This window comes from Oncorhynchus tshawytscha, unplaced genomic scaffold (assembly GCF_018296145.1).
Source record: "Oncorhynchus tshawytscha isolate Ot180627B unplaced genomic scaffold, Otsh_v2.0 Un_scaffold_4_pilon_pilon, whole genome shotgun sequence".
Lineage (NCBI taxonomy): Eukaryota > Metazoa > Chordata > Actinopteri > Salmoniformes > Salmonidae > Oncorhynchus > Oncorhynchus tshawytscha.
In genome coordinates, this window is record NW_024609834.1 from 872,024 (window position 1) to 926,423 (window position 54,400).

The 54,400-nt window shown below is 41.4% G+C and overlaps 1 protein-coding gene, 1 long non-coding RNA gene and 2 other non-coding genes across 7 annotated transcripts; 1 reads left to right on the forward strand and 3 right to left on the reverse strand.

Moving 5' to 3' along the window:
* Positions 1-1,375: 1,375 nt before the first annotated feature.
* LOC112249240 lies at positions 1,376-17,219 on the reverse strand. Of its 2 annotated transcripts, XR_002953328.2 has the most exons (5): positions 16,737-17,213; positions 14,700-14,925; positions 12,716-12,777; positions 11,033-11,374; positions 1,376-2,104 (listed from the first exon to the last, which is right to left on the reverse strand). It is a non-coding gene; the product is annotated as an uncharacterized LOC112249240 (long non-coding RNA). The 2 variants fall into 2 exon arrangements; XR_002953327.2 differs by having other exon boundaries at positions 12,716-14,925; positions 16,737-17,219.
* An 11,446-nt stretch (positions 17,220-28,665) lies between these two features.
* On the reverse strand, positions 28,666-28,738 carry trnar-acg. The gene has a single exon. It is a non-coding gene; the product is annotated as a tRNA-Arg (tRNA).
* A 1,052-nt stretch (positions 28,739-29,790) lies between these two features.
* On the forward strand, positions 29,791-29,863 carry trnar-acg. Its single transcript has one exon. It is a non-coding gene; the product is annotated as a tRNA-Arg (tRNA).
* Positions 29,864-33,725: 3,862 nt separating this feature from the next.
* On the reverse strand, positions 33,726-47,211 carry LOC112263748 (kinesin-like protein kif7). Of its 3 annotated transcripts, none has more exons than XM_042319619.1 (20): positions 46,920-47,211; positions 44,621-44,999; positions 43,900-44,100; positions 43,326-43,728; positions 42,867-43,214; positions 42,461-42,653; positions 41,616-41,759; positions 41,226-41,384; positions 40,935-41,092; positions 40,698-40,819; positions 40,453-40,587; positions 40,117-40,325; positions 38,229-38,426; positions 37,693-37,818; positions 36,589-36,765; positions 36,202-36,417; positions 35,779-35,985; positions 35,415-35,613; positions 34,926-35,087; positions 33,726-34,551 (listed from the first exon to the last, which is right to left on the reverse strand). In XM_042319619.1, the coding sequence occupies exons 2-20, from the start codon at positions 44,946-44,948 to the stop codon at positions 34,160-34,162; spliced, it is 4,077 nt and encodes a 1,358-aa protein (XP_042175553.1). In that variant the 5' UTR covers positions 44,949-44,999; positions 46,920-47,211; the 3' UTR covers positions 33,726-34,159. The 3 variants fall into 3 exon arrangements, with proteins under 3 accessions (XP_042175553.1, XP_024296074.1, XP_042175554.1); XM_024440306.2 differs by having other exon boundaries at positions 44,621-45,020; XM_042319620.1 differs by having other exon boundaries at positions 44,621-45,035.
* Positions 47,212-54,400: the final 7,189 nt, after the last annotated feature.

A 54,400-nucleotide genomic window follows, 5' to 3' on the forward strand; every position in this document is an offset into this window, starting at 1 on the left:
TTAGCTCAAGGAGGGAGACTTCTGCAGGAGCATGTCTGTATTCTGCACCACTGTGTCTCAACCGGCTCGCTCAACTTCTACACTTTCAGTGTTTCTCTCCTTTTTGATTCACGTCTATTTTCTTTGCATGTTATTATGCCTTTGCACTTTAGATTTCGTCCAATCCATTAGCATGATTTTATTTATCTCAGTTTTTGCAGAATAATTTTAGGTTATGTTCAATGTTTCTCAGCAATTACGTGTCACCTGTCACTCAAAATGCATAGGCAAAAAATGTATTTGAAAACAGTTACCGATCAAAGACCAACAAACCTGAGAGCTTAGAATCCTTGGTAGGCTACTTTTTAAAATGTATTTTAGGCTACTTCAGTAGACTTCATGAGGATGGTCTGTTTATGTCCAAACGGTTGTAGGCCTATATTCACATTTCAAAATAAGGCATAATATTCACACTCATCTGGTAAATAGAAGATCCAGACCAATCTACCAACAGCTTTCTATTGTCGTGTGCTTTCCAAGGTGCTGATACACATACTGTCTTTAAGAACAACATACTGTTGTTCTCAGAGTCTGTGTCTCTAGGCTGCGTTTAGACAGGCAGCCCAATTCTGATCTGTTTTTCACTTATTAGTCTTTTGGCCAATCAGATCATCTCTGAAAAAGATCTGATGTGAAAAGATCCGATGTCTAAAAAAAATCAGAATTGGTCTGTCTGTCTAAATGCAGACATATAAACTTCAATATCAATCATTTCTGTATTTCCAATCAAAAAAACACTAGAATATTTTAGACATCTGTTGTATTATTTATTCTGTATACACATTCAATTCAAACAGCACAGAAGTCATGACAAGTCAGAACTCAATTACAACAACATGTTTTGTAAGACATTTGTGTACAAGTATGTGTCCCTTTCTTTATTGCAGGTATATTCAAAACTGTCTATCTCTCTGAATAAGGATAATAATAACAATCAGGCAATGAGACGGCTATTAATCTGACTGCTTCAATACTGTATCTAACACATTTCATGTAGAACATTCCCTGATCACTATGAACACATGCAGATAATATTTGTAATAGGAAAAATGCAGCATTCGATGGATATACAGTAAATGGATGGAATCTTCACCAAACAATGTCTTTCTTTTCACTGTGACAGTCAAACATTAAACAACATTTGCAATACAGCCAGAGGGTGAGTCATTCACATTTATTTGCATAGAGTAGACAGTTCTATTCATAAAGTAACTAATTGCACATGACAGAGGATAGACATCCAGAGAGCTTCTCTTGTAAACAGCCCACACATTAGGGCCTCTGAAGCCCAGTACACTCCAGAGTACTCTAAAGAGTACAGTAGGGACCAGCCCCCCACACACACACACGCACACTCACGCACACGCACCACACACACACACACACACACCTGTCCTTAGATTAAGGTATGAACACATGTTGATCTCATCCCTTTTGATTTCACATCATACACACATTGTCTTACATTCTGCTGTAATGTTAAAAGTTATGTTGAAACTATACACTCTCAGCCGTGCAATATATCATCAGATAATCTGTTGTCCTCTGTTGTCCATTGTGCTTACAGTACATTTCTCCAAACATTGTCCTTGCAGTAAATATCTCCAAACATTGTCCTTACAGTAAATATCTCCAAACATTGTCCTTACAGTAAATATCTCCAAATATTGTCCTTACAGTAAATATCTCCAAACATTGTCCTTACAGTAAATATCTCCAAACATTGTCCTTACAGTAAATATCTCCAAATATTGTTCTTACAGTAAATATCTCCAAACATTGTCCTTACAGTAAATATCTCCAAACATTGTCCTTACAGTAAATATCTCCAAATATTGTCCTTACAGTAAATATCTCCAAACATTGTCCTTACAGTAAATTTCTACAAGCATTGTCTGTTAACTTTAGGGGGGATTCTTCAGTGCCCTCATTTCTCAGTGTTTGACTGGAGAGGATGCCAATGAGGAAGGGCCCAGGGCTCAGGGCTCAGGGTTCAGGGCCCAGGGCTCAGGGCTCAGGGCTGATGGAAGAGTCTTCCCCTAGAGGTTGTCAACACCTGCAGGACCTGGAGACACAGAGATCAGAAACAACATGTAAGTCACCCATGTCACATTGCTTAACACAGGAACCCAGAACACAGCGGATTGGCTAACTGTAAACAGTGACCAGTATTGTTTTAGGTCACAGTAAGATGGAGTGATGACAATGATCTTGGGCTTGACGCTTGATGAAATCTAGTTTGGAAGCAGAGAATGTGTCAGTCAGTGAATGATTGGTTAAAAAATAAATACAGTCTTCCATCTATTTCTACTGGGTTATTCAAAACACATTAACACCAGTTTCGGTACTTGGAGTACGCCAATAGAAATGTTATGAATAATAAGGACAATTGTGTTATAGTATGTGCAAAGCAATTCCAGAGTGGATAGAAGCAGAAAAGTGACAGATTTTACCAATACAAAGAATCATTGTGAATTCATGTGGGATATTACAGTTTTCTGATAACTGTGTTTATTGCTTCATCCTTAACTGTCATCAACTTAACAACTAAGACAAATCTAGCAGCCTCTCATCAAGTTTTGAATATACACGGGGCAGTCTACCCGCACCATTACCAATTTCACCAAATTATATATAGAGAGGTTTCTGGACAATTTAATCCCACCGGGGGACTTGGCCAGACCCTTTCTCTGTCAATTTTCACCCTCTCCCTTATTCAAGCCCCCTCTTTTTTTCCTCTGCCTCCACAATGCGGGATCTCTCCCTCTTTCTTTTTTATGTTCTCTCATATATTTTTTTCTCTGCGGCTCCCCCCCCCGCCAAACCCTCAGACAGCATGCAGCTTATGCAAATCATCAGCCTTTTATACTCAATACTCGTCTTCAGTCCTGAATGAGACCTCAACAAAACACACACACACACTCAGGTTCATTTAAAATGTACAAATACACATAGCCCCCAGTGTTCTCACTCAGAGTCTTTAGCGCCATTCCAGTCCATTTCGATTTGAAAGCCTCAACCTGACTGGATGAGCTCCCGGCTAGTAGGGTAGGAAGAGGCAGACAGATGAGAGGGTCCTGCTTCTACTGTCCCAGAGAGGGAGGGAGGGAGGGATGCATAGGAGAGACAGGATGGGAGAAAGATGGAGGGAGAGTGAAGGAGACAGGGAGGTAAGGAGTGAGTGATGGAGGGAGGGGGAGAGGGGAGTCTGATGAATATAAAATGTTCTCTGTGTTGCTGTGTTCCCAGGCTCTGAGCTGTGTGCTAGGGGACAGGAGGGGGACGGGAGGGGGACAAGAGGGGACCAGAGTGGGGGGACAGGGTGCCTTTGCCCAGCTGTAAGGGGGACCTAAGGGACTTCTCACACACTTTCTGACAGACTGTCCCTTTCACCAGCACATAGCTGGGCCCGCCAGGCCTGCTACCATAACAACGCCGCAGCCCCTCTGTCATAGCAACGCCACGGAAACACCACAGAACACTGGGCTCCCCCAGCCTGCCTTGGACATGACCATGAGGGGAGAGGATGGGAGGGGGAGTTGACAAAAGTAGATGAAGAAGTACTGAATGTGAATCAGAGTCTAGACATTCCCACCGCTGTGAACTTGAACTTGACAGACAGCCTGAAATGTTCACAGGTCGTGTGAGTGATGGAAAGATAGAGAGATACAAGCAGTACAATGGAGGTGCAGACTATCTAGTGATACATTTCCTTAACCTTTTCTAAATGATCCCACAATAAATGGATACAACATGCCTGTTGAAGTGGTCATTAAAACTTGCTTGGTTGACCAATTGGTTGCCCTTATTTGGTGAATACACCACAGCCTTTAGCTAGGACTGTTATGGACGTTGTCTCCAGACTAATGCCTGTAAGCTGAGGCAGGCCCATGTCTGGGGGTCCAGGTTGCTTATGGCTACTGGGCCGTGGGAAGAAAAGAGAAGTGAAAGGTCCCCTGTCGCCGTTACAAAGCTGAGAACAACTCTTGGTGGGATAATCGCATTTATCCCCAGATTAAGACGAGATCGCAGCTGAGGTATCCTCACAGGGGGAGAGGAGAGGGAGCGTAAAACATACAATCTTTAGACAAAGCTCAGAGCAGGGTGTGTGATTTAGTCCCTTTTATGGACAGGTTATAACATTGAATGTGATGGAAGATTACTATGCAATTTAATTGTGTTTGTCTGAACCCACCAGTCAATTGTTAATTCTGCCTGGATCATGGTGAAAAAATGTCTTGATACATTGGTTGTGTTTAGCAGGGGGATCTTGATCAAATCCACAAGGCTTCAGCAACAGTCTGTCACAGTATAATGCGGGATGTGGGAACCACAGTTCAGTGAAGGTGTAACAGAAGCATTCACAGCCATTCTATTCTTATTGTTAACCCATTCTCTAACAGCCCACTTGACCTCATGAGAAATGGCAGAATAGAGCTACGGTAACACTCTGAAAAGAAAGAACTCATTTTACAGTCATAACCCAAGTATGATCGGTATCTTGCATTTGATTCAGATTGAGCTCCTTAGTGGGATAATACAAGGTGGTTCCAGACAGCTCCCAGACCCCTGTTCACCCTGTCTATTAATATGCCAGCTGCAGCCTCTGCCACATGGAAACACAGACAGACACACAGAGGCAGACAGTACAGTCCCTCCCCCAACACACACACTGACTGTCCACACACACATATAAACACACAGAAGTGTTAATAAGTGCATAAAAACACACATATACTATGCATAAATACACACATGCACACGCACACACACACTTTCCCAACACGCACACACTCCCCACCACCTTACATTCTGAATGGATAAACCTGTTAACACTCAAACATAATTTCTCTCTCATTACAACTGTTTTAAACATGATATTTAAGTGAGCTCTTCTGTGCTATCCCTCTCACATTCTCTGTCATTACTTTTGTTTACCTCTCATTCCTTAGTTCCTGCATACATTATCACCTACTTTCTTCATTGTCTGTATGCTTTGCTGTGAAATATTGTTGTCTGCCCCTTAAAAACAACAACTTCTCTCCCTCCTTTCTCTCTCATTTTCCCTCTGGCTGCCTCCTTTTACAGGGTAATATATTGTGATTGCCGTTTAATTAATAGCCTGTCTGTGGTAGAAGGGGAATCAAGAATACAGTCTGCCACCCAGCTTAAATGTAACACGACATACTCAATGCCAATTTCTTAATCCATACTTATTGGAAAATCTAACAAATGATGCTTTTTTTTAAATCCTAAGATTCTGTAAAGATATTACGTCTGGGAATTATTGAAAATTGTTCTCCCATAAACAACCATTAATATGCTGACTGTTATAGACACCAGGTAGTTGAAGCTTTTATGAGGGGCAGTAACCCCCAACGTACTCAGTGAGTTAAGATATGTTTAGGTTTTCCAACATGGTAACTATGCATTACGTTTTTAACACATGCATCTGATTATCCTTTAAGTTATTATTTTAAGAGCGCAGCATCATTTCAAAAACAGCTAATTTAGGGCTTTAAACTAATTTGATCATTTGTGCAAAAACACACACACACACACACACACACACACACACACACACACACACACACACACACACACACACACACACACACACACACACACACACACACACACACACACACTGAGACACATTCACTAACACACACAGACATAAATACATAGAAAAACGGGGAGAGGGGCTGCTTTTTCAGGGGGCACTCTCATGGTTTTGGTGCTAATGCAGGCATCTGGCAGTGTCTGGTCTGGAGCGTCTTTCCCACCCCATTACCCCCTGTGTCTCCTGCAGCACCCACCCACACAATGGTGGGAAAGAGGGGTGGTGGACCTCCGTCAAGAGCTCTCCTCACAAAGCAGTCATTGTGGAGGGGAGCCAGGAGCAGAATGATAATGTGGACTCCATCTACTGTTTACCAACAGGCAGACTAGCTACAGACAGACAGCTGCAGTACACAGTGCATTACACCGACCTGCAGCCCTGCAGCCTGGGCTCAGAGATCACAGCGCACTGTTGCTCTCTGCTCTCCCTTGTGCCAGGGGCTAAAAGTAACATTTAACAGGAATCTGTATGGTTATTTTGTATGTGGGTGAGTGTGTGTGTGTGTCTTTCTGTTCACGTGTGCATTTCAGACTTCTGTGTCTATGGGCACCCTACAATGTGGCATTAGTCACATTGCGGAAAGATAGCATTGTCCCATGCTCTTATAGAACACATTTAAATCCAGCCAGTTCACCTGTGACACAAGTCAATATTAGATGTCCATCCATGTCTGAGGACATTGGGAGATGATGTGGAAACTGGCCACCAGGGGCAACACTGAGTGCTTTTACCATCAAGTAGGTTTGGGTTTGCTAGGGCGTTGTGGACGGGGATGGCGGATGGCCTTAACGTTGCATGTTCTAATCCAGCGATAGGAAGTTGTTTTTTGAGATTTTTATTTTAAACCGATCCCAAACCTTAAACCTTACCTTAACCATTCGGAGTTAATGCCTAACCTTAAGATTTTGGAGTTAATGCCTAAACTTAACCTTAAACACTTTGAAATTTGACGTTTGGAATAACTTTGAAATGTGACATTTGAGAAACATGGATGAACGTCTAATTCTGACGTGAGACTGTGAGAGCTAGTTGTTCAAATCAACGTGTTTTGGTTCACACAGCCAATGTCTAATTAAAACGTGCATCAACTCGACAGATGTGCATGCAGAATGCAACATCACCAGTCATTACAGTAAAAACATCTGCCTTAAACTGATGCTGTCCTGGGTGCTGAATTAGATTGCAATGCTACTGCATTCACTGACAAACCACTGATTACATACTGTACCAGTGGCTCCCACCACATCACCACCAAATAATTCACTGTGTCCAACGTTAACAATCAGGGTTGAAGACAATGGGGAGATATGCATGTAGACTTCTGTAACAGCAATAGTCTTCTTCATTAACTGGAAACTAGGCCATATGAAATCAATCCACCCAATGAAAACAAAGAGATCAGTCATGTTTACAGATTTCATAACCTTTAAACCTGTCAACCAGGAGGATTATAGACAGAGCATTCTCTATATCGCCCCCCAATTAGTAGTAAGAATCATCCAAATACAAGCCCACGGTCTCTGAGTAAATGGGACATGAAGCATCAGTATCAATATACGTCTATTTTAGTCCCACAGTCAGTATGAAACGGAACAGACTTTTTATCTGTGTTCATGTGTTGAAAGTAGAATATACAGTAAATGAGAATGTTATGACAGATATATGGTGGAAAAGGATCACTGTAAGAACTTTCTCTCACATGAATGCAAAATGACTCACATCTGTGCTCTGCGTAGAATAGTTGCTATGGCACCTAATCCACATAGTGGAAATGATTAATTAATTAATACAAGGCAGATGTGATAGCATTTGAACACAGGAATAGACTTAACAAAGCATATTCAATGTCATAGGCATTTACCTTGGACACGCACACACACACACACACACACACACACACACACACACACACACACACACACACACACACACACACACACACACACACACACACACACACACACACACACACATCATCATATTTACATCAAATGCTATTAATTATAAGATTCCCTACAATTGATCGTAGGTTTAATTTATACATTGTGTGTAGAGCTAGTCCTTTGCTTCATCCATTAAGCTTTTTTATGTCAGCCCATCCCTGTATTTCTACGCAGTGACACATCTGAGATGGAGGCCTTGAAAATATGCAAATCAGGTATGAGGAGGCCCCTCCCCCCTATGGAGAGACTGCTAGTCTAATTAAAGGTTGCTTGGGTATTAAAGGCACAGTTACCCTTTGTTGTATTAAAGGCATAGTGGATTTCCTTCATCATAATAAAGGCACATTTTTTTCTTTGTTATGTTAAAGCTACAGTAATCTTTGATTGTACTAAAATACATAGTGGTTATTCATTTATCATCCCATGTACTGTACATGATGATGAATATATGCAAGTATGGGTAGGGTAGGCTAGGCTAGCATAGATCTTTCATCCAATTCATGTAAGATTTATAATCACTCAACAAGTATTGTGATTTTATTTTTGTTTGTGCAAAAAATTAAGCATACATTTTTTGGAATACAAATAAATGTTTCTCCAAATGAATGCTATTTCCCTACATGATTTAGTGGGGTATTATCCCTTAATCAAAATCTCATAGAAACATAATATACCATATGATGTCAGGTGGAATGTGTCTATAGGCCTGTTTTTTGTAATTAAATGAAATCATAATTTAACAATTGACATTATATTTACCATATAGGAGGCATTAGGCTGTATGTATTATAAGTCACTCTCTCTTTGTATCTGGTGTGGTTTTGTTTGGCTGCCATAAAGGTTTCATAAAAAGATACCCTACTGTAAGGGATGATCTACACTGGCTTTTACATTTCATTAGTTACAGTAAAGGGACTTCAGGATTTAGGGGATATTCGGTTAAACTGGATATTTTTACATTTGGCAAAAACTAATCCCACATTTTCCACTTTGCTGTCGCATGTCTCGTGCAGCTAAACCCCACGTGCATACAAGGCTGCAGCGCGCGACTCTAATGTGCTGCTGTGCCTTTAAAGACGGCTCTGCTTTCTCTCCTCGTTTCTATGCAATTATGTTAATATGCAGAGCTTGTCTGGTGCTCTTCATTAACTAACGGCTGCAGTTGCATCATTGTTTCCTTTATTTGTCATCTCTGTAAAGCCAATGATTCAGTAACAGGCTATATTTTGGTGTTTTCTTCCTCACAAATATGTGGTCTTTAATAGTGATGGATGAAGTAGGCCGTATGTAAAGCCGTTTTATACATATTTGCGTTTATTTGTGGGGTTTCTATTGCAACAAATGATCCTATCTCAAGGTCGTGATTTGCATCCGGTTTGTGTTGGACATCGGTTTCTAAATAGGCAGACAAGGTCCTACCTTCAGTGAGTATGCGAATCATTTCTTGTTCAGAAGAATATGATTATTTATTTTCGATATAAAATATTTTCAGTACATTGTGAGATTAAATACATTTGATATTGCCATGCAGTCTCTGTAATATTAGACTGTGAAATTCCGTTTTATACTAACGTTATATCAACCACATAACCTACATTAGGTAGCCTACCTTTTTTCCATTTATCATGCCATATTCATATTCCTAGCTTGTTAACATAATTGTCCAGCTAATTGTCTCAACGTGTAATTTCTAGATTGCATAGCAACAGCAGTATGTGCAGTGAAAGCAATGACCTGCTCTGATCATTATAATCATTTCATCCTGTACTGTGACCAAGAGACATATTTTTAGTTCAAGTCGAGGTGCCTATAAGGTCAACTTCAATACCTATGTCCTCTCAAACTATTATAGAAACATCTATAATGTATCTAAATATTTTCTGTAGAAATACATTTGCCTTGTTACATTGACTGATAATTTAAAGCTATGAAAAATCATACTCCAATTATACTCTTCACCATAACCCAGATGATAATATAAACAGAACATGTTGTACAGTACACCATCCAACATGACTGACACATAGGCCTAGCCTACAGTACTGTAAATCGTGTTTCCCTCTCTATGATAAACACACAGATACAACCATAGTTGCTGTTGTCTTATTTTGTGAATACACACGTTTTTCATGACAGATGAAAATAAAATAAAAAGTGCTGATAATAAGGATATATAAATTGTAGTTCATCTCTGTTATACATAAAGACAACATTTGAAATGACTGAAACTAATTTGGGCTAAATGAGTCACCCCCTGTGCACATTTGTCCTTTTTGAATAGTTTAAAGCTTAATATCAAATAGCCAAAGTGACCAAGAGTGGAAGTAAACAATGAGGTACAATAATGGAAAATGAAAAAGGCCTTGTATTTTGTAATTCCATGTGCAACGTAAGCAATATCCACATCTTTGAAATTACAGTATATACAGGAATAAATGTGGCTCTAAGACATGTGGCAGGGTGCATATGAATGTGCATATTATGGACAATAGGTGTGAAACATAGAAGATGTATGTAGGTAGGAGACACATTATAGTATGAGGCATGAATGCATACACGATAGACGTATCATGAGTGAGAGAAGTTGTAGGCTAAGTATTAGAAAACAGTGGGTTTTCGGCCTGGTTCCTCTCTAGGTTTCTTCCTAGGTTTTGGCCTTTCTAGGGAGTTTTTCCTAGCCACCGTGCTTCTACACCTGCATTGCTTGCTGTTTGGGGTTTTAGGCTGGGTTTCTGTACAGCACTTTGAGATATCAGCTGATGTACGAAGGGCTATATAAAAAATAAATAAAATAAATTTGATTTGATTTAGATGTGAGACACATATGTAAGTTGTATGTATGAGACAAACAGCGGTTTGAGACGTAAGGGTTGATTGTAGGTTTGAGACTGATTGAAGGTGTCATGACTAGTGTGCTAGCTCTGCTCTGTGGCTGAAGGCCACAAGGGCATCATCATAATCTCACATGACCAGATTTATGTAACCTGAGAGTGCAAGGATTGTGTGTGTGTGTGCCGTGTGAATGTGCGTGTGTGTGTGAGAGAAAGATACATGTTCAAAATTAGGATTAGTTAAGAGATAAATATTTATTCATATAGAAATACGTGTATTTAATGTGGTGTATTGTTTAAAAAAACTGATTGTCTCTTGCAATGTGTGATGAATGCATATTACAATCAAAAAATCATACAAGGCTATTGTCAGTTTGTTAATGCAATGCCTCGTTAACATCTAAACAGTAATGGATGGGGCTGCTTTTTCTCTAGCCTACAAGCGTTAATTTATCTAATATCTCCTAAGCCCTGCCACACTTGTTAGCCAGTTCAGACTGGAGAGGGTAAGATAAGAGAGCTGACAGAGGCTAGCCTACTGATGAGGGGAGTGATGGATAAAAGCCTGATAGAACTAATGGTGCTGCCAGCCCTACCTCATGCCAACACAGCCATTTTAGGAGCAGCAGCAAGACTCTCCATCAAGATGGCTTCCGTAGCTCAGCCCCAGTCAGTCACACAGAGTCCTCTGGCTGCCTGCGAGGGGGGCCGCTCTAACTGGCAGCTCCTTTGTCCCCGTTGGCACAGGGTGGAGGCATCTCGTCCGTCCTTTTCTCCAGGGGCACAGATGGCACCAAAGGCTTCCGGTGATGGAGATTTAAGGGAAGAGGGACAAGGGGGTTGGCCTTTTTCTTCCCCTCCTGCTTTCTGTTTTTTTGTGACGACTGTGCCACTTTCCCCTTGCTCAATCCAGACCTGGTGTGAATGGCTGGCAGTCACTGTGGAGGAAATAAAGCACAAAACAGACCCCCTTTTATCACTGCCATGGCAACTACCACATAATCTGTCTTTAGGGAAATAAAAGGACAGAATAACTGTAATTCCTTTGTATCCGACAGTCACACCACTACAAGGTACTAGACTCTGGGTGAAGCGTTTTATAGTAATCTTAATAGAGCGAAGAATTAAAACAGTCTGGTTATTTGACACAAGCAATGGTGTACAGTAGGCTGTATGGCATATATTGTACTGGCTTTGTGCTACCCATAGTGGCTGCAATGTTGCTTTAGTGTGTATGTGAGCCTGCTGTCGTTTCAGACCGTGGGAGGGGGTCAGTGTATTAGAGACAATAGAGAACGAGCCGCTCTCAACATCGTTAATTAATTAAAGGGGTTGCCAGCTCGTCAGAGAGTGGTTAGATGCCGGGGAGAAAAAAGATTACCCGCCAGCCACCCTACATCTTGCCAGCACAAAATGCTTTGTTGTGGTGCGTTGTCCCGTTTAGCAGATGGTCTAATGTAAAGAGTGTACTTGTTCATCAATAGTTATTTGTTTCACAAAAAGATTCATGATTAAATTAATGTAAAAGAGACTCATAATACTAATTTCTATTTTAGCGTTCTAATCTATGCCTTCATGAATAAAAGGAGGAAATATAGTTTCAGGCTGTAAAATGTTCTCAGAATAGCAATCTGCTTGCTACTGTGTCAGGTCAAATGAATTTAGAGTCCATAAAGGAGGTTATTCTATTATTAGCCTATAAAAGCAGAGAATGAGAGTGGGAGATGGAGACTATACTTCCTCCATCTTCAGGGAGAATGCATTTTTGAAGATCAGTGAGGAACGTGGGTGGGTGGCGGGTCGGAAAACAAAACCCAGATGAGATGAAACAGGCAGACAGCCTCTTTGTAACAGAATGGATTCAGAGGAAAGAAGTGGCTGAAGCAGATGCTGAAGTTTCAGCGTTTTTCCTCCTTTACTCCTCCTCTGCTCTTTCCTCCTTTCTGTAGTATAAAGCTGAAGGCAGCAGAACCTGTCAGAACCTGACGACTACAGGGAGCCAGCTCAGATCTGGGTCATGCTGCCACCAGCACAAACCAGAAACATACTGGAGCTTTTACACATCTTCATCTCCACCAAGGCTCCCATGGAGGCATAGAGAAACCTGAAGCCAAGAGGCACGGTGCTGCATCCTAGCACCTGTCATTCACACCCCATTTGGTTCATGTTCTGTTTTCAACCTCTCTCTCATATTCTCTCCTCTCATCATGCCTCTCTATATCTGCCATTAGCTGTTACTCTACCATATAATATGCACATGTACTGTATACCTTACTTACCATTTAGTAGACAGTTTGTGCTGTTCATACTGCAGAGTTTGTGGGTGTATCTCAGGCAGCCACTGCAGTGACAAGGGCACTAGATCAACCTTTGACAATAACAAAGACATTTCCAAATACAATACAATGCAATAGTGCAAAAAACTAAAATACTAAACATATCCATTAAAACAATATGCTTGAATTCTCATCACTAACATTCAGCAACAATTAATTTGATCATTGTCGGGTAATAGAATAGTCATGCCAAGGGTTCTTCTACAACAGGCAAAGGACACGTTTATATAGATTAGGCCTAGAGAAGAATAGAGTGGTGAGATAGGTGTGGTTGAATTAGATAATGTCTCCATTCTTCTTTGTTGGGACTTGTATGGATCAGAGCCTGCATTACAGTTATTGATGAGGAGATTCAGATAGGCAGGTTGGAGGAGGTCGACACAAGGCTTTTGTTTTGAGGATAGTAGAGGTACAATCAGAATGCAGTTAGTGAATAAAGGTGAAGGAACAATACATAATAATTGATGGATATTTTAAGCATAAATTGAGATTGATCAGAATACGAAATGTTCAAATCAAGTGAGTTAATAGTAGTTGTTAATTTCCATCATCAACAACTAGCCTACTCTCAGTATTAAAAGACCCGAGGAAGATATCGGCCTACACTTGGATAATGTAAAACTCACAATAGACATCAAGAGGACGCGGTTTTGGTTAAGGACGATATTATCAGAGTAGCGACTGGTAGGCCCTATGTCACTGGGTTGACCAGTGGAAATTCTAAATTGTCTGGTGACACACTAGAATGGAGAGATCCGGCCAGTCGTGGGAAAAGCTCGCTCGGACGTTTCACAAATCCAGCGTATAGCCTCCTTTACTGAATCAAACCAATTAGCCAGGAGCGCGCCTCAGCCATTGAGCGCCACTGTAGGCTCTGAGAGGAGTTGTTGGTTGAATGAAAATGCATCCCCGGATTTGGTTCTCCAAGAGAAGCTATAGAAGTTGCCTTTTGAGGAATAGCTATAGCACCGTGAAGGGCCAGGCAGAAAGTCCAAATTGAGACACTTGAATAATTTATGCCGATTAGGTGTGCGCACAATGCGTAAAGGTATTGTGAGACTCACATGGGAGGTATAATGCATTTAAATCTAGAAAAACCATGAATATCTTAAGTGTTCTTCCTTTCTAGACAACACAACTCCATGTGAGAATACAACTGAAAGTATGCGTTTATGTAATGACATGGATCGCTTGACTTAATATCGACTGAAATATCGACTGACATAGCTCATCTTAATCAGGACCGTCTTTTTCATAGGCGTTGGCCTATAGTATGCCTAAATACGTCATAAAGGCTAATATCAGCCATATTCTGGAAAATCAAAACGTTTCCACCTGAGACAAGAATGATATCAATATGAGCCACAAATCTTAATCCATCTGATTAAACCTTAATTCAATATGTGTTTGCGTGTGCGTAAACCTGATTTATGCAGTGAGAACTATAAGGAATACTGGTCAACTACGGATACTTTGATGCGACAAAGCTTTATTCATATTCATGCCCGAATATCAATTGTTACAGTTCACTCATAGAACTGGATAAAGTTATCTATTCCTCTGACCGGAATAAAGGCTTTTTCTGAAGTATTTTTCGTTTTAGAATATGTTTTCGGCAAAATCACTCTAGATGCCTTGCGTGATGGAATAAATAAATGTATAAAGAGTATTCTTGCTCTAAGTATACTAAACAAAAGTGGCAAATATACACTTCAATTCACAACATGATTTTGAATCCATTGTGGAACATGTTGACTTATCATTTAAAGGCATGCTATAAAGATGACCCTAGTTATATTTTGAGAATATATTCTCTCAATGAAATAAGAAAAAGCATTAATTTCGGGTTGTATCAGGTTTTGAGGAATTCAGAAGTGTTTCAACAGATGTTTATAATAAATGATTAGGGAAAATTGTTATAACTTACCGGAAAGGCAATGAGGTATTGGCCTGTAATTGCATATCAATTATGTTATTTTGTGTCTTTACTCCTAGACACCATTTATTCCTGTCCGAGTCGCAGGTTTGGAGGACATTCCTACATTCGGTTAGCTAGCTTTATGACGGCCGAGTAACACTCATACAGCTAGATAACCAAAGATAGCAACCGACTCCTCCTCGTACATACTGCCAGAGTATCGTATGGATTCCACCTAACATGAAAAATAAACATTTTGTTAATGCAATAACTAGCCTAATAATGATATTGCTACTACCAATTGGTATCCATAAATCTGCCCCCTTCCCAAAATAAGATAATAATAATAAATAGGCCTACATCAATAGACATCAATAGAAATATATCTTATTATTAGTTGATGTGCAGGCCATGGGGTCGATGAATAAGACTCCGTGAAAGGTTTTAATCTGTCTCCATCTCTAACTACTCTCGCTGATATAGACCCATGCATGATGACATCGCTAGCATATAGGCCTACAGGGCTACAAACCTGGCCTGGACGTGCAACCAGCTTCCCGCCTTTTGTGAAAGATACTTATATTCTGCATAATTTAAATCATCGTCATATTAAATCCTAAGTCACTTTAGAGTAAATCGATCAATAGACTCTCAACCAGTGGAGGACTTGGCTAACATTGAAATGTTCTATTTATAGACCTATAGCTCTGCTCCCATACAACATCACCATCTTCACCACTTAGCATTCCACTCCCACTACATATCTTATGACAATAATGAGGATCAATTCATGTAAAAACACATCACAGGCGATTTAATTGCATCGATTTGACATCGTATTTGCAGGCAGTATATTATAGGCTTAGTGACTTTTCCAGAAAAGTAGCCTGTGTCTATTATGGTAAGGACTGCATGGCACTATGTGATCACTATAATGAAATTATTTGTATTATTAATGTCATATTATTATTGGAATCCTTAGTCTATAGGCTATTTATATCTGGATATAATTTAGTTTCTTTCCCCTCCTGGAAAAATGTATCTATTTCAAAGGATCATAGAGGACACCCACAATAACACACACGTAGGCTCTTCATTCACTAATTCATTCATTTCTCACAAGAGAGTGCAAAAAAAATAGCTAAATCATGTCATCAAGATGAAAGCGTGTAGGCCTGTAGACCATTATTTTACCGGCTTTAGTATTGTAGCTAGTCTATCTATAATGAGCCTTCTGCACATGTTTAAAGACAGACTAACCTCGTGATGAACCCACGTTTCCCTTTATCAGTGCGTCTGACGTCATAGCTTTTAATTGAAAAAGTCACGAATAATAGTGTGCTTGTAAGCCATTTCCAAATCATTTTGATTTAACACATCAATAATTTACCACAACGCAATGTTGTTTGTTATTAATATAATGTAACAATGAAAAGATTTACAGAAATGTATATTATTGTATTGCTATTTTAGAGAATAGCCAAAATAATTGCATATTCTATGTACATTTCTTTGTATGTGAAAAGGTGTGGGTGACATTACACATCCTAATGTATGGATGAGGATATTCCTACAAAGCAGTTAGGTTACCGGGCTATAGGCTACATTTGAAACTGCTCAATTTCATCACACCGACTATCTTACTAAATGAATGTAGAAAATAATCTAACCAACATACCATATAAATTAAACCCCTAGCAGTATCTGCACGACCAAAAGGACTGCGTTTATTTCACAAATAGGCCTATACATGTCATAGAGGCTATACAGGGCGATGTAGACCTATCCGCTCTTTCGACTATATAGGCCTAGGCTACAGTTGATCAGATCAAACACAGGTTAATTTGTCCCATAATTAGACAACTTTATGTAGACTAGATCAATTCAAACTCATTAACACTGTATATATATATATATATATATATAATAGATGGTCAGAATTGATGGCTGCGATATGATCAACAAAGATGAGTGTCTGCAGCTAGCGGTATGTTATTAATCCTGAAATAAACTCACATCGACGTCTATTGAATAAGGAATCCTTACTTTTCAATGCGAGGAAATTTGTCCTGGTTCTTTTGCCATCCAATGGAGGGCTGCGTATCCGCGTGGAAGTCAACAGTAAGGGTTCCGGTAAAGGATGAGAAGCATATGGCTAGCATATAGAATAGGTTTTACCGAGGAAATGAAATCAGATTATTTACCTATGAAGAGAGGACATGTGTCTGTACAGAAAACGATAAATGCTTCTCATCCCAAATTCGCCGTTCGAAGCAGGCGGAGGCATACGGTTTCTAAAAGGCGCTGTCGATGCTCAAACCTCTGTTTTGGAAGGATCCATGTCGAATTGGTGGTTTATTTCCGAGGTTGTGAGATCCCTTAACCATTATTTCACTTGTCTCTCGTGAATGGCATAAGAGATGGTATCTCTCTACGGATTATAAATCAAAGCGCGGTCCTCCCGTGGCCCGTTAGTTTATCCATTGTAGCTCTCCTCCGTGCCGCCGTTGCTCTCACTACCCTGAGAGCATAGAGTTTTTTCTCTAAATGCTTCTTCCTCTGACAGTTCTCTTCTGCAGTGACGTCACTCCAGCAGCAAACGGCCGAGTGACCAATCACAGACAGGCTAGAGGGGACGTGTGTGTGTGTGTGTGTGTGTGTGTGTGTGTGTGTGTGTGTGTGTGTGTGTGTGTGTGTGCGCGCGCGAGCGGGTGTGTGTCTGGTACAAGAGTGAGTATACACGTGTGAGTTAAGCATGCTTTGCGCGTATGCCATTATGTGAGAAAGCGCTTTTTCTATTTATTTTTAGGCTATAGGCTACTTGAGATAATATTACCGCCTGGTTATTACACTATATAAGAAAAATATCGAAAGATTACCCCAAACTTAGGGCAACGGGTAGGCTACAATTTGTTTGCATGGGCGGGCTTTAAGTACGTTTGGTGACTTTTACGCAGGTTTATACCTCTGTGTGTGTGTGTGTGTGTGTGTGTGTGTGTGTGTGTGTGTGTGTGTGTGTGTGTGCGTGCGTGCGTGCGTGTGTGTGTGCTTTATGCAAAATTAGGTAACAGAAATTGCTAAACACCTCTTACCCAAACCATTTAGCCCTTAAAAACACCTTATAGAAGCAATCATTATGACAATGTTATTACAACACTATTATTTGTGTTTATTAGATGCATTTCCCCCCATTAACTCTATATGAATGTTATTGGATGACGACATACTGAGCTAGGCCTAGTATTGCACAATCCACCTTCGGGTTTTGGTGTGGCAGATTTAAATTAAGCTAATTCGGATGAAATATGGTGCTAGAATAGGCCTATCACGGAAGGAGAGAGAGAGGGAATCTATTGAAACTGGATTTTGCCTTGTAGTTCTGTACTTTGATACTATTGGTGCTCAGTCTAAGATGTGCTCTGTGGTAGATGTGCCCAGTAAAGATGCTGTGTAGCTTTTCATAATACATTAACAATACGTCTGTTAATGTAATTTCTATGTCTTTATCATATTTATTTGGCTATATTGTCCTAGTTTTTATTATGGCATTTTTTTTCTCCCACCGTTTTGGCAAACTGTCCAGGTGGGCTATGGGTTAGTGCGTGCTATGTGATGAGACGTAATCAATGCAGCTTGCTATATCTTCATTTATCAGCTGAGTTATTTAGACCTGCAGTTTACACTTTTAGCATGAGCATTTTCTTCTCGCTAATCACCCCTTTTTACCTTCAGTGCTTGGCACTCTCCATGTTTCATGTTTGAAAGCAGATATTCTACGCCACAAAGATCCAGTCCAGCAGTGTATGTAGGCTACTTTAATCCAATAGGCAATGACAATAGAGAAAATACAAATACTTTATGGAGATCTAATTTCTCTAAACTATCAAACCGATTGAAGTTTCAATTAAGTTTGCAATATCACAAACAAACAAATCGATTTTAAAGTAACTCAAAAAGCTATTTGGACTATCTTTGTGGGTATACAATTTTCCCCAGGCTTGGAAGACGAAATTCTTGAATTTATCTCTGATCTCCTCTCTCCGTTTGGCCCCAGTCGGACAGGGAAGTAGAGAAAATAATATGCAGAGATACTGTAAAAGGTGTACTTTTTTAAATGTACCATTTATGTACCAGGTATGTACCATTTTGGATGGTGGACCAAACAAAGCTAAGGCATGATTATACATCTCTCAGTGATGAAGCACCTTGTAAGAAAATGATCCTGATCATCATGTTTTAAATAGAAATACATTTATTTACGAGACAATGGAAATACGGCATAAACATATAACCACAGGTATCTTTTGGTTATCACTACGGCAACAGCTTCCACGAACGACACAATATTTACATCTTACAGTTATTAAGAAAATAAGCAAAAGGAATAAAACAACAATATGTACATAACAACTGCCAAGTGGTAGAGTATTTGGAATTTCAGTACAGTACGTTCTTTTTTAAAGGCTCCTTGAGGTAGGTATAATAACTGAACAGCCTTGACTGTGCCCTTTGTCTAATGCAAAAAAACAAAAATGTTACTGAAGGCATTGTAGTTTTTATTTTTGGTAAAATCATATGGTTACACTAGTGTGAAGCAGATTGTCTTTACTTGGCTATTTACTCAATTAGATCACACACACACACACACACACACACACACACACACACACACACACACACACACACACACACACACACACACACACACACACACACACACACATATGGAATTTCGAATGGATGAAATGCATGTCTATTAGCCCATGTGTGTATCATATTCATTAATCGATCATAGACTTATGTCATGGACTATTGTCACGAGGGACTTTGAGGGCTTGATGGCTCAGGCAGTGACAGAACACGTCACTAACGCGGAGAGAGCAGGTCAGTTCTTGACCTCTAAACCCTGGGTTTTGTTATAACAAAGTGGTGCTTTCCTTGAGAGTCCGGTCTCTCCATGTAGAGAGGGTCAGTTAAGGTTAGATTAAGTGCTCGTGTCTATACAGACTGATGTATTACTAGCTTGTTAACCAATTGTGCGAGCCATTGTCAGATAAACGATTTTACAATGCATTATCTAAATAAAATATATGATGTGATGTTACCCAGGTCAGCCTAAAAATCCATAGCCTATATTCACACATACATTATCCAGCTGGATCTCCAAATCAAATTGTTGAAATATGTCCCAAATAGTAGGTTTTTCAATCCGTAAATCGATGACATCGAACAATACTGAGGTGCGTATAGGCTTTGACCGTGGGTTATTTTAATCTTAATTTTATATCACTGACCCATGGATTGACCGTAATCTGATAAGAGAGGATAGGGCCTATAAGAAATCCATGAATTGGTTTGAACAATGGTCCAACTGACTTGGGTTATACCGACATCTAGCGCTCAGTTGATGTTTTTCATTCCTCGTGTTATCATACTGTAATGTCAATGGGATATGCTCTAGGCATAACCTCTATAATGTTTGTAATCGAAAAATGCAATATAGAAGTTTAATTGGGCAATTAAGATAATTTTGTAAATATTAGGCCTATTTCAATTTGTTTCAGCATTGTAATATAGGATTGCGAATTGTTTGTGTCAGATGCTTTGTAATATATCAGAAATGATGGTAGTAAATCAACAAAATTATGGTCGAGACACAAAAATCCTAATCTTTAATAGATCGTTTATATTTTATATTTCTCCCCCAATGCATATTCTCATATTCTAAAAAGGTTTACAAACTACAATCGATATTCTATAAGATATGTTTTCTAATATGCCAATATAATACACACTAAACCTAGGAATTAGATTCACTGCACAGAGTCCTTGTTTTCTTAGAAGTCAAATGCAATATTTTATGTTTGGTGCAGACAAGACCGTAAAATGATTTGTATAGTCCTAAAGTAGCTTTGTTGTGGCAGTTGGTTCACAAATGAATGAAAGTGAACTATACATTTCAACACTGTTCAATATGTAACTTTAGAATTAAAGTTGTGTTCTAACAAATGGCAGTGCACAGTTTCAGAGATCTAGAATTATTGAGATTTTTAACATGATTATTAAATTATAATAAAATGTTTAATGTGTTTAAATTTGTTTGGATTATTACATGTCTCCTTATAATAAACAATTATATGTTGACATATTGTCGAGACACGCCATTTCCAAACATGTGTGAGTCAGTTGTTATACGTTGATAAATTAGGCCAACAACACGGTAACCCGGCCACATGTGCGTGCGTGTGTGTGTGTGTGAGAGAGAGAGATTTCTTAAGAAAAAAATGGCTCATCAGTTTAAAGCAAAAATAAAATATTACCTTACAATTGATGTCGTTACAATTTTCAGTAGGTTGAAGCCTAAGGAAACTTTATATTTTGCACTCGGTTCTCACTAACGTTACGCGCGCCCCAAATTAGACACAGTATATGACTGATCAACATTAATTTCCATAAGTAGAGTAAAATTGGATACGTCATTCATTGATTTAGTTCATGCATACACCATTGTCATGTGTGCAAAATAGGACATAATCTATTCTTTGAGTGTACGTATGGAATCATTTTGGGAAGGAAGCCGCACCACCAGTTTCCACCCGCCACAGTGCATGATGGGATGGGATGGAATCCACCACAAACCTCCCTGAGCAGGTAAGTAAGTTACAGGCACAATTTAACGATTTAGGCCACATGGCCTTGAAGAAATACATTCACTATTACTGTGAATAGGCCTATGCCTATTAATAAAGACAAAAATACAATATTTTCGTAAAAAGTTTTAGGAAGTCCAAACGAGAATTTGCTCCTTGAATAGGCTATGGGCCATTCGTTGTACATCTGAAATGACTGCAGTGAGTTGGGTTTATGATGGAAATATGACGGAAATCCTGTTAGAAAGTTAGACAAAACGATCACAATTTACTTACCCCCCTCGAGTCACTTAGTTCCGCTAGGGCACGTCATCAACTCCAGAGATAGAAAGGCTACAAAGTTTTCCGTTTGGAATTTAGGTGAAGTCGCTCCTCCTGGAAGGAGATGAGCAAAACTATTCCAGTCCTTTGCCGCCGTCTAGTGTATGAATCCATAAAGTAAAACAATTCAAATGTCAGGCTATTTGACACTAAGAGTCAATAATGAATAACAAACACACTTCGATTAAACAAATGGGGTTGAAAAACAATTGATCAACAAATGGTTTTTACAAATTTATGTTTGCATACAACACTTAATATGCATGTTGTAATATGCATACAACATTTAATGATCATCATCAAATTAGGAAAAGGGCAGATGTAGCCTAGCCAGCGCAGGCCTGATTGCAAATGTTCATAAATACCTGCAAAACATATCTGCTTTCCCGTCCTGGATCCTTTAGTCGGGTCTTTTGCCCATTTATTAGCAGCAAATATTAAAACAGCAAGAATTCCATACTGTCAGATGTAATTGCCATCAGCCATATCATAGTTACAAAGGGTTAACACTTGAGCAGGAAACATATGCTCTCCATACCTACACATCCCTAATTACTGGTCACCTGTGTGTCTATATAGGCCTACATGTGACCATGACCCGTGACCCAACATAGTGAACATATACATATACTCTACTGTAGGACTGGTCTAGAAATGAAGTGGAATATACAAAGACAGACAAACTATAGACAGTACAACACAACAACTATATAAGTAGGTCAACTTTGCTCTTATAGCAGACATGGTTAACAAATCCATGTCCTTTTGTCACTGTGTCTGAATTGCAACACTTTCCACACTGCGACTCTCAGAGAACTGCTCAGCTACATGCAGGAATGTGGGGCGAGCACCATTATCTTACATCAGATTGCACGACGGCCGTCTGCAACAAGCATTTTTCATTAAAAAAAAAAATTCTTACAGATATTTCAAGATAGTGTGATGAATATTATTTAAAGTCAGACCTCCTGAAAAGCTTGTTCACACAAGCAGAATCCACCTGTTCACTCCTGTCTCAGGACATAGCAGAGGGCCATGGAGATGACCCCAGTCTGTCAACCTGTAATTACAGCTCAGCTACCAGGAAGAGGTGCTCTTTAGGCTTGTCTGGAGAATGCTAAAGGATAGCATGTCAGTCGGTAAGCCTACAAGACAACAATATGTATTTTGCAGGTGCACAAATGTGTAAAAACCTAGTTTATGAACATCCAGTCAACTTATATAGTTGTAGACACAAAGCACCAGATTCTGCTGATGGAGAACCAAAGGCTGGTCCAAGCCCTACTCTGTCTGTAGCAGGATGTCCCTTGGGGACATCCACAGAGCCACAAGCGCGCCCAAAAAGGGATGTGAAGCCACCAGAGTGGCTGAAAGACTATATTACGTGAAGAGAAAACATACTGCTGGGGAACATACCCAGCAAAAAGAGACTGTACCTAAGTTAATGTTCATACTGTGTGATTTAATGCTTTCATACTGTTTCAGGATGGGAAGTAGCATGTTAGATAATAATACTGGTTTCCAAATTGCATTTCAGTTATGCTTCAGTGGTTATGCATGTTGAGTTCTTGTTCATGGGAGAGGGAAAGATGTAGTAGGATGTCCCTTGGGGGCATCCGTACCTAGGTAGGACATGCAAGGGTTAGGTTAATAAACAGGCTGGAGCTAGAACCTCGTTGTCGCGCGTCTTTATTTTAGATCATACTACACTGTCTACGGGAGACTCCGGAGCAGCAGGAAAACTGGCATACCTATTAATTGAGCTGGGAGGTCCAAGTAGACTCAGGGTTTTGGAGTTGACTGGAAAATAATATTCCTGTTCTACGATGTGGTCATTTAGTATCCTGAGATATGGCATCACAGTCTGGTTTGTCAATGTATCAGTCCAACTTAAATCCTAAATTGCCTGCCTGATACAAATTGCCATGAAGGTAATCGGTGTGAGGCAACATCTCTCCCTGCAGATTGTATTTGAACAGACCTTTACCAGACAAGCACAGAAAGGTGTTTCAGATCCCTCCCATGTAATTTAGTCTGAGTATCACTAGCTCCCCTCAGGCAGACATGAGGGCACCTATACTCAACGGGCGGGCTGTGAATGGGAGCCGGACCAAAAACGGGGTCAATACAAACCGGGCTTCCTTGTATCATAAAAACACATATAAAACACGGAATAATGCATAGAATTGCGGGAAAATAGCTTTAAAACAGCAAATAAAAATGTTTGCCACATGCAAAATGTGTAGAATTGCGGAAAATTAGCTTTAAAACAGCAACATTTTCTCTCCACCAACAAGAGGGGTGTGAACAGTTTTGGGTCGCATGGGTTGCGAGGTGGGGTTTTGTTACTACACTGATAAATGACATTATCCATCCGGACCTTTGCCACCTAGGACATTTGTGTGACCGGAGCTTCTCAAATAGTACTTCAGTACCCCTGCTATATGGTACCCACATGTAAGCTGAACAGGTGTAAGCACTGCTTCATTCCCATATCCATCTAATACCTAAACAGCAATAAGTATGGCTGAGCTGTGTTAGTATGCTGCTGACAGAATAAGGGAATATTCAAAGTATTATGTATGTGGCTATATGAGAAGTGTATGATGATAAGTTTAACATGTAATGTATGTATTGTGTTGAGTGTGTAATGTACAGTGTCTAAGACAATTTCCCCCTTGAGCCATTAGTTCACAATATCCTCCTATCCTAAACCCTTACCCTAACCTGAACCTAATTTAAACCTAATTTGCAGGTCAGCAGTGTCCATATAGCCTTATGGTTAGTGCTATATGGGATCCTTGTGACAGCCATACTCTAAACCCTAACTTTAACCCCTACCCTTGCCCTAACCATATCCCTTAATAACCAACCCTAACCATTTAAATGTCAACTTCAAAGGGGTAAGGACATCCCAAGGATCCCAGATAGCAATGATCATAGCCTTTTCCCTCTGACACCCCTCATCATTACAGTGCTGAACTGTCTGGCTGTTGAACTCTCTCACCTTCCTGACCTTGGCCACCTAACCTCTGATTTGTTGCCATGTAGCCCGGCAACTGTGATTCTGAGTGCCAGACCTATTTAGCCTATCAGCTGCAGACAGTTACCTGGTTTTGACCAGTTCAGGCTGATTCTAATGTCAGTCTCCTAGTGATGGGCATTCCGGCTCACTGAGCCGTCTCATTCAGCTCAGCACTCCAAAAAGAGCCGGCTCTTTTGGCTCCCAAATGACTCTTTAAAAAATATATGCTTTGTATTTTTTCAAGTCAAACAGTTTGCGATAGTTTGACTATGATTGGTGTTAAAACAATTCTAATTAAATTATTAAATGAAATCATACTCTACCTTAACCACAATGTATTTAAAAATGCATTGGTTTGTTATGAAAAATAATGCTATTAAACATTTGTATTTAAAGTATAACTTCTCAATGTATATAAACAAAGTGCATATAAATCTAACCATTCAAAACGAAAACAATCTGAACAGCATAATAGAATATTGCACCATATCAAAGAAAAATAAATAACAATTTGCAACTGCAGCATTCCACCAATTGAAATAAATGTAAAAAAGAAGGATGCTATTACACATGTGCATTTAAAGTGTAACTTTTTTAATGTAAAATCAGCAAAAAATGAAACAGTAAAACTACTCATAACTAGACCATGCTATGCAACTTGGTAAAGTATATTTATGCAACAGATTATACTATCTAAACTCAGCAAAAAAAGAAACGTCCTCTCACTGTCAACTGTGTTTATTTTCAGCAAACTTAACATGTGTAAATATTTGTATGAACATAACAAGACTCAACAACTGAGACATAAACTGAACAAGTTCCATAGACATGTGACCAACAGAAATGGAATAGTGTGTCCCTGAACAAAGTGGGGGTCAAAATCAAAAGTAACAGTCAGTATTTGGTGTGGCCACCAGCTGCATTAAGTACTGCAGTGCATCTCCTCCTCGTGGACTGCACCAGATTTGCCAGTTCTTGCTGTAAGATTTTACCCCGCTCTTCCACCAAGGCATCTGCAAGTTCCCGGACATTTCTGGCTCGGCCCTCCCTCACGCATCTTTGGTTCACTGGTTGGCACTGCGTGTCTGATTGACAGGAACAACAGGTGAGGCTGTTAGTCTGAGCAGACAGTCAGAATGAATGTGTGTGCGCTTGAGCGTTTAGGCCTATATTATTATTATTTTTTTTGTTCTTTGAACTAGTTCATTAAAATATTTTTGAGATTATTCAAATCTTTATTTTTTAAATATTTTTATAAATAGATTCGGCTCTTCTGATATGCAAGCCGGCTCCCAACGTTCACCTCTTCGAGCCGAATCGTTTGTGAACGACCCATCACTACAGTCTCTTTCAACTGCACAGAGAGAGTGGATGCTCCTGTATCTCTGTGCTGCTCCTTTCACCTCTAGACTTCCCCATTAAATTATTACCACCTCCTGACACCTTTCATCTGGACTCCTTTAGTGTGTGTGCTTCACTGCCCAAAGTAAGTAGACTTAGTGGAGCCAGAGTGTCTTTGTGTATTAGTTGATGCACCTGTTGTATTCTATGTAACAAACCGTTATTACCTGCTTACTAACTATTCAACTGTTATCCATCTGGTACTTGGTGTAATTTAAACTCAGCAAAAAAAGAAACGTCCCTTTTTCAAGACACTGTCTTTCAAAGATCATTCGTAAAAATCGAAATAACTTCACAGCTCTTCATTGTAAAGGGTTTAAACACTGTTTCCCAAGCTTGTTCAATGGACCATAAACAATTAATGAACATGCACCTGTGGAACGGTCGTTAAGACACTAACAGCTTACAGACGGTAGGCAATTAAAGTCACAGTTATGAAAACTTAGGACACTAAAGAGGCCTTTCTACTGACTCTGAAAAACACCAAAGAAAGATGCCCAGGGTATCATGACACAAGGCGAGACCCAGATGCAGACTCAGGAGGCAGATGGTTGGAGTCTTACAATATTTATTAACCAATAGGGAAGGCAAGAGAATGGTCATGGACAGGCAAAAGGGTCAAAACCAGTGACCAGAGTCCAAAAGGTACCGAAGGGCAGGCAGAATCAATGTCAGGGCAGGTAGGATGATCAGGCATGATCAGAAAGTAGTCCAGAGTCAGGCAGTGGTCAAAACCGGGAAGACTATCAAAAAGAGAATAGCAAAAGGAGTATGGGAAAAACACGCTGGTTGACTTGACTAACATACAAGACCAAATGGCACAGAGAGACAGGAAACACAAGGATAAATACACTGGGGAAAATAAGCAACACCTGGAGGGGGTGGAGACAATAACAGGAACAGGTGAAACAGATCAGGGCGGGACACAGGGTCCCTACTCATCTGTGTGAACGTGTCTTAGGCATGCTACAAGGAGGCATGAGGACTGCAGGTGTGGCCAGGGCAATAAATTGCAATGTCCGTACTGTGAGACACCTAAGACAGTGCTACAGGGAGACAGGATGGACAGCTGATTGTCCTCACAGTGGCAGACCACGTGTAACAACACCTGCACAGGATCGGTACATCCGAACATCACATCTGCGGGACAGGTACAGGATTTGAACAACAACTACCCGAGTTACACCAGGAATGCACAATCCCTCCATCAGTGCTCAGACTGTCCGCAATAGGCTAGGAGAGAATGGACTGAGGGCTTGTAGGCCTGGTGTAAGGCAGGTCCTCACCAGACATCACCGGCAACAACGTTGCCTATGGGCACAGACCCACCGTCGCTGGACCAGACAGGACTGGCAAAAAGTTATTTTCACCGACGAGTCGCGGTTTTGTCTCACCAGGGGTGATGGTTGGATTTGCGTTTATCGTCGAAGGAATGTGCATTACACCGATGCCTGTACCCTGGAGCAGGAGTTTGTGTATATACAGGACGTACCACCCCCACCTACCGTCCACGAATCATCTCATTGCGGAGCTTTATGGAGCCCTCAGCATTGTTACAACATTTGGGAAGCTGTGTGGTACAAGACAGAGCTCGATTTGCAACCTGGTTTCAGAGCATTTCGTATTATTCTGTACCTGAATCCGAAGACGCCCCATTTAATATGATAGGTTACATTTCGTATCGTATGTATTAATTTGTGGATGTCCAATACCCAATTCGTACAATATGTTTTGAATTTGCAAAATATATGATATGTTACAAATTCTGGCAAAGTGGCTAATGTTAGCTAGCTGGCAAACATTAGCTAAGCTAGGGTTTAGGGTTCATGATAGAGTTAAATTTAGGAGTTAGGTTTAAAGGGTTACGGTTAGGATTAGCTAACATGCTAAGTAGTTGCAAAGTAGCTAAACAATTGTAATTAGTTGAAAAGTTGCTAATTAGCTACAGTTGTCATTATGGTATTTGAATGTATACATTTTGATTACGTGACCAAACACCCTCCTTTCGTTTTTTGCCTGGTCCTCTGCAGAAGTCAGGGCATTCATACTTCTTGTGCTTCATGGAGCAGAGCTGTTGCGTTTATACAGGACCTGCAGTGCCACCTCCCGTTAACCAATCATATAAATATAGAGCTATATGGAGCCCTCCACATTGTTACAACGTTTGGGAGGCGCAAAGTATGCTATTACGGAACTCAATTTGGCCTCGGCATGCCTACGTTATTGCGTCACACCATCCATATGGCGCTTCCGCCCACATGTTCAAATCAAGCATAAATTGGCTCTTAACGTTAACGTTACTGTCTGTGTTGCCAACCAGGCACCCCCATAATACATCACCCCTCTTCAACTGAAATATCGACAATGTTTTTCAGCCCGGGCACCGATTTGAGGTCGGCAACTGTGATATGAATAGCCTGCGTGATGATAACAAAGATCTAACTTAGCTAATGTTATTTAGCTTCACATATTCCTCTCTGGTGATAACAATGGCTATTTTCAGCAGAACCTTTTTATTTGGATGCATTGTCATCCCATCATGTGAGAATCTAGTTTTGTGAAACAAAAAGAAAATGAACGAGCTTGCCAGGAGTCGAACCTAGAATCTTCTGATCCGTAGTCAGACGCGTTATCCATTGCGCCACAAGCCCGCTTCTATACCATACGCCCACCATTGCCTTTTTATTATTGGTTTATTCCTGGCTTGTGCGTAATTTCTCCGGAGGCGGACGGCTATATGATTGGTCCTCACCCTGCTGTTAATATTCGGGGACATCAAAGATTTTCTTAGGTGCATTTTTTTATTCGTTTTTCTGAGATAGCTACACGTCGAGCATTTTGTCCAGGAGACCTATTGTTGACTCTGTATGTATTCATTCTAACATATATATAGTTATATTCTTGTGTATTGTATTTTATTACTCTTGTGTTACTATTTTATTTTCAAACTGCATTGTTGAGGGCATTTCACGGTAAAGTTTACACCAGTTGTATTCGTCGAATGTGACAAATACAATTTGATTTGCATGTATCCCCCCCTAAATATAATATACATATAACTAAATGCCCCATGAGCTTAGCTGTCATTACTCCAATGTTGGTCTTACACTGTAAATGTAAGTACATGTACACTGTGTAGCTTCAAAACATAATAACAACAATAATTTTGATATCAAGGATGGCCATCTTCTGTCTATGAATTTGAGAGTGTTGTTACATTTCTCCTGCCCCACCCCTCAGCTTTTTACCAAAACAGTGGTTGTTGCAACTGTGGCCGGCAGCCATTTTAGGCCTAGGTTTCTAAGTCCTCTCACTGTCAACTGCGTTTATTTTCATCAAACTTAACATGTGTAAATATTTGTATGAACATAACAAGATTCAACAACTGAGACATAAACTGAACAAGTTCCTCAGACATGTGACTAACAGAAATTGAATAATGTGTCCATGAACAAAGGGGGTCAAAATAAAAAGTAACAGTCAGTATCTTTTGTATCCGTATCTCTCATACTGCTCCACGCAGTATGAGTGCCCTGCCTTCTGCACAGACCGCATCTCAGTAAACGCTGTATGTCTATTGCTGACGCTAGATTGACCAAGCTGCTAGCTTTATGCTAACCAATCACATTCAGTTTCATTACAAATAATTTACCAGGAACTGCCCAATAAAAAAGTTGCTATTTTGACAATTTAGAGCAGGAGAGGGCTTGTGGCGCAATGGATAACGCGTCTGACTACGGATCAGAAGATTCTAGGTTCGACTCCTGGCAAGCTCGTTCATTTTGTTTTTGCGCCACCCATCCAAATCACAAAACGAGATTCTCACATGATGGGTTGTCTATTCAGTTCATCCAAATAACAAGGCTCTGCGGAAACAATGCATTGTTATCAGTAATAGAGGCATATGTGAAGCAAAGTAGCGTAAGCTAGCTAAAGTGTACTTTATTCCACTATCATCACGCAGGCTATTCATAACACAGTTTGCCAACCACACAAATCGGGGCCGGGCTGCTGTACTGAGTGAGATAAAACGTTAAGAACATTGTCTATATTTCAGTAGGAGGACGTGATTTGTTATGGGGTGCCCGGTTATCATCACAGACAGTAGTGTTAAGAGCCAATTTATGCTTGATCTGAAAATTTGGTCGGAGGCGCCATATGAATGGTGTGATGCTATTTCCGGAATCTCAGTAGGCACGCAGAGGCCAAATGGAGCTCTTTGCTTTGTGTCTCCCAAATTTTGTAACAATGTGGAGGTTTCCATATAGCTCTGCATTTTCAATCTCAAAGTCTGTGAGTTCAAATCTAATAACTCACAATTTGAACTAATTAGCAACTTTTCAACTAATTACTACTTTTTAGCTACTTTGCAACTAACGTTACTTAGCATGTTAGCTAACTCTTCCTTTTTATCTAACCCTGCCCTAGCCTAGCTAACGTTAGTCACCAAGATGTTCAGAATGTTAACATACCTTATGTTTTGCAAATTCGAAACAGATTATACAGTTTCACTACCAATAATTTACCATGAATTGACCAATTACAAAATAGCAATTTTGGCGTCTTTTTGCCAGCTGCGGGCTTGTGGCGCATAAGTCGTCTGACTACGGAGCTTCTATCTCAAGGCCATCAGACTGTTAAACAGCCACCACTAACATTGAGTGGCTACTGCCAACACACTGTCAATGACACTGACTCTACTCCAGCCACTTCATGTCAGTCCAGCTTTAATCATGGGAATTGATGGGAAATGATGTAAATATATCACTAGCCACTTTAAACAATGCTACCTTATATAATGTTACTTACCCTACATTGTTCATCTCATATGCATATGTTGATACTGTACTCTATATCATCGACTGCATCCTTATGTAATACATGTACCACTTTAACTATGCCACTTGGTTTACATACTTATCTCATATGTATATACTGGAAGGATATCATCTACTGTATCTTGCCTATGCTGCTCTGTACCATCACTCATTCATATATCCTTATGTACATATTCTTTATCCCCTACACTGTGTATAAGACAGTAGTTTTTTTGGAATTGTTAGTTAGATTACTTGCTTTTTATTACTGCATTGTCGGAACTAGAAGCACAAGCATTTCGCTACACTCGCATTAACATCTGCTAACCATGTGTATGTGACAAATAAAATTTGATTTGATTTGATTTGATCAGAAGATTCTAGGTTCGAATTCTGGCAAGTGGAACCGCTTGCTTCCGTCCTCTCGCCCCTACCTCGGCATTGAACATCAACAACAGTCACGTCACCCTGTAAAGTTTTGTTTACCCATCACTCCCACAAAAGAGGGGCTCTTGCAGAGCAAGGGGAACAACTACTTCAGGTCTCAGAGCGAGTGACGTCACCGATTGAAACACTATTGGCACCACCGCTAACTAGCAGCCATTTCACATGACACAAGCTGAAGTTTTTTGTCTTACATTAAATCTTATCCAGGATTGAGTTAGATCAGTATTAGAAATCCTAATACTATACTTTAGTTCAGAATGTGGTGAAACCAAACTAATTGGAATGATTACACTAGGCATAAAAGTTTGGGGTCAGGAAAATAAAAATGTCCTTGTTTTTGAAAAAAATAATTTTGTCCATTAAAATAACATCAGAACTATAAATACAGTTTATAGACATTTTCTGTATAAATATTACACTATGTACACATGATTTACCCTTTCAAATTTGGGGATTTCAGCCTCACCCGTTTCTCAGGTGCTATTGCAGCTGGAAACAGTTTATTTTTAATGGAATATCAACATAGGCATACAGAGGCCCATTATCAGCAACCATCACTCCTGTGTTCCAATGGCAGTAGAATGGTTAGTTAAAAGTTTATCATTTTAAAAGGCACCGAAACTCATCAGTCTATTCTAGTTCTGAGAAATCAGGTCTATTCCATGAGAAATTGCCTGGAAACTGAAGATGCTGTTCAACGCTGAAGTGGAAACGTCCCTCAAGAGCAGCGCAAACAGCTCTAACCAGAATAGAAAGAGGAGTGGGAGACCACACAAGCTGAGCAAGAGGACAAGTGCTTAGCAGTGTGTAGTGAAAAACAGACACCTCACAAGTCCTCAACTGGTAGCTTAATTAAACTGTACCCTGGAAAACACCAGTCTCAACGTCAACTGTTTGTCGGGAGCTTCATGACATGGGATGCTGGCCTTCTAGGCAGAGTTAAGCAAAGTGCACAAAAGCCATATCTCGCCAGACTGGCCAATAAAAAGAAAATGCTTACCATGGGCAAAAGAACACAGACAAATCTGGATTTTGGTGGATGCCAGGAGAAATCTACCTGCCCCAATGCATAGTGCCAGCTGAGAAGTTTGGCGGAGGAGAAATAATGGTCTGGGGCTGTTTTTCATCTTTTGGGCTAGGCCCCTTAGTTCCAGTGAAAGGAAATCTTAACGCTACAGCATATAATGACATTCTAGACGATTCTGTGCATCCCACTTTGTGGCAACAGTTTGGGAAGGCCCTTTCCTGCTTTAGCATGACAATGCCCCATGTACGAAGCAAGGTCCATACACAAATGGTTTGTCGAGATTGGTGTGGAAGAACTTGACTGGCCTGCACAATGCCCTGACCTCAACCCCATCAAACACCTTTGGGATGAATTGTAGTGCTGACTGTAAGCCAGGCCTAATCATCCAACATCAGTGCTCAACCTCATTAATGCTCTTGTGCCTGAATGTAAGCAAGTCCCCTAGTGGAAAGCCTTCCCAGAAGAGGTGGAGGCTGTTATAGCAGCAAAGGTGGGAGCAACTCCGTACTAATGCCCATGGTTTTAGAATGAGATGTTCGGCGAGCAGGTGTCCACATACATTTGGTCATGTAATGTGCTTCTACATCTGCATTGCTTGCTGTTTGGGGTTTTAGGCTGGGTTTCTGTACAGCACTTTGTGACATTGGCTGATGTAAAAAGGGCATTATAAATACATTAGCTTGATTGATAATGTATATGTAAACAGACCATAAATGTCTACATTTTCATTTTATTTTAAAGCTGTGAGTGATATATGATACAATATCAGTACCTGTTGCATTTACAACTTGTCATCAATTGATTTCAGCCAGTGTATGGCTGTGGAGTGACTGCATTGTTTGAATGTAATGTCATATGGGCAGTTAATGGAAACATTTATGGAATCATTCCTCTAAAACTGTCTGGCTAGCGCACTAACAATCATACAGTGCAGTTACATTCTTCAAATTCATTATTTTACACAGTATTTTATCACAGCACTGTCATACCATGGTTGACCAACTCCCTAACCAAAATGGTTGATCTTTATCCCATCATAATTACATTTCATTCCCATTGTAGTATTCTAATTCTGACTGGCCACCCCTCTGAGCCTGGTTCCACCCTTCTAGGGAGTTTTTTCCTAGCCACCGTGCTTCTACATCTGCATTGGGGTTTTAGGCTGGGTATCTGTATAGCACTTTGTGACTACTGCTGATGTAAAAAGGGCTTCATAAAATACATTTGATTGATTGATGTCCAAATGTATGGCTTTATGCATTTAAGATAACAATTTTTATAATTATTTAGTCACCAAACCACGACTTTCAATATTTTTTATATTATGCCTTTACAATATGTCAGAGATTACAGAAGCAAGAATCATATTTTATTTCACATACAGAAATGGGTAGTGATGACAAAATAGCAACAGTGAACAGTATAACCTGTTTATGATGACAACGTCTATTATTGTACAAGCGGATGAATTACACGGAGGAAAAGAAAAGTGCTTGATATAGAAAACGAAGAGCATTCTTCAACATTTATTTATAAAACCACAAATATAGAAAAATGAGAAGGGATGAATACAAAAGATATACAGTTTATAAAACAAATACATAATTTTAACAGTACAAAAACAGGAAAAAAGAAAGTCAATTTTGACACGTTGAATTGAACTTGATTCTGTTTAATTTTAAACAGGATCCTGCCATTAAGCCTTTTGGCATTTAAACTGAATTCTCCCGTAAGGTCCTTTTGCATTTCAACTCGATTCTACCATGAGGTCCTTGTGCTTTTTAAACAGGATTTTTCCTCACATCAATTCTGGAATTGTTTGAGATCAGTGGTCCGGTGTTGAGGCTGGATCGGCGGGACTCTCTGCGTGATTTGGCGAATGGCAGAGATGTTGTTCCACTCCAAGGCCCCATGCCTGTCTGAACCACCCGGTTTACAGGCGTCTCCACGGCCACCCGCTGCTGTAGCTCCTCTATGCCGCAGGGGTCCTCGGTGGGGAGGGAGGAGCGCCTCCATGTGGCAGGGAGAGGGGCGTTGACCAGCTCCCTTATTTCCTCCCGGGACCTGGTTGGTCTCTCTGGCTCCCCTGGCCCTCCCCTACGGCTGTCGTCTGGGCCACGGCTCAGCCTCTCCACACTGCCACTGCCTGCTGTTCTGCCCTCAAAGACCAGAACTGCAACGCAACATATAAAATAATGAATATTCACATGCCTCACAGCCCAGCACTGAACAGGACAGACTAGGACAGAATACTCACAAACACTGAATGTTGACTACTTATTATTCCCTGACAGATGTGGAGACTTACATATGTACTTTTAAAAAAAAAAATTCTGAGAGAGCAGATGTCTGAGTATTTGAGCAGATGAGGATTATTTTAACAGAAATCAGAGATTGGATTATTTTTATGCCGATGCCTTCTGTTATCTTATCTTACCTACATTATGTTACATAAAGTACATTAATGTACTTTACCTACTGACAAGGGCGCTTTGTAAAAAAAAAAAGACAATAGCATGTCCCTATCCAAAATGAGCCATACAGTACCCTTTCCCTGCTCCATGGGCTGGCTGGCGTTGCCACACAGCTCCCTGAACCGGTTGCTCAGTTCCAGGTTGGCAGCCTTGTAGTGGTTGAGCTCTTTACTGAGGTTATGGATCCAGCCTTCGTACTGCCTCTGCCTCCCCGCCAGGCCCTCGTCCATTTGCTCTGTAGGGAAGTAAACATCAGGGGGACCACAACAATACCCGAGGAACACTGCGCTGCAGATAATGGGCCTGGTGGCTGTTATCACACTGGGTGTGGGAGGGTTGAATGGGAGGTATAGACATGGCAAACTGAATGGAGATAAAATATCAACAATATATATCTTAAAAATAGAAAGGGGTAGTTGTTCCCGTGTCTCATTTTGTTGTCTTGAGGTGGAGCAACAAAGTGTGCCTAGATCTTTGTTGAAAACAAAAAATGTTGGTTATATTCTGACATGTTCTGCCTAAATCCTACAAGTGTGTGTATTTATTTGTGTGTGAGGCCCACCTCGGCACTGCTGCAGCAGTAGCTGTACACTCCTCTCGTGCTCCTTCTGCTGCTGTGTGAGCCTGCGGTCCGTGTCGAGCTGTGTGCGGTCCAGAGCGTTCTCCAGCCACTGCACCAGCTGCAGCTGCTCCTCACCACGCATCTCTAGATCTGCCAGGGCCAGCTGCAGCTTACGCTCCTCCTCCCGCAGCGACACCACCTACACACACAAACAACTTACATCCCCCATCTTTCTCTCTCTCCATTTCCATGCTGCTTTGAATCAGAATGGAGGCTTGCCGTGTACACATTGACTATGCGGCCATATATTTAAGCTGACACAGTGAAAACCACAATAGCAGGGAAGTGGGACACACAGACAGACCTTGTCAAAGTACTTGCAGAGCAGCGCACGGGTCTCTGAGGCAGACAGGTAGCTGAGTTTGGCCATAAGGTTCATCTCCCACTGGGAGAGCATGCTGGCAGAGGCCCTCAGCTGCCTTTGTCTCTGGGTGATGGCCTCGTTCTTATACTCTATAGCAGCGTCCAGAGCCTCGATGGCCTCGTCCAGCTGGAACACAGACCGCTCCTCCTGGGGACAGAACAAAGAGAGTCACAGGGGTTGAAATGGGGGGGGGAATACAGGCACACACACAATATACCAAACTACAGGGGCACCGCCTGCATTGACACTCAAAACCTAACACGCCAAACTACAGAAACTATAAAAATAGTACGTATGGAAAGAATCCACAGAGAAGTGTTGGGGCGGTGTTAGAAGCTTCTGTAAGCCTGTAGGGTCTCTGACCTCTGGTGAGAGCAGACTACCCTGCCGTAGTTTGTCATCCAGCTCCACTCTCTGTTTGAGCAGTGTGTCCTTCTCCTGGCGCAGGTTGTTGATCTCCTGGCGTATCTGCTGGGAGTCCTGGGCACTGCTGCTGCGGAGCAGGCCGTTTCTCTCACTCAGCTCCCGCTCCAGAGACTCGATACGGCCAGACAACGTCACCAGGTCCTCACTGAGGGCCTACGGGGAGAGAAGAGATACACTACAGTTGAAGGAAAGACGCTACTCGGCCATACTAGATTTATTAATGATTTATCAATGAGTACGGTAAATCATTCAATTGAAATTAGCTTGGCAAACCACTATACCTGAAGGGCCACTGAGTGTGTGGGGCTTGTTTAATGTGTGTACCTGACTGGAGCGGAGTCTTTTGGTCTCCAGGCCACTGCGCTCCTGCAGCAGAGCCTCCTTCTTGGCTAGGATCTGTTCCCTCTTGGTCAGCTCTCCCTCCAGGTCCTCCAGTCCTTTCCTCTGCTCCAGAACACTTTCCATCTCCTCATCCAGCCAGCGCTTCTGCTCCTCAATCTTCTGCACGCACAGGAACACATGCAGACACACTTCATTTGGATCCACAATGAAACACGGTAGTACCGTACAAAGGAATTCAATATTTCAGACGTAACTCACATTGCACACAAAAGGGGCAAATGTAGACACATCCCACATCTGAAGAACATTCAATAACAAGACCAGCCATTTTGCTCATTGGAAGCCCAGAGAAGAAATAATTAAACACTTGTGCCCCACAACATTGTAAATCTATAACTGACAGGCAGCTGGGAGTTTTTGTTGTTGATTGCCCATCATTCAGTGTATTGATCTATATCGCACCTATCTCCATCACACAGACTGCCAGGTCTCTTACTCTATTCATTAAAAAGACCATGCTAAGAGACCCACTAAAACAGGCTTTCTCACAGAGTTCAGTATGGTGGCTGTGTATCACACTGGTCCAGTGTGACTGTCAGTGTGAGCGTCAGTGTGAGCTCTGGGCCTGTCCAGGCACATAAGATAATGACTTGAGACTCTCTCCACTCAATGTGTACTATGAGTGTGAGATATACGGAAACACACAGGGGAAACTCAGCTGCATTTAGTTGCTGGGGGATACGAGACATTTGTCATCTTTCACTCTTAACAATGGAAATAAAGCCTTTGGATGTTGAAACATGCTTTTTGGATAAATATGTAGCCAGCTGATCTCCTGGCCAGGCTAGTTTTTAGTTGTTACTCATATATAGAGGAAACTATGAGTAAAACCACATAAAATACTTTAAAAGGCCATAGAATGACTTTATAAATGGTGTAGAACTACTGCATGGTTTGTATGTAACATCTGTATAAATGCTTTTGAGATTCTATGCCTATTGTATAACTGGTGTATAAATACTTCATCAACTGTTTATATGTGCTATATAAATGCTTCATAAGCATTGTAGAAGACCCATGTCACACCAGTTGCTCCTCCAGTGATATGACAGAGCCGTTGCTGCCGCTGCGTCTCTGTCTCTGGAAGGCAGCAATCTCCTCCGTCTTTATCCTCAGGATCTTCTGCTGCTGTTCATTCTTTATCTCCAGCTCCTTGGGAGGGAGGGATGGAAAGAGGGAGGGAAAGAGGGATGGAAAGAAGGAGTATTCAGTAAAAACAGAGGGATACCAAGGTAGGCAGGCATCATATTCTAATAGCAACAATATAATTGCCATCAAACTGCCTAGTCCTCTCATTTGAGAAAACTGATGTGGGGAAATAGCTGCTTAGAAATAGCTGCTATGCATAATTCAGGTGTTAGTTACATGTTGGAATTCTGTCTGCAGAATTTAGTCCACAGTGGAGTGTTCATAATACGCTATGAATGCAAATTAGTCATGTGTTGATGTCATGTGATCACTGAAAACTTTTGGATGTGACAAATGCCAATCTGTAAAAACCACAGCATTGTCCTGCTCCACTCTGTTTCTTAGCAGGTATTCTACATTCTCCAGGGCTGCACCTTGACTCTGTGCGTGCGTCGCTGCATCTCTGTCTCCAGGCGTCGTTTCTGTTGGCTCTCGTGTCGCAGACGTCTCTGCAGCTGCTCCTGCTGCTGCCTCATGCCCTGCACGCTGCGCTCCAGCTCCGAAACACGCCGCTCGCTCTGTGCAGACAGTGAGGCCAGCTGCGCCGTGTCCCTCTGACGCTGGCTCAGGACCTAACGCGCACACACACACAAATATGAATAAACCGACACAGGAGAGTACAAACTAGAGGTCGATTGTGATTTTTCAACGCCGATACCGATTATTGGAGGACCAAAAAAGCCAAATACCGATTAAAATCGGACGATTTTTATATATATATTTGTAATAATGACAATTACAACAATACTGAATGAACAATGAACACTTTTATTTTAACTTAATATAATACAAAAATAAAATCAATTTAGTCTCAAATAAATAATGAAACATGTTCAATTTGGTTTAAATAATGCAAAAACAGTGAGAAGAAAGTAAAAGTGCAATAAGTGCCATTTAAAAAAGCTAACTGTCATGTGTCAATGTGCAGCGGGTAGGACGGAGTCAGGCGCAGAACACAGAACTGAGTAGAAGATGTACTTTAATCGAAAAGAAACAACAACATTTCCACGCAGGGAAAACACACCAGCTCACAGAAGTCTTGAACACTAAACAAAGAACAAACACGCACAAAACCATGTGGGAACTAGAGGGTTAAATAGGGAATAAATTATAACGTAATGGGAACCAGGTGTGTACAATCAAGACAAAACAAATGAAAAAAGAAACGTAGATCGGTGGCAGCTAGAAAGCCGAACGCCACCGGAATAAGGAGAGGCACCAACTTCGGCGGAAGTTGTGACACTAATGTTTAAGTTCCTTTCTCAGAACATGAGAACATATGAAAGCTGGTGGTTCCTTTAGTCATTAATATGGTCAAATCCGGAAACTATCATTTTGAAAACAAAACGTTTATTCTGTTAGTCAAATATCGAACCGTTCCATATTTTATCGAACGGGTGGCAACCCTAAGTCTAAATACTGATGTTACATTGCACAACCTTCAATGTTATGTCATAATTATGTAAAATTCTGGCAAATTAATTAGGGACTTTGTTAGGAAGAAATGGTCTTTACACAGTTCGCAACGAGCCAGGCGGCCCAAGCTGCTGCATATACCCTGACTCTGCTTGCACTGAACGCAAGAGAAGTGACACAATTTCCCTAGTTAATATTGCCTGCTAACATGCATTTATTTTAACTAAATATGCAGGTTTAAAAAAATATACTTCTGTGTATTGATATTAAGGAAGGCATTGATGTTTATGGTTAGGTGCATTTGTGCAACAATTGTGCTTTTTTTTAGCAAATGTGCTTTTGTTAAATTGTCACCCGTTTGGCAAAGTTGAAGTAGGCTGTGATTTGATGATAAATTAACAGGCATCGCATTGATTATATGCAACACAGGACAAGCTAGTTAACCTGGTAATATCATCAACCATGTGTAGTTAACTAGTGATTATGTGAAGATGGATTGTTTTTTTATAAGATACGTTTAATGCTAGCTAGCAACTTACCATGGCACCTTGCAGCCACAAGGTCCTTTTGTTACTGCACTCGCGTAACAAGTGGTCAGCCTGCTGTAACAGGTGGTCAGCCTGCCACGCAGTCTCCTCGTGGATTGCAATGTAATCAGCCATAATCGGTGTCCAAAAAGGCTGATTACCGATTGCTATGAAAACTTGAAATCGGCCCTAATTAAATCAGCCATGCCGACCTCTAGTACAAACATCCACTATGAGCAGACACACTAACTGATGTTACGAGTGTACAGTATGCATTAGTGTAGGAGTCTGGCTCAGACAGACAGACAGACAGACAGACCTGTACTTTGCTCTGTGCTGCAGCTATCTTCCTGCGACACTCCTGGGCCCTGGTCCTGTCAGTGACACCGCTGGTCTCCTTCTCATGTTTCTCCAGGTCCTGAAGCTGTCTCTGGGCCTCCTGGACCTCCTGCCTGGCCTGCTCAGCTTCCCCCTCCAGGGCAGAGATCTTACGGGTGTACTGCCTGTTCAGAGCCTGGGCGTCTTTACCTACAGTAACACATGATAACATCTGTCCCACCACTCCATGGTACATTACGTATTGTTTATGGGGCGAAAACAGGCATGTGATTGCCATCATATAGAAAGCCAGGAAGGAATGGTCTTAGGTATGTACCTGTCTTGACCAGTTCTCTGATGAGCTCCTCCTTCATGCGGATGGTGACAGACAGCTCTCTGATCTTCTGCTGGGCCTGTAGCAGGCCCCACTCTGACCCCAGACCCACTGAGCTCTCCCCTACACTAGAGTTGGCTGCACAGAGAGAAGGGGATGCAAACACATGTTAGTGCTTCCACAGTCAACTTAAATTTGAATTAGTTCATTTAGAATTTGATTAGGCCCCGTCCTGCTGTGGGACTCACATGGACGCCTGGTGGAGAATTGTTCAGAGGCAGGCAGCCCAGGCAGCTGAGATAGGAGACCTCTCCCTCCAACTGCTGATCCACCCATAATATCTCTCTTAGTCCAAGTCAGATTCACACGTCTAAGAGATACATACAGTAGCCATCAATAACCTAGACAGTCAATGATGCTTGGGCATTCTATAATCTGCCTGATCTCACTCAGTTTTAAATAAAGATGTGATATTCTCTCCATACTTCCGTCTGTCGTGGCTCATGTTGACGTAAGTGTCCTCCTCCTCAGAGTCCTTCACCTCTCTCTCTCCTAGGTCCTCGTGGTCATGAGAAGATTGACCATAACCACACTGGATCTGGTCACCAAATGAGCTGCTCTCCGCACAGTCCACTGGACTAACCTACAGCCAACACAGTCACACTCATAGCACACAGCGACATACACTGTGGAACACACTACTGATTAACGTTGAGACTGTGGAACTTCATGCCAGTTTTCATTCCACTACTAAGAGGTGCTGATCAGTCAGGTACCTGTCTGTTGGTGAGTCCGTTGTGGGAGTGGCTCGTGGAGCCCTGGGGGGCGGTGTGGGGGCGTGGTGTCAGGTGTAATCCCAACCTTGGTACACCTGGCCCCGAGAGCAGACACTGCAGCTCCACTATCACGTCCTGCTGCTCCTGCAGCTTATCACTCTAGGGGAGGGGGAGAGAATAATTGAAACATTGAAACAATGAACAATGTTGATCATCTCTCAAGATGTAAATTATTATCTACGGAGACTAGTACTGAAATATTGGAGGCAAGTGAGGACAGACTAAGAAATGAGACAAAAATGTATTTGCTTTTATTCTTTGATGATTACAGTGCTGTCATGTTGAACACCAAAATGCCAGTAAGAAGTCAAAATGCTGTGTAGTTCTGACCTGCTGTTTGTACTGCTCCATAGCGTCCTCCAGAGCAGCCAGGAAGTCTGTGTTCTCTCTCTCCAGCTGCTGGACCTGGCCCTGGAGCTGAGCCACACTCTCCTCCCTCTTACGGTCCAACTCCTCTCCACCACTCTCTGCCTCCTGTGGGGTTCAATGACAGATACATTATGAGTCACAGAGCACAACAACACTTCCTGGATTGTTCGGTGAGATGATTGATGCCGTACCACCATAATTCCATCAGGTTGTTTGAATGCTTTTAGGATAGGATGAACTAGGGCTGGGCGATATGGCCAAAATATCACATCTTTTTAAAAATGTTGACAGTATGGCGGTATTTGACAGTATTTTATGTTTCTGAAAAATAAACATTCTAAATATGTTTTATAAGCAGTGAAGCCTCTCTCTTCACCTCTTCCTCTCGGAACCTTATCTGTGTGTGCCAGGAATCATTTACCCACAAGAAAATACTTTCAACCTCTAGCGTTGGGTGTGCATGCACTAGTGATCGGACAGATGAGCATGGACCAAAGTGCTTAAAAGTACGCCACCATGTGCATACATATGAAAACGTTATCCAAAACTGACCATGAAGTAGTCCACTTTTTGGAACTGTTAACTTACTTAGCACTGTATCAACATATCGCTATAAACAGCATTGTAAAAACCCATAGCAGGATGTGGGTCCATACCGGTATACCTTAAAATACGATATATTACCCAGGCCTAGGAGGAACCTCTTGTTGATAAGATAAAATATTTTGTTAAGCCTTTTCTTTGAATAAATAGGAGCTTTATGAATATGTAGTGAGCGATGTAGTGATTGTTAATGTGTGTATGACCTGGTTCTTGACTGCAGCCCTCCCCCTCCTCAGAGCGGAGGTGTCCTCGGTGGAGCTGCTCTCGATGCCGCTGTCAGGTCCTGAGGCAGTGGTCAGGCCGCTGCGTTCTTCCTCCACAGAACACAGCCAGTCCTTCACCCTCAGGCCTTGCTCCGCAGTCAGCACCCCCTCACCCTGCAGTTCACACAGCAATCTGGGGATGGGTACACAGACTTACATATTCATACAACTACTCCTGAGCTCATTAGCCAAACACAACACCCACACACATCTATCCTCACAATAAAGTGCCCTTTTATGAAACTGTTTATGAAATTGATAATATTACTTCTAGTCAACTACTGAACTTAATTAATGCCAGTGATTATTAAGAAAATTAAAGCAGTTTGTGTGCATTTCATCTCACCTGTATGCAGTGTCAGTGCAGGTCCTGTAGTGGGCACTCTGGGCTTGCAGTCTGATGATCTCTCCCTCTCCGGGGCGCAATCGCCTGTCTGGGTCTGAGCGGGCGATGATACGGGTCTCTGAGCGTTGGCGGTTCTCAAGGGCCCTGCGGAGCGCCCGGATCTGCTGCTCCAGCCCCTCCACACGGTCCGGCTCTCCTCGGCAGTTCACCGTGGCCCGGTTCTGGATGTTGCGGGCTCGCTTGGCGTAGTTCAGTGTGTTCAGGCTCTCGTCAAAGTCCGCAGAGGAGGGGCTGATGCATGCAATCATCAGCGTCTTGGCGTTTCCTCCCAGAGAATCTTTCAAGATCCTGAATACAGAATTTAAATGTCAGACTTAAAATTATTTGCAAAAAAAGGAGGAAAAACAATATACCCTGCACACCATTTTATGAGTCCCCAAATGTTAGATGTCTACATACCTGGTGATTTTGGAGTCCCTGTATGGTATGTGGGTGCCTCTCCTCTTGGGGTCTCCCAGGGCTCCTATGACATTCCCCAGGGCTAGCAGCCCACTGTTGATCTGGATGCTCTCCTTCAGCCTCTCCCCTGTGTTCCCTGTGCGGAGGATCCTCTCCGACCCCGCTAGGTCCACAAAGTGAAACTTAGAGGAAAGGACGTGAGGCCCGGTGCCCGTGGTGGGGTTACCATGGGCCCGGGAGCTGCCACTGCGCTGGTCCATGTGCACACTGAAGATGGTGTGTGAGCGGCTAGAGTGGGGGTTCATCTGGGTGGCACCTGTGTGTCTGGCCGTGTTGCCAGACTCCAGCAGGCTCAGCACCTCGTCCAGCCCCTCCACTTCACACTCCTTCACCCCGCACAGCACTGCAGGGAAGCGCACACACGAACACAGACAGGGACATGAATAACTAACACACATGACTTTGACTCCTCCCTACACTCATGTTGAACTTTAAGATCCCTGACAACACAGAGAGATGCTTGTTTGTGATAAATATTTGTTGGAAAAACAAACAAACAAACAAATATCCATACCAATGTTGCCCTTGTCATCCTCTCTGATGTGGATGTCCTTGCTGGCTGTCTCCACCTCCAGCAGGTCCCTGAAGTCCTCCTTGTACACCTCCAGGTAAGACACTCGGACAGAGAAGTCACTGAGGTCATTCTCATCCAGCAGCTTGAAGACCTCAGCCACAGCCCTGGGGATGATGCCCTGCTCCTCATCCCTAAAGGAAGCTACACACAGACACTGGGTTCATATACCCTGTATGGTATAGCCTAGTAACCTCTCTGAGGATAATTAAGTATGTACGTATATAAAACCATTGCCTGCAGCTTTGCACTGTTTTCATTGAAGGAACACGTACCTCTGACACACACATGCACCACAGAACTGATCTAATATAGCACATACTTCATCACACACAAACACACACGCTCTGTGTTGTAACCATAACCCACCCACACAGATTTGCCATCTCACACACCAGTAGCTCAGATGGCAAGCCTGTCTGGTATGGACTGTTCCCGCAGGCTGTGGCAGCTGAATTGTAGGAAGTGCAGTTGGCTTCCAGGATGGGTGTGAACTCTCTGCATATCAGCATTTCTATATCACACACCAGAAGATGTGCATCTATTCTCCGCTCCTCTACACTACAAGCTAGCACATCTCCTCTGATGGAACTCAAAAGACATAGAACAAAAATTATTAAATGACCAAACATTGCAGGTAGCTGGGAAGAAACCAGAAACTCACAAAGGTTGGCTTCTCCGATAGTGTATGTCTTCCCAGAGCCTGTCTGACCATAGGCGAAGACAGTGGCGTTGAAGCCCTGAAAGAAGGCCTCTATGAGGGGCTGGACACACACAGCGTACACCTCCTCCTGGCAGCTGGTCTCCTCAAACAGGAAGTCACAGTGAAAGTGTCGGTCGTGACCCAGAGTGACCCTGCGCTGCTCAGGGTCAGCCGTCATGCAGCTCTCGTGGCTGTGCAGCAGCTCCTTGGGCAGCAGGGGGCGCACTCGAACGGCGACCTGTACCGCCGTGTCCTCCGCCCTGCCATGGCCAGGCACTTTGGGAGACATCGCTGGCAGGCTGGGCTAGTAGTCAGGGGTCCAGGACTCCCTTCAGGGTCTCTGGTTTGTGAGTTCAATCATCTTAAACAGGACATCATACACAGGCCAAAATAACCACAATCAACTCATACACTCATACAGAAAAACCCCATCAATAATCCTCATACAGAAAATATGTTAACATTCAATAGAAATAAGAAATAGAATGTGTCAAAGAAAGACAATGCCAGTAGAAAGAGACTAAACAAATATATTGTGTAAATAATATATTATAAACTGGGTGGTTCAAGCCCTGAAGGCTGATTGGCTGAAAGCTGTAGTATACCACGGGTATGACAAAACGTTTATTTTTACTGCTCTAATTACATTGGTAACCAGTTTATAATAGCAGTAAGGCACCTCTGGGGATTGTGGTATATGGCCAATACACCACGGCTAAGGGCTGTATCCAGGCACTCTGTGTTGCGTTGTGCATAAGCACAGCCCGTTGCCATGGTATATTGGCCATATACCACACCCCTTGGGCCTTATTACTTAAATATAGGCCTAGCTCTATCTAGTTATATAGACAATGCCAATGAGTCCATGCTATACTGGGAACTTAATAGATGGCATTGTTATCTGGTCATAATAAAATAAGCATCTAGCAAAGCAATATGTGGATTTCTGTAACTGGCTAGTCATCTGGTAAACCTCACGTCCAGTCTGAATTTGTTTTGGGGATTTTATACATTAATTACTTTAATTGAAAAGATGTCTGACGTCTAGACCGCCAAGTAAACAAAAACTTTGATTTGGAACTCGCGCAGCCTGCAGGCTAGCTTTAGCTTAGCTACACACGATGGCATAGCTCTGGTCCATTGCGTGTCCATTGCATAGTCGAACCCAATCAATGACTTGTAGAGTAGACCAGAGAGTGCTGTCTGGAGAAGTTTTCCAGAAATCTGTATACAATAATGAGATGTTAATGTCTCCGCCCTAATAACGGGAGTCATTGTCTCAAAGGTGGGGAGGCGTTAATGCAAAAAAGTTGCCCATACATACTAACGCTTCGCATCTTCCTCTCTGACCCTTCTCTGCGTGTGCAGGGTACCATTTATCATAAATAAAATACTTTCTACCACTGACGTAGGAGTGCGCTTGCACTAGTGGCGATCCGTCGTATGAGCGTGGACCAACGTGCTTAAAGGTATGCCACCCTGTGCGCACATAAGAACACGTTATCCATCACTCTGAGTTACAGCAATGGTATATTGATGCCAGTCACTAAACAAAAGTAATTTACAGCCAAAAATAACACTCAGACTGAAGATAATGTTAGCAGTGATGTATTGTTGTCTCTACCTTCTTGCCCTTTGTGCTGTTGTCTGTGCCCAGTAATGTTTGTACCATGTTTTGTGTTGCTACCTTGCTATGTTGTTGCCTCATTTCTCTTTATGTAGTGTTGTCTCCCTTGTGATGTGTTTTGTTCTATATTTATATTGTTTTTATTTTTAATCCCAGGCCTCCGTCCTCACAGGAGGCATTTTGCCTTTTGGTAAGAATTTGTTCTTAACTGACTTGCCTAGTTAAATAAAGGTTAAATAAATAAATGACCAGCCAATTCGTTGTCATCGCGCGATGGACCAGATCTAACGATAGTCTCGGTAGCTAGCTGGCTAACTAGCTAGGAAAGTAACTTTTGTTGCTAACTCACTAACGTTAGCTGGCTAACATTGTTTTACGAGAACAACAAAATACATATACGTATACCGTAACGTTAGTTGCCAAAATAGCTCATTTGGGTGAGTAGCTTCACAGAACGCCATAGTTAGCTAGCAGAATTTGGCCCAAAAAAGTTAGCTAGCTAACATTAGCTAAAACGTTTTTGTTGTTGTTACACACAAATTAGTTATCCCGTACCTCTTATGCATACATAAAGCATCCACAAACAAATGTGTAAAATGAATACGTAAATAACAGTGCAATGTATTCACTTACTGAAAACTTTAACTTTTCATCTTCCAATCCATTACCCTCCAGCAGAGAGGCTTGAGAGTTGCAGGGAAGGTGTGGGAATGTTTGGATGAAGTGATGTCATTCAGTAGACACTAGCAGATGCTCGTCCAAAGGGTTTCGACTATGTGGTGGCACAGATAGAACACATCTTTGGGTATACATCCATGACCGTAAGTTACTTTTTCGTAGCAGGTTAGGATAATTAGGTTAAGGTTAGGAAAAGGGTTAACTAAAATCCTTTACTAGCGTACTATAAAAAGTCACTTCCGGTCGCAGCTGTACTGTATCTATTCACAACCCGTCCAAAGTAATGTGCTGAGCGTGTTCAATTGAAACCGCTCTGGTCCAATGACTGTAATCAAACAAACTATGATTCTGAATGTTCTCCGGTTGTTTTACATTTGAATAAGACAGGAGAAATAAGAGTACTCTAGCAAATATGCAGTAGGTTATTTGGCAGTTTATCCTTCAATATTAAAACATGGTTAATCATAGTCTCATTATTATTATTATTGCAATATCCACATATGGTTGGTTACATTATGTTATCTATGTGATTTAATATATAGTGCATTCGTAAAGTGCATTACGTTACAGCCTTATTCTAAAATTGATTAAATAAAATATTTCCCTCAATCTACACACAATACCCCATAATGATAAAGCAAAAACAGGTTATTAGAAATGTTTGCAAATTTATAAAAAAATAAAACATTTGATGAAATATCTTATTTACATATGTATTCAGACCCTTTGCTATGAGACTCGACATTTTGCTCAGGTGCATCCTGTTTACATTGATCATCCTTCAGATGTTTCTACAACTTAATTGGAGTCAACCTGTGGTAAATTAAATTGATTGGACATGATTTGGAAAGGCACTATAGTGCACTATAGTTTTTTCTGTTGAGTTTCATAAATTGCTACTACACAGCAAACACCACAGTCTTTGACTTCATTCATACTTCGTTTTGAAGATTCTATGAGACAAATTATAACTTGTTCTGGCTTTGTTGGTGATGTCATGCTGTTTTCTGCAGCATTGAAGGTCCCCAAGAACACAGTTCCTCCATCATTCTTAAATGAAAGAAGTTTGGAACCACCAAGACTCTTCCTTGATCTTGCGGCCCGGCCTTGGTCAGGGAGGTGACCAAGAACCCGATGGTCACTCTGACAGAGATGGTCACTCTGACAGAGCTCCAGAGTTCCTCTGTGGAGATGGGAGAACCTTCCAGAAGGACAACCATCTCTACAGAAGTCCACCAATTAGGCCTTTATGGTAGAGTGGCCAGATGGAAGCCATTCCTCAGTATAAAGGCACATGAAAGCCCGCTTGGAGTTTGCAAAATTGCACCTAAAGGACTCTCGTGCCATGAGAAACAAGATTCTCTGGTCTGATGAAACCAAGGTTGAACTCTTTGGCCTGAACTCCAAGCGTCACGTCTGGAGGAAACCTGGCACCATCCCTACTGTGAATGAAGCATGGTGGTGGCAGCATCATGCTGTGGGGATGTTTTTCAGCGGCAGGGACTGGGAGACTAGTCAGGATCGAAGGAAAGCTGAACAGAGCAAAGTACAGAGAGACCCTTGATGAAAACCTACTCCGGAGCTCTCAGGGCCTCAGACTCGGGCGAAGGTTCACCTTCCAACAGTACAATGACTCTGAATGTCCTTGATGGCCCAGCCAGAGCCCTGACTTGAACCCGATAAAACATCTCTGGAGAGACACTCCCAATCCAACCTGGCAGAGCTTGATAGGATTTGCAGAGAAGAATGGGAGAAACTCCCTAAATATAGGTGTGCCAAGCTTGTAGCGTCATACCCAAGACGACTCGAGGCTGTAATCGCTGCCAGTGGTCCTTCAACAAAGTACTGAGTAAAGTGTCTGAATATTTATGTAAATGTATATTTCATAAAAAAATATATAAATATATATATTCTGAAAACCTGTTTTTGCCTTGTCATTATGGGTTATTGTGCGCAGATAGTTTTTTTCCTCGTCAATCAATTTTAGGATAAGGCTGTAACATAACAAAATGTGGAAAAAGTCAAGGGGTCTGAATACTTTCCAAAAGCACTGTATGTGTGGATCATGATTTGTCATGTTTCTGCAGAAAGCCAGCTGGAGTCACGTTAAAAATGACCTTTCCCAAATAAAAGAATGCAAATAATTACAAATAAACCAATAATAACACTATCAATTTATGTAAACGTGATGTTTTGGGTGTAGTATCATATCCTTGCTCATTAAAGGCCTCGTGAACAGCTAGTTTTCTGTCTGTAAAATTATTGCTTGAGAAATTTCTTTTTGATATTAGAAATATATATTTTTTGGACCATTTTAATTGAAAACAATCACAGTAAGGTACTTAATTGTTACCCATAAATTATTTGATATTGAGATAAAAGCGGCTGCATTAGATCTTTAAGAAATAGATTTTGAGACTATTGGATCTATGCTTGGAAAGCCATTTCGGTAGGCTATTGCTTCTGAGCCCCTGTCTCAAACCCACTCAACCTAACCCTATGGCACAATTAAGGACCTAATAAAAATGTAGACAGAGGAGGTCTACTGCTAAAATTATCTCAAAGGTATTTCTCCAACATTGAGTTCAGCTTGGTATCATCTATTATGGATTAATTTCAAAATGCACTGTAAGAAAACAATCTTTTCACTGTACTTCAGGCCATTTTAATGCTCCATTTTGCAAAAAGACCTTGGAGATTATTCTTCCTGCAGTATAGCCTGATATTATTGTAGCAGTTATATCTTTATCTTTTGGTTGTCTGGCCATTTCAGTTGAGGCACCATTCAGTTATCCAGCTATCTACAGCATGCCCCTTTTCCATAGAGATGTATTTCTACAGCACAGTGAAAGGGTTGTTGAGTTTCACCAACAATGACCCTCGAGGCCATGGAAATCAGACTATTTCATACTGATTTGTTCTAGGCCGATGTCTGTTTTTTAGTAAAGGTTGCCATGGTAGTAACCATGGAAACATCCTGCACTGATCTCAGAGTTGAAGGTAACGCCCACTCTCATTGTTACTCTCTGTGATGCATATTCATATTCAAAAAAAGCTATTACAAATGGCTGTCATTAGGCTTCCATTTAATCTGTCCATCTCTCTTTTCATCCAGTAACTACTGTAAATGCAATAAATACAACTAATTTCCTTCAATACATTCTTCTTTCCTTGCGGCGAATGAATTTATAGAGGTCTAGAATTTCACAAAATTGTAAAGGCCATACTGCTGGGAAATTATACATCATAGTCATTTTGGCACTATGGGCTGTCTGGCGTGGACAAGGCTTACTACTTACTATTTGCCACTCAAGGTCTATGGAATGATATCTGTAAACAGAGTGCGTGCATTGTGTTATTACAGTGTTAATAACCTTCTGATTGGTAACACTAAAGAAAAAGTTAAAGTACCTACGCTAAGATTTCATAAGACTTGATCGAATAAGAAATCACAACACATAATCCATTGTTTTATAACATATTTCAACACATTTGCATTTTCAAAATATATCAATCCCATTACTGATCATGGATGGTAGTTCATAGCTCACACTGGTAATATCAGGTATATAAAGTTCAATAAGATGTGCTCAACTCTAACCAAGTTCGCTAGTATTAATCTTTGAGTATTTATTCATACTGAGTATTTATTAATTTAGACAAGAAACCTGGAGAAGAACCGTGGCGAAGGAGATGGACTGTGGCCTGTCATGGAATAACGTTCCCAAAAAGACTGGAGATCAGCAGCAGTGGTGCTCTCTCATGGAAAACTTGTGTTCCACATAGGAATGAAGAGGATTTATTCCATATCAACACTCACAATGGACCCAACATCTGATGATTGAAGCCCCTATGGCCGAAACGTGTCCATTTTAACATCAGATGTAGCCTAAACACAGAACTGACAAAAGCCATTATATTTTAAAAGAAGAATAAAAGACACCTCTCAATCAAGAGGAGTTTCCTTTAAATGGTAAAAGACATACAATATGTGAATTTATGATGAAACGTCAAAGAACACATAAGCCATCGGAAATGACAATAGGTTACAGTGCATCTCACAATTAAAAAAAAAAAAAGAGTCCACTCTTCCTAAGCGTTGTACGATTATGTCTCTACTAAAAGCTTGAGGTGTCATTGATGCATGAGTTCTGGACACTGAGGTAGACTATGACTTGTTGTTTGGGTGCTGAATTTACAACAACAAAATCACTAGTCTTCCATAGTGTCCAGGACCACAAAAGTCAGAACTCTTCACCTTGAGCTGTGGCTCCGTTTCTGTTGTAGCGTTCTGTAAGGTCAGCTTGGATGGTAGCCCCCTGAGTCACGATGCAGTGTCATCTCCCTAGGGAAAATAAAAAGACATGACAAGCTCGATCAGGGCCAGCCAGATACATTGTAAGATTTAATTTACCACCTGTATTAATTACTAGGAAACTAAGACAAATTAAAGACTGCAGTTATAGCTACTAAACTGTTGGAATTGTATATTATGGCTCCATGTGCCCTTACAAATTCTGTTTTGGAGAAGTTAATAATGTCATGGTGTAAAATCCCAATTTCCAGTGAGTGGGCAGAGAGTCTCCCAAATTCATAATATTCTCCTTCATTTCCAGGGACTGTCACCTGTGTCCCCCTCCTCTCTCAGTGCTCAGGAAGGACATAGCCAATACAGCCACAGCACTCCGAGTCTAATAAAACCCATCAATGGAGAGGGGTTGTCCTTGTAAACGCTCAAACTGCATTTAATGCATAGTGCAACCAATGGTCCAAGTGACACGGCGGGACACAGAGAAACTAATGTTCAATAGACCGTGTTTATGCACATAATTTTCCTAAGATACTTTCAATCACGAACAGATCTCTTGATTGGATGCATTGAAGTAGAAATAAAGAGTTCAAATAGGACATGATACTTCACCCGCTATCCTCTCTGATGAATATTTAGCCATTCTGTTTAACGGTCTGAACATATTGAGTAGCAGTAGCTAACAGTCTTTCAGTGTCAAGTTATCAACTTGCTCATCAAAGGCAGTTCAACCTGTCTGGATGCTGAAAAGGTGCTGAAAGGGAGTTGGGTCCTTGAATTTTAAACAAGTCAATGTGAAATAAGGCACTTGGGTAAATGAATGATTCCCCATTGATCTCAGCAGGTAGTGTAGAGCTGTGTTGGCCGCCTCTGACTGGAACTGTGGCTAATGTGCTTCATTTGAAATGGTATTCTGACTGCTTAGCCTTAGACTGTCTCTCTACTCTTCTCCATCCCTCTTGCTTTCTCTTTGTCTACACAACATACACCTACAGTACACACACACACACACATCATTCTATATCAATGAATATATAATTATTAGCCTCTAAATAGCTTTTTGTCATTACCCCCACTGACGGGTTTGGCTGTGTGCTAACTGGCCTGATTAGCCTATATTCAAGTCCCATTTATTTTGCATAAGGAACTGCTTGGGTTATCACAAACAAAAGCGGAGGTCATAATTGGATAGCATTGTATGGGAGTCAGCTCCTCTCAATGGGAGCAGACCTGGCTGGGGAGGAAAGGGTAACTTGCCACCGCCATGGGTAATGTATTACATTAGGAGTCCCACTGTGAGAGGGAAATTGACTTGGATCAAATACGTTTTCCCAATTAAATATATATTAACCATAATAGGGCCATCCGCTAGTGTGAATATGAGAGACTTGTTCAAAAAAGCAGAGCCTGCCTCTGCATCCATTTATATATTTACTTGGGGTCTTCATGAGGAAAAAGGTCTGGAATATGTTCCTCTTATTTCTGCTGGAGTCCTGGAAGAACTAATAGGTGCAGCATAGAATGGTAATGCATTATTAAAGCCGGCTGAATTATGCTCTCCAGCTCAAATGAAGGCCTGTCCTCTATACAATTACCGACACAGCGGGCAGCGAGGGGCCAGGGCCAATTCTGTCCTTGTGCGCTTTGAATGGAAACTAATGTTCAACTAGAGCGCCTATGATTATGGCAGACTATGATTCATAAAATGCTGGCAATTTGCCTTTTTTTCCCCATCAACACAGAAAGGAGAAAATAACAAACACCAAAGCATGTTTCTTCCTGACCCCATGACTAAAACACACCACCACTGAACATTTCACATTCTCCTTTTCGACATTAGATGTAGAATGGTGAACAACAGAGGAAGAACACCTAGATACAGTATATGTGTTGTTACTTTTAAAATCACAATGTCTAGACAGTGCAGTTGGAAACATTCTGATTCTAAATAACACTGACAAATTAGACCAGCATGCACCTGGCATGGGGGAGAAAGATAAAACAGACTCCCTGAGGCCAAACAATCAGGTGTAAAAAGAAAAATACATTCCAGTTTTCCAGAACCAGACTGAAATGAGGATGAGGGAGACTTTAATTCAATAACTCTGAGTGAGAATAATCATGCCCTTAGGGCAGCTCTCTGGCCTCACCTTAACTCCATTATAACATCTCATCACCCAGCCCTGTCAGCAGGGAACATGGCAGGAATTTCTTAAATGGCTTTTTATTCACCCCTCGTTTCATTAGTTCTGTCTCTCCACAGGTGTGGAGCGGCTCTGATTAGTGGAAAGACTTATGGAGACAGACAGACCCTCCCCTATCTCCGATAACAACACACACACACTTTACATACATACTGTATGATGTGCATGCACAAACACACACACACAGAAATGCGCAAACAGATGAACAAACACTCGCATGCACTCGCATGCATGCAGGTACACACACAAACACTTGTGGGGACTTCCCTTTTGATCCCACATTAAGAAGCTGATGAGGGAATACGTCTCACTCTGAATCCCGGGTGCCTCATCTTTACGCGAGTGACAGCAAACGGCTCAGAATAACAGCTCAATTCGATCTGGAATGCAGTTTGTTTCCATCTGACAGACTAACATTACAGTGGCAGGGGAACATGAAATACAGCAGGCGTTGTTGTTTCTTATTGTATGTAATAATAGAATACCTGCCTGTGGCCTGTCGGCAGATCTGAGGAGGTTTCAGAGCTCTAGAGACGGCTCACGATCCAGTGTCTGCTATGACTGGAGCACAGCTCAGCTTCTCTTTACTACTCAAGCATGATGTCTCCCCTGAGGTCTCTGTCGAGTTACATGAACAATTTGTTTTATTACAGTAACAATATGGCTGCGCTTTAGAAATCAGTCCAGAGTCCCTGTGCTCATCTTCTTCACGCCCGTCAAAGTGTAAAAAATCCACTCTGAAATACATCTGGCACAGAAGGAATCTTACACTAGACGAGGAATCGTACTCTACAATGAGGAAAACCGCTTGTGAGAGTGTGCAGTGCACACTGTTGCTGTAATTGCAATTGAATGATTTCCTACTGTAGCTCATCTACATGGAGTGATTCCCAACAACACTGTACATGTCCTACCTAGAAAGC

Coding starts and splice junctions, on each gene's coding strand:
- LOC112263748 (XM_042319619.1), bottom strand. CDS start 44,948: ATGTCTCCCAAAGTGCCTGGCCATGGCAGGGCGGAGGACACGGCGGTA. Junction 43,729..43,899: donor GGATGACAAGGGCAACATTG/GTATGGATATTT, acceptor GCTTCCCTGCAG/TGCTGTGCGGGGTGAAGGAG. Junction 41,093..41,225: donor ACGGACTCACCAACAGACAG/GTACCTGACTGA, acceptor TGTTGGCTGTAG/GTTAGTCCAGTGGACTGTGC.